Genomic DNA, 65,223 nt, shown 5'->3' with positions numbered 1-65,223 from the left:
GGCTCGAGAGACTTGAGAGGCAGAGCCGTGAAAGGCTCGGGAGGCTCTGGAAGTGGAGCCGTGAAAGGCTCGGGAGGCGGAGCCATAGGAGGCTCGGGAGGTGGAGCCATAGGAGGCTCGGAAGGGATGAGACTGGCGACGCTGGAACGCTGTGCGTGGTTGGCGTGGCGTCAGGCTCGCTGACCGTGGCTGACGTGGGCTCAGGCTCGCTGACCGGGGCTGACGAGGGCTCTGGCTCGCTGACCGGGGCTGACGAGGGCTCTGGCTCGCTGACCGGGGCAGGCGTGGGCTGGGAGGCGGAAGCCCTCCTTCTCTTCCTCCTCAGAGCGGATGAAGTTGGCCATGCTGGCTCGTTGACAGCGACAGGCGTGGGGGTTTGCTCACTGACCGGAGGGGCTGGCGTGACAGGGAGCGCTAGGGACGACTGGAGAGTCACTGCCGTGGGTGGAGAGGTAGGGTCCTCCTCAACGATGCCCACGGTGAACGGTGAGCCGCAGACCAGCAACGTCGCCTCCAGGAAGTCGCGGAGAGTCCAGCCGTGTGTCGCCTGCGGCAACCGCTCCTTCAGTGAAGCGTTTAAATTGCCCCTGAAGAAGACCACCAACGCTGAGTCCGGGAAGTCTGAGATACTCGCCAGGTTCAGGAAGTCGCGGATGTGGTCTTCTATAGGGCGGTCTTCTTGCCTTAAGCAGAGCAGTTGGTAGTTAGCTCGCTGAACCGCTGGATCCATTGTTTGGTCGTTCGTTCTGTTATGGATGTGGGAAGCAGGAGAAGGCAGACAGGTGGTTTGGATCCAAAAGCGGTTTATTTTATAAATAACAAATAGGTAAACACAAAGAAAAGTCCATGATGGGAAAAACTAACTTTAACACACAAAAAAAAACACACAGCTAGAAAAACAAACACGAAGGGCAGGAAACAAGGGCAAAGGCATGACAAGAAACCATACAATGAACGACAAGGGAAAAGGAAAACAACAGGGTTTAAATACACAGACACAATGAAGACTAAACGAGACACAGGTGAGAACAATGATGCAATGATGGCAGTGATGAGATCAGGGAATTGTGGGAAGTGTAGTTTTTAGACAGACAAGTGAAACACGGGGCAGACAACAAGGAAAACGTGACATGGAATGTGATCAGTGATGAGTGAAACAGAAAACACGGGGCAGACAACATGGGAACGTAACAATATGTAGGAAAACATGGCCACTCACATTAAAATGAAGACTCCAGTCATATCAGTTACATTATAAAAGCTGTTATATTCTACATGGAGAGGGTCCACACATAGGGGCTGCCATGTTAGAATAATACAAAGAAAGTAATGATGGCTGACTGTGAATACTACATTTCTACAAAGGCATCTTGATTTTAGATGAATTTGCACCTGTGAAAACTAGAACTGTTTCATTTGTGCATTCAGCTCCTTGGTTTACACCTGAACTGCGTGAAACTAAAGGCCGTAGGTTAGAGCGGTTGTACGCCAGGTCTGGCCTTACTGTTAATAAAGAAATGTGTGCTGAACATATTCAGATTTATAAAAATGCACTGTCCAAGGCTAAATCTGATTACTACTCAAACATAATTGGAGATAGCAATGGGAATTCCAGGTCCCTTTTCTTGGTGGTAAACAATATTCTGCAACCACCTGATTCTTTGCCATCTGATGTGTATTCCACTGACTTATGTGATCGTCTTTTGACTTTTTTTGCATCTAAGGTTGGAAATGTAAATCAGCAATTAGGCCTACTTACTGGTACTCTTACTGACTTTTGTCAGTCTATCACTCACACACCTCCACACTCTGTTTTCTCTAACTTTACACTACCAACTACTTCAGAGATAGTGGGTCTGATAGGTAAATCTAAATCTTCGACTTGTCAGTTAGACCCTCTACCTACTCCTTTAGTGAAAGCTTGTTTACCAGCCCTGTCGCCATTGCTTACTAAAATTGTTCATGCTTCACCTATTTCTGGTTCTGTATCTCCACATCTTAAATCTGCTATTATTACTCCCACACTTAAGAAACCTGGGGGTGATCCATTTAATTTTGATAATTTTCGTCCAATTTCAAATTTACCATTTATCTCTAAGGTAGTGGAAAAGTGTATTGCAATTCAAATTCATGAACATCTTTCTAATAACAACTTGTATGAACAATTTCAATCTGGATTTCGTCCCCACCATAGCACTGAGACTGCTCTTGTCAGAATAACCAGTGATCTATTGTTGGCAGCTGACTCTGGGCTTTTATCCATACTTGTCCTTCTAGACTTGAGCTGCCTTTGATACTGTCTCACATAAGATACTTCTTGACAGATTAACTTCTATTGGTATTACTGGCACTGCACTGTCTTGGTTTAGGTCATATCTATCTGGACGCAGTCAGCATATTCAATTAAAAGGTTTTCGATCAAGAACATCTACAGTCACCACTGGTGTTCCCCAGGGTTCTGTCTTGGGCCCGCTTCTTTTCATTATTTATATGCTCCCTCTTGGTTATATTTTGAGGAAATACGGGATTAATTTCCACTGTTATGCGGATGACACCCAACTTTACCTGTCTGCCAAACCCACTGGTTCATTTCCACCACCATTCTTGTCCAGCTGTTTAGCTGAAATTAAAGATTGGCTTTCAGCTAACTTCTTGAAGGTAAATGGCAACAAAACTGAGGCTTTGCTTGTTGGCACTAAATCTGTTTTGTCTAAATCGAACTGTCTTTCTTTGTACATTGACAATACTGCAATCTGTTCTTCTTCACAGGTTAAAAGTTTGGGTGTCATCATGGATAGCACACTATCCTTTGAAGCTCAAATTAATAATATCACGTGGATTGCATACTTCCACTTGCGTAATATTAACCGTCTCCGTCCCTTTCTTTCAAATAATAATACTGCTGTTCTTATTCACGCACTGGTCACTTCACTGTATAGACTACTGTAATGCTCTTTTCACAGGTGTTTCCTCTAAATTGCTACATAAGCTTCAGTTGGTTCAGAATTCTGCAGCTCGTGTTCTATCTAGAACACCTTCTACTAAGCACATTTCTCCAGTTCTTCAGCAATTACACTGGCTTCCAGTAAAGTATAGAATTGAATTCAAGATCCTGCTACTTACTTATAAGGCACTTCATAATCTTGCACCCCAATACCTTACACAACTTCTCCATGTTTACACTCCTTCACATGCTCTCAGATCTCCATCTTCAATTTCTCTTGTGTTACCAAGGATTCGACTAACTACCATGGGTGCCAGATCCTTTAGTTATGCTGCCCCCCGCCTATGGAACTCTCTTCCCCTTGATATTCGCAATAGCGACTGTTGTTGACTTTTAAAACGTGTCTTAAGACATATCTTTTTATACAAGCTTTCTTATAACATTTTGTATTGAGTTTTTAATGCACTTTATCTGTATGTGGCTTGTTTGTTGTCTGTATTGTCCTATGTAGTGACCTGTATATTGCTTGTGAGGTGACCTTGGGTGTTATGAAAGGCACCATTAAATAAAATGCATTATTATTATTATTATCTGAAACTGAAAACTATTGATTTGAAATGATGCTGCATCCGAGCCACTAGGTGTCACTGTAAGTCCAAGGTAACACAAAGACAAAAAATACTACTGCACCATAAAGAAATCTATAAAACTATGGCCCTTCACATTTAGACACACGTTATGTCGTCTTTGTATGAAATTCGTCTTTATTTATTATAAAGTGTACATGTTTAGATTAAAGAAAACACCGACAACCTGCCATTCTGAAACGTGTAAGTGAAAATGACAAACAGAGTTACAATTTAATCGTTCGATCAAAGGGGGGAAAAGTATCTTGAGACCTAACTAAATTCCCATATAAAGTAAGAGAAAGCTCTGTCTGTATTTTAATTGGACTAATACAGTTGATTGTCTCTGTATTTAAGCGTATTATTCTACTCAGTCGGACATAATATTTCAATTAAATTAGCTTTATTGGCATGACAAAAGTCTACAGTTTCATTCGGTAGTTCTCAGCGAGTTCATGACCATAGATTGTGATTCAGAAGTTTTCACGTTTCCTTCATCAACTACAAGTGGCTGACAAACACCTTCTGAAGTAGCCTGCCTGACAATGGCGATCTATGTAAAAATCTGGCAAAGGCTGCTCTTTCAGATACAAATACCACACAACAAAGGTAGAGAGTAGGGTCGCCACCCGTCCCATAAAATAAGGGATCGTTCCGTATTTAAAGATAAAATTATGCAGACGGGGTCACGGTGAAATCGTTCCAGATCGGCAATTTAACATTGATTTAAGTTGGAAAATTTGCCTATGGTGGGTAAGGGACTGGCTGTAAAATCCACACATTGTGCTATAATGTGCTAATAATGTGCAGGGTGTAGTAAGGGACCATCTGAAAAGTCCACAAATGGTGGTTAAAAAGTATTTTTCTATATAAATATAAATTCAATAAGATCAAACAATGTATGAATACAACCATAAAGACAAGTATAGGTGAAGAAGAAAAAATAAACAAATAAAATGAATTAAAATTAGAAAGAAAATACGTATATATACATAAATAAGATAAAGAAGACAAATAATTGAAAAGATTAAAATACATATATTTTTAACATATAAATTTTTTTCATAAGTCAGGAAAGTTCTCATTTAGCATAAAAGAAAGGATTTTTTTATTTTTATTATTAATAACACATATTAACTCAATGCATTTATTGCTAAAACTGTCCCTTACATTAAAACTTAAAAAGTGGCAACCCTAGTAGAGATATATATATATATCAAATGAACAGAACAACTACATTTTACCTAGACATTTTAGGAAATATATACATTTGAGAAACAAATAAAATTGTCCCTTCCAATCAGAGACGACTGCAATTTTAAAGCAACTTTTGTTCCAGATGGTAAATAAACAATGAACAAATAGAGAAAAATTAGGCCATTTATTTTTCAGTTTAGAGAATTTTTCATATAGACTTACAAGAAAACACTGTAGCATGTATAAACAAATAAAACAATTTGCCCTCATGCTCAGAGCAGAGAACAAGTTAACAGAGGCTCTACATCAGGAAAACTCATTCTGCTGTTAGATAAAAATATTAAGACATTATTCACAAAATTATCCTGCAAAGGGAAACTGCCAGGATCAGATCTCTTTATTTCCTCTCTCCCTTTCAGTTCTAAAATGGGCATAAAAAGGCATCTTAAAATCTTTACTTATTTATTAACCAAATCTTAGTTTAGATTCATGTGCATACTCAGATTTTGTGGTTTATTAAATCTTCAGTCAAAACCACAGGTCAAATACACTCAAAGGGAGCGTGTAAAAATGCCTACATAACTTTGCATTGTGGGGTTCATGAAAGAATAGATTAAACAAAGCAAATTAAAATGCATAACCATTCTAACTTCCATTAAGAACAGTTAATAGTTAACGTGTTACATATACTCTGTTTCCTTCTCATGTTCTAGTTTCTAGAACCACCAACACATTTCTATCATAAAACAAACAAACTTTTTTTGTCTTTGGTGCTCTGTACTGGGCACCATTGCACAAACTGCAGAATAACAATGTTTTAACATGGGCATCATGCTTAAAAGCGCCAGTGAAAAGAACTTCAGGCCTTATCAATAGCACAAAAAAATCCTAGCATATTTTATCTTAGTAAACTGATGAATCTTGCAGCTTTTGAAAGTCATGTACAGGTCATATTTTGCCCCAAAAATAAAATTTTTTGCTTGATTTAGCTAAAAAATAAAGCCCATCATTAGGACTTTTGTTTTCTGACATTATTTTTCTGACAATATAGCAAATTTCCTCCTTATAATTCTCATTACTGTAATGAGGGAAATAAAATCGTTACCATAATGCAGAAGAAAGATAGAAAATGTTAAGTATTCATACATAACAGTAGTTTTAGGAATGTCTTTAATTTATACTGCTTTAATAAAATATTAATTGAGAATATCTGTGGTGGAAATGTGCTTAACTGTCTTAAAAATAATGCCACACTGGAAAAAACAAAAGTGAAATGGACCACAAAAAAAAAAAAGCACCATTTTATTATACAAAATATAACTTAAAAATTGTCCATGTTTTCTGGAGAGAAATATGACCCACACATGTTTTAGTAAGAATTACCTAAACAGGCTGTTGCCCCTTATCAAGTCCAACTAAAAGCGGCACATAAAACAGAATTGTAAAAAGTGTGAATCTTTTTCTTAAGACACAGCAAACAAATAGAAACATGTTAATCGATACACAATCGAACACAATACAGTCATAGAGTTGGACCCGTTTCTGCTACAGTATATCATGAATACTCTCTCTCTCTCTCTCTCTCTCTCTCTCTCTCTCTCTCTCTCACACACACACACACACACACACACACACACACACACAAACAAAGTGTTTATTAAAGCCACTGTCCTGCGACAGTAACAATGTGAAGGGGGAAGTCTATGAAGGTGCACTTTATAGGATGAGAATGCCACTGACCCTCATCTGGGCAGCAGCATATGTTCTACGGCATACTGTAAATGCTCCCAGTTGCTCCAGCTATATGCCAGTAGACACACACATACAAAAGTCCCAAGCATGTGAAGACGACTCCGTAGTAGCGGCGCTGAGAACTTAGCAGCCGTAGAGACGCACACCAGTATCACTGTGACTATGGCCAGCATAATGTTGATACATTTTCCCAGCAGCACTTTGGCATCTGCACTTTCCAACTGCAAGACCTGCTGCTGCTGTTGCTGCAACTCTAACTTGCTCACTCGCGTCTGACAAACCTCCAATGCGTCCTGCAGAGAGAGAGACACAGTGAATGCAGAGTTAAGTTGTAGAATATGTGTGGATGCAGCATTATTCAGATATCGATGCCATTTTAGAAAGTCATAAATCACAGACAACCAGCATTAATTTAAACCATGAGTGTCTAATAACTGCGGTTACTGAGAATAAGCTTGAAGTATTCGGCTGGTCATCTGATTCTAACATGGCAGCCCCATGAAGGAACCCTCTACATGTAGAATAGGGCTGAAATGATTAGTTGACATCATTGAAAAGTTGACAATAAAAAATTTAGCTCGTCATTTGATCTCATTTAACGTAACATGGGATCATATGAAACGAATGATGGCGCGCAAGAGGAACAAAACGCAGCTCACAGTCCAGACACACTCAAAACTTTCCAAACAGCTTCAGGTGATGTACTGTAGATTGCAAAGTTAGAAGAATTATACAAAAAGAAGCACTCATTGTGAAATAAAGAGGAGCTGCCCTTCCGCTTGAGCAACACTAGCATGCACGCATCTTTTAAGGAAACACCCCAACGTTATATCTTTAATGCATCCTTTATTTAAGTTCAAATAATAAGGTAGCAGGTCATGTATATATGTACAAACTCCGAAACTGACATTTCTGTGTGCTGTCAGTGCCTCTTCTATAAGTTGCATGAAGTGTCCCAATCTAAGGGGGAGATGAGAGATTGAAACTGCATCCCCTGCATAACTCGTCCCTCGTGAGTGCTTGCGGCAGCTAGATTATTATGTGATAGTTCGCAACGTAGTGAATCATAATGCATACTGCAGCTCTGTTAAGAAGAGAGAGTTTGCAACTGTAATGTAGACTGCAACAAAATATGTTTTTGAATTTGTTTGGGCTTGTTTTCCAATGTAAATATCTAAAACTCCTTTAAAACAACGTACATTCACTTTAGCAGCTATACTGCAGAATAAAAATGTGCTATCTGAGAATGTTGAATATAATATAAAAAACAATTATATTTGAAAAAATATTTAACTGAGAAGAAGCATATAAGATATTTAGACTTGCTTTCAGAGATTTATTTATTTTAATGTAAGTATATTTTGTCTTCTGCACTGGTAAAAGTATAACCAAGTGAAAAATACACTTATATTCAATATACACTGGCGGCCAAAAGTTTGGAATAATGTACAGATTTTGCTCTTATGGAAAGAAATTGGTATATTTATTCACCAAAGTGGCATTCAACTGATCACATTAGTAACATAAAAAATTACTATTACAATTTGACAAAAAAAGGTCAGAACTTCTTAAACTAATTCTCATCGGGCACTTCTCACGCACCTTACAGTCTAGCGGATCCCACAAAATCTCAATGGGTTTAAGATCCATAACACTCTTTTCCAATTATCTGTTGTCCAATGACTGTTTTACGCCCACTCTAACCTTTTCGTTTTGTTTTTCTGTTTCAAAAGTGGCTTTTTCTTTGCAGTTCTTCCCACAAGGCTGCGCCCCTGAGTCTTCTCTTTACTGTTGTACATGAAACTGGTGTTGAGCGGGTAGAATTCAATGAAGCTGTCAGCTGAGGGCATGTGAGGTGTCTACTTCTCAAACTAGAGACTCTGATGTACTTATCCTCTTGTTTAGTTGTACATCTGGCCTTCCACATCTCATTCGGTCCTTGTTAAAGCCAGTTGTCCTTTGTCTTTGAAGACTGTAATGTACACCTTTGTATGAAATCTTAATTTTTTGTCAGTTTCAAGCATTGTATAGACTTCATTCCTCAAAATAATGATTGACTGATGAGTTTCTAGAGAAAGCTGTTTCTTTTTTTTTGCCATTTTTGACCTTATATTGACCTTAAGACATGCCAGTCTATTGCATACTGTGTCAACTCAAAAACAAACACAAATACAATGTAAAGCTTAATGTAATGAACCAAATAGCTTTCAGCTGTGTTTGATATAATGGCAAGTGATTTTCTAGTACCAAATGAGCAATTTAGCATGATTACTAAAGAATAAGGTGTTGGAGTGATGGCTGCTGGAAATGGGGCCTGTCTAGATTTTATCAAAAATAAAAAAATAAAAAATAGTGATGGTGCTGTTTTTCAGTAATGCCCTGGCTATACACTGTGATCAGTTGAATGCCACTTTGGTGAATTGAAATACCAATTTCCTTCCAAAACAGCAAAATCTGTACATTATTCCAAACTTTTGGCTATCAGTGTACATTCTCTGAAAGCAATTCTTAATTTCTTAAATATTGCTTCTCAAGTAAATGTATCTTGTTTTAAAGATTTTTAGACAATTTAAAATGGAAAACAAGACAAAAACACTTGATAACAATATAATTTTTTTGCAGTGAAATGTTTATTGAAAGTTTTTTTCCCCTTTAATTTAGTGAATATCATTTAGAAGTATTTTTAAAAGATGATTTTATACTCTTTATTGTTAGTAAGCATGCTTAATACAACATTTTAACTGAATAGTTGTTTAAGAGCTAATTATTAATCGTTACAATAATTGCCCAAATAGTCAAATAATAATTTTAATAATTGTTAGATTAGTTGATTTTCAAAATAATCAATAGTTAAAGCCCTAATGCAGAATAAAACAGCTTTTCTACATTTTCTGATATGACAATGAGCGATCATGATATGATACCTATGATAACTATATCAAAATGAGAATTAATTCCTTTATAAGTAAAACTTTTGAAATGAGGAAAAAAATACTGAGTGCACCTTCAATTTTTACAGATAATCAGTTTTAAATATTATTTTTTTCCCGATAATTGGTTTAACTAGTATATATTTTCCAATAATTGGTTTGACTAGTATTCATTTTCTGATAATTTACTTGACTAGTATTCATTTTCCGATAATTTACTTGACTAGTATTCATTTTCCGATAATTGGTTTGACTAGTATTCATTTTCCGATAATTGGTTTGTCTAGTATTTATTTTCTGATAATTTACTTGACTAGTATTCATTTTCCGATAATTGGTTTGACTAGTATTCATTTTCCGATAATTGGTTTGTCTAGTATTTATTTTCTGATAATTTACTTGACTAGTATTCATTTTCCGATAATTGGTTTGACTAGTATTCATTTTCCGATAATTGGTTTGTCTAGTATTTATTTTCTGATAATTTACTTGACTAGTATTCATTTTCCGATAATTGGTTTGACTAGTATTCATTTTCCAATAATTGGTTTGACTAGTATTTCTTTTCAGATAACTGGTTTGGCTAGTATTTCTTTTTTACAGATAATTGGTTTGACTAATATTCATTTTCTGATAATTTACTTGACTAGTATTCATTTTCCGATAATTGGTTTGACTAGTATTCATTTTCTGATAATTTACTTGACTAGTATTCATTTTCCGATAATTGGTTTGACTAGTATTTATTTTCAGATAACTGGTTTGACTACTATTTATTTTCCGATAATTGGTTTGACTAGTATTTATTTTCCGATAATTTATTTGACAAGTATTTATTTTCAGATTATTGGTTTGACTAGTATTTATTTTCCGATAATTTGTTTGACAAGTATTTATTTTCAGATAATTGATTTGACAAGTATTTATTTTCAGATAATCGGTTTGCCCAGTATTTGTTTTAGTGATAATCGGTTTGACCAGTATTTCCATCTTCTTTTTGTTTTACTGACTATCAATTTGACCACTATTCTTTAACTGCTAATCAGTTTTAAAGTATTTGTTTTTTCTTTACATATAATAGGTTTGGCGGGTATTTTTTAAGACTGACAATCGATTTTACCAGTATTTATTTTCCCAATACTCGGTTTGACTACGTTTTCTTTTTTTTTTTACTGATAAGCAGTTTCACCGGTATTTTTTCTTTTTTTTTTTACTGATATTCATTTTTCTACTTAAATAGTTATAGGGTCTACCAATAAATGATCGAAGAATAGAACCCAACCAGTGGTGGGTAGAGTACCCAAAATCTTTACTCAAGTAAAAGTACAATTACATAAAAAAATTATTACTCAAGTAGAAGTAAAATTAGTAATGTAAAAAACTACTTGAATAAGAGTAAGAAAGTATCCATTTAAATAATACTCATGTAGCGAGTAATAGGGCTGTGTGACAGGGCGGATGGAGGGCCGGGTCTTGATGCTGCACACCCAGTACTTTATCCCTCTCTGAGGCTTAATTAGCCTGATAAGGGACCGGGTGTGCAGCATCACGACCAGGCCCCATCCTCCACCCTGTCACAGGCTGAAAGGATTATTCGACAATAAAAAATTGTAGACAAACATGTTCATTTTCGAATAGTTGTCTGATTTCATTTAACACAACATCTGATCTTTTGACATGCTAATGATGACACGAGAGAGCAGCACTTCAGCTCACACTTGACTGAGGAGAGGAAGAAAGAACAGCTCACAGTCCAGACGCACTCAAAACTTTCCAAACAGATTAAGGTGATGTATATCGCAGAGTATTATAATACAAAAATGCTAAATAAGTAAATACAGAAGCAGTGTCGTCGTGAAATAAAACTTTCAGAGCATCTAAAAAGGAAACACTTTGCCGTTATATCCTGTATTTAATGCATCCTTTTTTAAAGTTGAAATAATAAGGAAGCGATCTGTATAAATAAGCAGAAACTCCTGTGTCTTTGTCTGAGCGGTCAGAGCCACTTATATGTGTCTTGTGAAAAACAGTTTGAGTTTCAAACTTCTCCCGGCTGTCTCTCGCAGAGACGCTCATCACTGGCGCACACTTAATGCAGCTAGATTTTGTTTATAGTGATTGCTCGCGACATAGTGAATTATAAGATGAGTGACGTGGTGTGTATCTTATGGTGAAGAAAATTGCAGACACGCAGCTCTATAAAGAAGAAAGAGTTAGTTATAAGATTTAAAGATGGATCGAAATCAAGTGAACAAAAACGTGCGAGGGTGTAGTCTTAGCCCATTATACAATGCAAAAAAGATTTTTTTTTTATTTATCTTTTTTGGTTTGTTTTCCAATATAAATATCTAAAACTCTTTCCTATAAACTCTCTCTTATGTATATTTATTTTAGCAGTAAATATAAAAATATAATATAAATATACATATACGTATAGAGAATAGAGATCAGGTGACATTGTTTTATTTTTACTACCGATACAGATTATTTATATGTTAAGTGTACAAAGTGTATGATAGCCGAACTGCAACTGATTTTTCTTTATTATTTATTCATATTACTTTTATTTTTGCTTTTTAACACAATAAATTATCATTACATACATTTGTAATTATTATTAAAGTTTATTTTTTTATTTATACAAACAAAACATTTAAATTAATAAGTTGATTACAACTGAGGGCACAATATATATTTGTAGACTCGATATTAAAGACCCAATTAATTACAAAAGTGTGAATGTTGGTAAAAATATCAGTCAAACCGATTACTTGCCTATTGCTGAAAGTTAAATGCAGCACAAAGTGACAAAATCATAGCCAATCAGAACATATTTATGTTTAAAATACAGTTATATGGAGTGAGCATTTGGACCAGTGAGTTTTCATTGTATGCAGGGGAACCCAGTATAATGCAACAGAAATGTAGCACATAGACTGGCATTTTTTTTTTTTTTTTGTTTTTTGTGCTTCAATTAGTTTTACAATAAAAATTTGAATAGTGAATAGAAAAGTGTACTGCTCTTATTTATGCAAAACGATGAGTCCTCTCATGTATGTAGTGTTCTTTTAATTCTCTTTAGCTCAAATATTACAAAGTAAATATGTGCAAAATGTGTCTCAAATTCAAGCTGAATGAAACAGCATTGAATGGGCCAGTGCATCTGAGTGTGTTTTGGTGTGTATACAGTCCTGCAACTGTATTTTTACCTGGATATCTCTGGCTCGTTCATAGGCCTGATAGGCCATCTTCTCCTCAATGCTAGCTAGCTCTTGTTTGAGGTTTGCGGTCTCGTTCTGATGGAGCTCTGTGAGGTCGTTTAACTGGTCTTCCAATCGCTCACATCTGAAACAACATTCTGTGTGTTAGTGTGTATGTGTAAAAGAGAGAGCCTATAATAAATGCTAAATCTGGAGAGTAAACAATACAATCTGCCCTGCTGAAAGTACTATCACGACTGGTCATGAGTCATTGAAAATCCTATGACATCTGACGCCACTGACATCATGAATATTGCAAGCGCGAATGAGAATTGAGAGCTGCATTGGAAATTAAGGGTTTCAGTGAATAACAGCTTATCTTTTGGTCCTTTTCTCTCACAAAATTATAGTATGGATTCAGAAGACTTAAAATATATAGCACATGATTTTTATGGACCACTTTCATGGTGCATTTGTGGACAATAGGAATGCACTGGTACAAAATGTGTGTGCTAATACCGATATCCAGTTATTTAGACCAACATCTGCCAATACCGATATTTTAGTGGTTTCACTTTTTATGCAACTTTGTTTTTTTTAATAATTTTTTTTATGCAGTCTCCAATTTAAGCCCAAAGTTTGCTTCGCTCAGTACAGGACATATGATGCAAAATCTCATCATCAGCAGAACACGTGAGCACTGAACGCGCGTAGCCCGATTTTTCTAACCGTGCACCTATGAACACACAATGCGCATGTGCCTGAATTTATTTGCACTAATTAGTGAGTTCCAAGGTGGAAAAACATTTTGAGCCATTGCTGTTACAAAGAAGCACTAGAAGACCTAAGCGCCGCTAAACATCAGGAGATGAAGGTAAAAACAACAACAGTGGATGTGCAAGTTAAGAGAGACTGTGAGTAGGTCTGGAGGTCCCTGCATTTGTATAACTCGAGTCTGAAGCACTATAAAAGACATTTTTATGGGTCTAAACCCCTGAAGAGAAAGTCCAGTGTTTCATCGCACGCATGCACCAAACGCCTGTGTATGCATGCACAGTTATATGGAGTATACTTTAACAGGCTCGCATTTGACTGTACTCACATCAAATTTGAACTATACTAGGGCTTTAGCTTGAACAAACTCATCATTTTACTTTAAGCTTTAAGGTGAATAATCAATTTAATTGTGCTAAAAGCTTTAATGGTAGTTCCACCTAATGAAATTCTAGCATTGCAATTCTACTGTCATTGTCACCCAATTCAAAGTAATTCCACACAAGAGACATTATCTTTCAGACCCATCATAAGTTGTAGGCTTATTGTCCAATGCGTTTTTCCACCCCCATTTTATTGACAGGAAATTATCATCCCTGATCATCGGCTGTTTTTAAACAATCAGCCAATATTCTACAACTATTATAATTGCTTTTATCGGCCGATATTGTTATTTAATTAGCTAAAAGAGACAATATTCAACAATGTTGTTAATAAATAACATTAAACTCGTAATTTGGTTACAATTAACAGTTATCAAGGTCCTAATGTTTAGTGAAAAATGCCCTTTCTTGTGCCCAAATTCATGTTCACAATATAGTCATAAGGATCTAGGGAGTGAAATGAGACAAGGTATCCGTAAACAATTGCTAAAAACAAGAACATTCGTATGAAAATGTGATTATGAAACCATATATTAACCTGTAGCGCTCCTCCTGTAGTGTTTGCGTAACATGCTCAAATTCACATTTAAACTGGGTCTTTAGGCTCTCGATGTCTTCAGCCACTAGATTCTGAGCATCCCTCAATTCCCTGATCTCCTCCCAGACCTCCACCATCCGGCTGCTGCTGTCGCAATGTCCAACTTCCTTCCCAGATCCACTGTGCTGCCCTGTCGCACCTGATCCACTCACATGACCATTGCTCTCCACGGATACGGACGTCTCCGAGGAGCACTCGTCATCGCTGGGGTATTTGAGTTTAGAGGTTAGCGTAGCACTACCACTCAAAGCTCGACTTCCTGCTTCCACCTGTAGCCCGCTTCCTGTCTCCATAGAGCTCTTCAGGTGTGCAATATTGTCTGCACTGCCGAACTTGTTGCGAATGAGGTTTGCAATCTCTCTGGACTTGCTGAAGAAGAAAGGCGGTGACAGCGAGACTCCCGGGCCAACCGTTTTGACCTTATCCAAATGTGGGTGCCGTCCACTACCTGTGACCATGCTCTCCTTGAAGTTGTCTTTTGGAAACCCGTTGTTGTCTTTGGAGTGTGGTGGCGTATGTTTGGTCCCATTCGAGATGTCATACTCCTTCATCTTGCGCTGATACTGCTCCAGCTTCTTTTGTAGTTGAGCAATATTGTGCACCGTTTTCTGGTTCTTTTTCTCAAACACTTGTTTAATGCGGCTGCTTTGCTGCTTGTCGGCGCTGTTAATGAGTTTGAGATACTCAGCCACGTTCTCATCCTGCGAATTTTGCTCTATTCGCAACTGCTCTTTCACCTTGAGAACTTTCTGCTGCAGGCTGTTCTGGCCAAAACGTGATCGCGGGGTGTCTCGTCCAACTAGTTCTGTCACTGCCAGGTCTAAACATGTCTCCGAGCCACCTCTACGCATGACCATTGGCACGCTGAGTGTGTTCAAATCGCTGCTTCGATCCACCTGAAAAGAAACAGAAAATGAAATAACAACAGAAGACAATATATGAGACACTTTTTTCAATACATTGGGTACACTTTTGAGTCCCTTTTTTAAAAAGCATTAGAGACACAAATGAAATGCTTTTTGTAGTGCAAACTATTAGACATATAAGATAAACTATTATGTAGAATTTTTTTTTAAGACAAGTAGGACTGCCATAAATGATTGATATATCGATTATTGATCGGCACATTAATTTATCGATATATTTTTTAGGCATTGATATATGAAAATTAGCCAATATTTTAATTAAAGGCCTAATTTTCATGCTTTCCATTTCACTTAGTTGGCATTCTGTTTAACAGTAGGCATTAATAATAGCGTTGGGAGACCACAAAATTAAACATAACATTTACTAAAGCTGGTCGTGGGTAGGATAGGCACAGGTATAACAACACAGGATGATCTGATGCAGCACAGCAAATGACAGTCCAAAGTTATGAAGGTTTTTGTACTTCTTAAAGAATGAACAAAGTGACTGATGAGTTTGCAGGTTAGTGTTTGAAACTGGTGTTACTGCAAACTGAACGATTAGAAATGGTTCTGTTTATTCTGCAAATTCTCTGTATGTAGCCCGATATATATTGAAAATCCTCTGGAAAATCTTCCGTGAAAAAGGCATCAATCCCAAGCCTAGAGACAAGACAACACTATCTAGAAACATCATATTTTCATTTGAAAATTCAAATCATTGTAATAATAAAAAAGAAAAAAACTTTAATTTTAATTTCCAATTACCATCAAGCTCAACACTTCTGCAATGATGTACTGTATAAATACATTCACATTTCACATAATGTGCATAACTATCATGAAAATAATGTCACAGTTTAATAAGTCTTTCTTCTCTACATGCACATCTTTTTAATTCTTAATTGTTCTTTTTGATATCAGTGTAAAATAGGACCAGGACATTTTCTTGACAGGGTTCTTAAGAATTACCCAAACCTACTTTGTACCCTATTTGTAGAAAGTGACATAAATGATAAGTGAATGTACACCTTGTATTTGGCTTTAAATGTGTATGTGCAACAGAAGAATCATTAATTAAACATTAAAAAGGGCTACATAATTGATTTTCAGTTGAAGACATCATGTTTCTGAAGGGCATCTAAACAATTAGAAGGAGAAGCAATAATAAATATTGTGGTCAGCCAATGGATATAAAAGATGGACAAAATCCAAAAACACAGCCACAATATTGCCTCCATGCCATAAATAAAATAAGGCATAATTTATTGGAACCACAGTCACATGAAAACACTGCACATAACTGAAAACTGGGAAAGAACATCATAAGCAACAAAGAATCGGCAGTTTTTCAAATGTAAAAACCATAGATGATAGGCCAAGAAAATAGATTTACTTTTGTTGCTTAAAGGTACAAAAAATAGCTTGGACTGCTATAACAAACTGTAGATGTGAGAAACAAATTAGGCCAGTAAACAAACCCACAGCATGAGGTTTTGTATGAGCTCTTGGTAAGGACAATTTATGAGCTTGTGCAATGGGGTGACAATAACAAACATCTCCAGAGATAGAAAACTCATTCAAGCAAATGTGAAAGGTAAAATACAAGTTAATCCCTATAGACAGCATTTTTGGCATGCCGTTGATGATCACAAGCACATACAATTTTTGTAACGAGCCAAAAATATCTCTTAAGATTTACCCAATACATAAAAACTTGCAGTCACACTAACAGGAGAGATGGAACTGCAATTTCATTATAATTTATGAGCCATCTCTATGGCTTTAGAAAAGTGCTTTTCAGTGCACAATAGATATTCTGATCAGCTTTTGGGGTTGTATTATCTTTACAGGCTTATATAAAACTTTATTCATCTGTCCAAATGTTGAATATTTGCAATGAAATCAAATTTGTCTGTTTCCATGGCAGCCGACCATCAAGTAGTAACAGGCCGTCATAGATCAGGGACACAGCCTAGGCTTTTATGACTCCACTGCAGTGGAAGTGAAAGCAAATAAGACAGTCTGGAAACAAGCAAAGATGGACCACAGGAGAATATACAGTCAACTCAAGAATTACTGCCACTCTATGAATCTGGAAAAAAATAATAATAATTATATAAAAATACATACAAATAATATTTTGGCCTTGAACAGGTGGAGAATATCCTATTAAAAATATTGTGTTTACAGCAGTTTTCTCACACAAAATTCTCTCTTTTAACTGAAAGCTCTAATAACAAATGGTGATGATGACAAAGGGACGTGTGCAAAGTCAATTTCAGAACAGACATTACTTAGTCTAGTTTCATTTCAATTTTCCTTTATCCTTCATTGCATCCTACTCATTTTTTGGACTTTTTTGGACTCAAGATGGCGGCGAGTATGGCTGCTGCGTTGCGAGCTCCGACACAACACTGCAGTTTATTGTTTGTTTTGTTTACAGTTTTTTGTCTTGGATGTTCTCTGCCTTATTGTATATGACAGACAAACACTTTTGGACATTGGTTCTGCAATTACACACTGAAAACCGGACTTCAAATTCCTCAATGCCGACCTGCTGTTTACAAACACGCCAGCGGAGCCCTTTGTCTGGGCTGCCCGGCTGCGGAAACGCAGAAGGAAAATGGGAAAAAGAGCCGGCGTACTCATCAGAGTAAGACGTTGCACAAATCAACCCCCGCTACCCAGTATACTACTGGCAAATGTTCAGTCTCTGGACAACAAGCTCTGCGAGCTGAGAGCACTGATCCGTTTCCAACGAGAGACGAGGGACTGCTGAGTTATTTGCCTTACAGAAACCTAGTTGTCTGCTGAGATTCCAGACTCGGCCATCGAACCCATGGGGTTCTCAGTGCACTGAGCGGACAGAGCGAAAGACCTCTCAGGTAAAAGCAGAGGTGGTGGTGTATGTTTTATCATCAACCAATCATGGTGTGATCAGAGGAACGTACATTTTATCAAGTCTTTCTGCTCTCCTGATCTGGAATATCTCATGCTTCTGTGTCGACCATTCTGGCTACTGAGGGAATTCATAGCGGTCATTATCACAGCTGTGTACATCCCCCCACAAGCCGACACAGACCGGGCACTCAAGGAACTGAATGGGAGCATAAGTGAGCAGGAAACCGTGCACCCTGAGGCCACGTTCATTGTTACCGGTGACTTTAACAAAGCCGATTTTAATTTCGCCCTCATGGAGAGAGCTCTCGCGAGGTTGGTTCACTCTCCGTCTCTGTTGCGTATGTAACCCGATCCTTCCGACGGGTGAACATCCGTAAAGCCGCGGGTCCAGACGTCATTCCAGGCTGCGTCATCAGAGCGTGCGCGAACCGACTGGCTGGTGTTTTTACGGACATTTTCAACCAGTCCTTCTCCCTGTCTGTAGTCCCCACATGCTTCAAAACGTCCACCATTGTGCCTGTACAAAAGCAATCAAAAATCACTTGTTTATATGACTGCCGTCCTGTTGCTCTGACCCCCATCATCAGCAAATGCTTTGAAAGGCTTATCAGAGATTACATCTGCTCTGTGCTGCCCACCTCTTTGGACCAATTGCAGTTTGCCTACCGCAATAACCGCTCCACTGATGATGCCATTGCATCTACACTACACACTGCTCTCTCCCACCTGGAAAAAAGGAACACATATGTGAGAATGCTGTTTGTAGACTACAGCTCAGTATTCAACACCATAGTGCCCTCCAAGCTTGATGTGAAACTCCGGACTTCCTCTTGGACTTCCTGTCAGGCAGACATCAGGTGGTTAGAATGGGCAGCAACATCTCACCACTGACCCTCAACACTGGAGCCCCGCAGGGCTGTGTTCTCAGCCCACTCCTGTATTCCCTGTACACACATGACTGTGTGGCAACACATAGCACCAATGCCATCATTAAGTTTGCTGACGATACAACGGTGGTAGGTCTGATCACTGACAATGATGAAACAGCCTACAGAGAGGAGGTGCACACTCTGACACGCTGGTGTCAGGAGCACAACCTCTCTCTCAACGTCAGTAAAACCAAGGAGCTTGTAGTGGACTTCAGGAAGAAAGACAGAGAACACAGCCCCATCACCATTAATGGAGCACTGGTGGAGAGAGTCAGCAGCTTCAAGTTCCTCTGTGTCCATATTACTGAGGAATTCACATGGCCTGTCCACATTGAGGCCATTGTGAAGAAGGGTCACCAGCGCCTCTTCTTCCTGAGACGGCTGAGTAAGTTTGGAATGAACCACCACATCCTCACACGGTTCAACACCAGTACTGTAGAGAGCATCCTGACTGGCTGCATCACCACCTGGTACGGCAATATCATGGCCCACAACCGTAAAGCCCTGCAAAGGGTGGTGCGAAATGCCAGAAACATCATCGGAGGTGAGCTTCCCTCCCTCCAGGACATATATAACCAGCAGTGTGTGAAAAAAGCTTGGAGGATCATCAGAGACTCCAGCCACCAGAGTCATGGGCTGCTCTCACTGCCACCATCAGGTAGGCGGTATCGCAGCATCAGCACCCACACCAGCCGACTACATGACAGCTTCTTCCCCCAAGCAATCAGACTTCTGAACACTTGATCTCTCACGATCAATAATCAGCATGGCACTTTATTAATCTTATATCTCACACTGGACTGTCATAATTATATTCTCCACAATACAACTACTGTATATATATTTTTTATATACTTGTAAGTTTTATTTTTATTGTATGGGTATTCTATATTGTGTGTATTGTTTACTGTACATTGTATATTATTATTGTGTTGTATAAGTATGTGTACATTTGATATGTCAATTGTGTTGTGTAAATATGTTGTAAAGTCATCAAAACAATGGAACAAAGGGAATTATGTTGTGACTAAACAAAATCCAAAATAAAGCTAAACTGTGTTACATTTCAACATCTTCACCGTCACCCTTTGCCTAGAATTTGCAGACATTTACTCAACCAACTTCTTTAGGTATCACCCTGGGATGCTTTTTAAACAGTATAGAAGGAGTTCCCATCTATGTTGGGCACTTATTGGCTGCTTTCCTTTATTATTTGATCCAAGTCATCAATTTCAAAAACTTTTTATTACACACAATTATATTTTTGTCCACCTTCAGATCAAAACATTTTTAAGCTCATGAGAAATATTTATGTCAAGTGTTTCAAATCTTTCGATCAGTTGTGTGTGTGTGTGTGTGTGTGTGTGTGTGTGTGTGTGTATATACAAATTATAGTCAGGACATTATTGATGTAAAAAAAACAGCACCGTCACTATTTGAAAAAAGTACATTTTGATCAAATCTAGACAGGCCCCATTTCCAGCAGCCTCCAACACCTTATCCTTGTGTAATCATGTTAAATTGTTAATTTGGTATTAGTAAATCACTTGCATTATATCAAACACAGTTGAAAAATATTTGGTTAATTAAATTAATCGTAACATTGTGTTTGTTTTTGAGTTGCTACAGTATGCAATAGACTGGCATGTCTTCAGGTCAATATTAGGTAAAAAATGGCAAAAAAGAAACTGGTTTCACTAGAAACACGTCACTCAGTCAATGTTTTGAGGAATGAAGGCTATGCAATGCTTGAAATTGCCAAAGAACTGAAGATTTCATACAAAGGTGTACATTACAGTCTTCAAAGACAATGGACAACTGGCTCTAACAAGGACAGAAAGAGATGTGGAGGGCCAGATGTACAACTAAACAAGAGGATAAATACATCAGAGTCTCTAGTTTGAGATAATAGACACCTCACATGTCCTCAGCTGACAGCTTCATTGAATTCTACCCGCTCAACACCAGTTTCATGTACAACAGTACAGAAAAGACTCATGGGTGAAGGCATTATGGGAAGAACTGCAAAGAAAAAGCCACTTTTAAAACGGAAAACAAAAAGAAAATGTTAGAATGGGCAAAGAAACAGACATTGGAAAACAGATGATTGTAAAAGAGTGTTATGGATCTAAACCCCTTTGTGCTTTTATAGGATCAGCTAGACTGTAAGGTGCGTGAGAAGTGCCCGAAAAGACAGCCACGTCTATGACAAGTGCTACAGGAAGTGTGGGGTGAAATGTCACCTGAGTATCTGGACAAACTGACAGCTAGAATGTCAAGGATCTGCAAAGCTGTCATTGCTGCACGTGAAGGATTTTTTCTCTCTTTGAAGTATTTTAAGAAGTTCTGAACATTTGTTTTCAAATTGTATTAGTAATTTTTCACTGTCACGTTTATGTGTTTTGTTAATGTTTTTTCATGGCTTTTATTTTCTAGTTTAGTTCCTGTTCCCTCATGTGATCTTGTCATGTGTTTCCCCTGTTCACGTGTCTTGTTTTCATTGGTTCATTGTTTGATTACTTTGTTATTATTCTTGTCTTTCCATTGGTTACATTTAATTTAGTCTTGTTATCTTGTATATAGTTTAGTCTTGTCATGTGTTCCACCATGTCCTTGTATTTAAGCCCTCATGTTTGCCATTGTCTGGTGTCAGGTATTGTGAATGTAACTTTGTTGTTTTGCTTAAGTCTATACCAGCCAAGTCAAGTTTAGGTCAAGTCATGTCATGTCTAGTCAAGTCAAGTCGTTCATGTTTATTTTTTGTTTTGTTCACGTTTGTAGGCAGGGTTTTTTGGATAACATGTTTGGAAATAATCTGCACTTGGGTTCATCTTCACACCATCGTCTCTTTGTCTTGCCTGTTTCCATCATCGTTACATTCACGTTATTAATGTCCTGACTATACATTGTTATCAGTTGAATGTCACTTTGGTGAATAAAAGTACCAATTTCTTTCCATAAGAGCAAAATCTGCACATTATTCCATATATATATATATATATATTAAAATAAACCAGAGCATTGTTTGATCCCACATTTTGATCTTTAGGATATTTGGTGTAAATTTAGGGGGCATTTCTGCCCTGCATTACTGTTCTATTACAAACGATCTTGGTGAGAGAAATATCCTTTATTACCACAAAATGCAGTTCAAACTTGCATACTATTAAGCATACCATATAAAGATGATGCAATAGTGGCATCTAGCCTTTTTATGAATTAATATTACAATAGTGCAGCCCACGACACAGAATTTGTTTTGCATCTGGCCCCCAGTAGAAAACGTTTGGACAGCCTTGGTTTAGATGCTCAAAATTTTGATATTATAGTGTAAAGTAAATAAAACTATTGCAACTACATTTACCTGTTTGTTACATGTTTTATATTGTTGGTAAGTGGCTAAGTTTTGGAATGAGTTTGATTAGGGGATATAAAATATCTAAATTATAATGTATAATGTAACTAAAATAATGTATTTCTAAGTATAATAAAACATTGTATTTTGTTGCATATTTAATCGCAAAGACTGCCAAGCCTGTGATGAAATCGTCTGAACTGATAAGAGACTGTTCTGTCGGTGATATTTTCAATGTGCAGGAAAATCTTTGCTCCGTTGATGCTCCATGACATTTGATACCCACATTACAGAGAGAAAAAATTGTCACTTGTAGGGATGTTTGATTCCAGAATTTTTGGGATTCAACTCTAGGTTTTTATGTTTGCTTTTGTGTCTTTTGGGTTTCTGGAGTGATAGCTTATAATAAACCATGCAATATTAAGTATAATTTTAAATATTATTATTAATACAATGAATGACAAATGATTTGACATTTTCTATAAAAAATTTTTTTTATATATATATATATATATATATATATGGCCTGTCGATTTAACATGTTAATTCAGTGCGATTCATTTTATTAAAAATAACCACGTTAAAAAATGTAAGCATTAAATCGCAATGCCCCCGGACCGTAATAAGGAACATTCCTGAGAAATGCAAGCTTGTAGTACCACCTGTTTACTCCAGAGGGCAGTAATTGAAATTTCAGCTGTGTGGCAACGTGCAGTTTATACAGTGAAGAAAAACACCCTTCAGCAGCAGCACAACACAAACATGCGTTACGTTCTTGCGTTCAAAACACTTGACAGAGAGCAAATTTGAACTAAGGGATCTCAAGATGTGTTCTAAGTATTAAACTATATTTAACGACACCGTGACCTAAAATGTTTATGTTTATGATGCAACGCACCCTAGATGCTACACAAGCATGTCTGATGCAGGTGCACATTGACAGGTCCTTAAACAAGCCCTCATAATAAATCTCGAACTGATTGACAAATTCACTTGTGAAATGGATTGCTGTGAATTGTATGCCAATGATTGACTTAGGATCAATAATATGGTAGTAAACAATACATTGTATTCTAAAGCCACTTTTTGTATTGTCTTATCAATGATTAACTCTTCTGCTACAGGAATGTAATGCATTTTAATTACCTGAATATTTTTTATTATATATATTTATATATATATAATATTTTTTAATATTTAAAGATTATTTAAATATTGAATTATTTCATCATTATATATATATAATTATTGTTATATGAGGGCTTTCAAAGCAAATATTTGTATATGCGATTAATTTATCGGGACACCATGTAATTAATTCGATTAAAAATTGTAGTCGATTGACAGCCCTAATATATATATATATATATATATATATATATATATATACACACACACACACACACCACAGTTAGTTCCGGTCCTTGAATATGATTGGACGAGAGACCTTCCATGAGCACTGATGGTGACACCATAAGCACTCTGACGCTTCACTGTGTGTGTGTGTATCACGCCGCGTTCATGCTGTTCTAAACTAAAGTGTATCTGTTTGGAGTTACTTGCTTTATTTGTGAAATTATATATGTTAGCCAGCAGGTGGTGGCAAAAGAACATTTTTGTGTGTAATATGAGCCAGTTGGTGACGTAAAATGAATCCGTTAGTCATTGTTTACATAGAACTGAGCTCCGTGATCACTCGTATTACTAATACATTACCAAAACTAGGAAATAGCTTTAAACGGCTTTAAACGGACAACTTCAGGATTAAGGCTCATGCTGATAGACACAACAGACTGATTTATTACAGAACAAGTGCTTTCCATTTATCAAATTCTGATCGGTTGCGTAAGAAAGTAGTCCCATGCACAAATGCATTTTTATGACCATACTCGGTTTTTCCTATTTTTTTTTTTCAAATTTACTTGTTCATTGAACTGTTGTATGTAAGCAATATCACACTCCCAATCGTGCTATATGGCCCTACATCAGCACTGCTGTGATTACCTATGGCACTTGTGCCTGCGGCCGAATAACAGCAGTGCTGATGTAGGGCCATATCACACTCCTGCTCTTGTGATATTGCTTAAATATATATATTTAATTAATGTATATATTAAATATATATATGTAGTTAATGTAGTGGCTTATCAATGTTTTTTTTGTTTTTCTTTATATACACAATACAATTTAATAAAAGCATGTAAGATACATTTACTCAATATTTTCTCAAAATTCACTATGTGCATCCTTAAGTTTAGTGTTCTATTAAACGGCCATGCAGGCATTATTATTGGCTGATGTGATATCAAATGGCCAAATATCAAATAACAAATCAGCCTGGCTGATCTAACTGTCATCCACTTGTTACAAGTATGGCTTTCCCATCTGTTTGAGCCCATGATTACCAGTTGTATGAATAATTTTATACAATCACTTCAGTACCAGTATATGTAGCATTAATTCTCAGATACAAACTGTCTCTGTGTGTTTTGTGAATAGAGATTAATGATTAATGCTTGTAAAAGAGCTCTTATGATGTTTGCATAAGTGTCATTGAGTATGTGTGACACCGCTGTTAGACTCTGACCAGACTGTATTCATGTCTTCAGGGCAGAAACAGTCCTCTGAAGAACTAGGTCAGTCAGATCTAACATATAAGAGTCAGTCTTGCTCATCTAACATTCCTTACTTTCTCCTTCCTTTGACATTAACACACACACGCACACACACACACGCATGCGCACACACCCTTGCATCTGAATCATATGATCAGTGCTCAACCATATGGTTCTCATCTGAACTTAATCTATTTTGTGGGGTCATGATGCATAGTAAAACACACAAAATGATTTCAAACTTGTTCTTGTTTCACATCTGTTTAAAGCAAAGCAGAAAGTATCGAAAATCACCCTTAGACATGAATTTCCATAACTACAGTTAAATCCAGAAGTTTACATACACTTAGATTGAAGTCATTAAAACACATTTTTTAACCACTCCACAGATTTAATATTAGCAAACTGTAGTTTTTGCAAGTCGTTTATTACATCTACTTTGTATGTGACACAAGAAATTCTTCAAACAATTGTTTACACACAGATTGTTTCACATTTAAATGACTAAATCACAATTCCAGTAGGTCAGAATTTACATACACTAAATTAACTGTGCCATTAAGCAGCTTGGAAAATTCCAGAAATTTATGTCAAGCCTTTAGACAATTAGCTTCTGAATGAAGGTGTACTGAATTGAAGGTGTACCTGTGGATGTATTTTAAGGCCTACCTTCAAACTCAGTGCCTCTTTGCTTGACATCTGGGCAAATCTAAAGAAATCAGCAAAGACCTCGGAAAACTATTGTGTACCTTCACAATCTGGTTCATACTTGAGAGCAATTTTCAAATACCTGAATGTACCACGTTCATCTGTACAAACAATAGTATGCAAGTATAAACACCATGGGGCCACGCAACCATCGTACCACTCAGGAAGGAGAAGTATTCAGTCTCGTAGAGATGAACGTAGTTTGGTTCTAAAAGTTTAACTTAATCCCAGAACAACAGCAAATGACCTTGTGAAGATGCTGGAAGAAACAGGTAGAAATGTACCTATATCCACAGTAAAACGAGTCCTATAGCAACATCACCTGAAAGGCTGCTCAGCATGCCCACGTGCCCCTCTGGGTGATATATAGGCTAGGCTACAGGTCGACATTTAATAAATTATGAAATGCTTAGTACCATACAAATCTAAAATTATGAGACTATATGTGTTGTAGTATTATACATGCAGAAGAATTGAAATTATATGACTTTAATCTAGAGTTATCAACCTTTGCAATCCTGGAATTCTTCACCGCCATAAATCAAACGGCCCAGGCATCCTCATTGGTCAAAAAGGCCCCTCTGCAACCTGACCTCCTGATCTTCCACAGAGTTAAAGCAGACTTCTCTTCTCTTCTCCTTCTCTTATGAAGAGAAAGCTGATGACAACGAATATCATGCCTCTTGTACCATTCTCAAGATATAAAAGTTCATGATTAAATATGCACTGGTTTTGAGCGGGAGATTTTTTTCGAGTCTGAAACAAAGGACCATAACTCAACTGTCGGAAAAGACAGCCCAGTTGACCATGTGACTCAGAAATGTCACTTCTGATTGGCGCAGGACACCTTTGGGGATGCGGCCAATTTCAGTTCAAGTATTTCCAAACAGGAAGAACACGTGCTATTCTTCTCTTGACACTTCTCTCTTCATCCTCTCTTCTCGTGACTCGACGTCCTGAGAAAGCTAGTCACTCTCTACGGTCCACAAACCCATGAGAAGGCCTGCTTCAAAGCTAACCCAATAATTCATACAGACAATAACTTAGATCATACATAGATTAAAATATCGATGGAACAAACTTTCGACCAAGAACCAAGCAACACAAAGAACGCAAGGAAACACCAAAGACACGCAAGTACATCTCCAATATTGTGCTCAAAGTGCTGGTGGATTCATTAAATAATTTGGGTAATCCAAAAGCAATTCGATGTAGACTCAAAGAAGTATAAATGGTTCTTCAGGTATTATCAACAGACTCCATAAAGTTCATTTTCTCTGTATTGATCATTTTATTTTACATTCTGTCATTCATTTTCATGTTCAAAGACGATGTGGCTGTGGTATATTTTGATAAATAATCTCATCCCTGTTTCTAAAAGATTTCGCTTCAAAGCTGTACCTAAATAAGTGTAATATTATTTTCAATAAGCCATGAGAATAATATTACTCCAATAAGTGAATTAATCATAATTCACTTATTAAAGCTAATTCCTTACAGTAGAAATTGTGGGCTGATACAACTAGACGTTGTATTACGATTTCAATGGTAGAGTATCTATTAAGACAAATAATCTAGTTATTTGTCATTTATCTAATTTATAATGGTTGTTGAACACGACTAATTCCGTTATACATTTCATTACCTAATAAGGTACAAAAGGGACAGTTTAATTTAGTCCATAGCTCACATACTTCAAGACCCTAAATTCCCTTCTAAATTTAGCATACCAAATATCCTTACATATAATGGTATGAGAATGAGGGCAATTTAAAGCTCACTTCCAAGTGTCTCATTTCTTTTATTCCCTACAGTGTTTTACTATATAACATCTAGCTGTTTATTTTGTAATGGTTTACAATGGCTGTAAGATAGTCGGGTCTACCAGACCTTCATTATCATTTGTAATCAGTCAAATATTTCTCTGTTAGCACATATGTCATTGAACATCATCAAATAATGCCTTAAAAATTCAGTTCTAAAAGACCTTTGTTTACTTTAAACAAGTCATCAAACATGCCTCTACATGTGATAAAACATGTGCATTGGCGCAGAAACTGGCACACTCGTAAATTTGCCCTTTTCAGATTTAACTGGATCTGAGTGACACAACCGACTCAGAAAACAATCTTTTCAACTTTAAAGTTTGTTTGAGACATTTATGGCAATAATGAAATCATGGATTGGTACCAGGAAATACAGGTACAAGTGAAATTCATAATTGTTCTTCAGTTGTCTCCAAAGAATGCTATCAGACTTTAGGTCATTAAAGTATAATGAGCAATTTCTCATCTTAATTTTGTGTTCAGATGTAAAGAGTGTATTATTTTATCAAGAAATGAGCAGTGAATATTTTTTTCTCTTTTTAAGTTCCCCATCTGTCGCTCTCTCCACGTTGTGTCGGAGAAGCGAAACTAGGGGTCTCTCTTGAGCCGATATTCACCTCTGACCTATTGAAAAGGGCCAATGAGAGTTGGCAGTCAGTATTTGCATACCCTGCCCCCGCATACGGGTATTTAAGTGGGGCAAATACGGAAGTTTAGTCAGAAAATTTCTTCGGAGCCGATGGTCTGTTTGCAGTCTGCTGCAAGAATACACACCCTGAACGTTCCTGTATCTCTGACGATCTGCTTGCTGTTGGATTTGATGGCGCACAACAGTGGCTTTCTCTGTACTTTGCACGGCGTGCATTGTTGCCCCTGAGCGCTTCGACAGCGCAGACACACACACACACTCTGTGTATTAAAAGAGTGATTTCCTTTAAAAGAGCAAATTTCTCTAAAAGAGCAAACACAGCGGTGTTGAACGACCTTTTAAGGACGCGTTTTTTTCAAGATGCCTTTCCGCCCCTGTGTCTTTCCTGGATGTGGTAGAAGTCTCTCCGCTTCAGATGGCCAAAGGCGCTGTCTCGTGTGTTTGGGCCGCGATCACACCGAGGCGGCGTTTGTGGATGGTTCATGTTCTCACTGCGAGAACATGACCATGACCACGTTGCGGTCGCGGCTTGCTTTCAATAGAAAGCAAGCCACCCCAGCCGCACCCCGCATTGCTCCTTCTTCCCACGGGATTGAGGACGATGCGGTTGGCGCTGGGGGCGATTTGGGGGCGGCAGCGGATGCGGTTTTGCCGGGTAGCCCCCCGCGAACCTCCCGTTCCCCGACACGCTCGCTGGTCCCCTTCCAAGCTTGCGGCGATAGCGGCTCGCCTCACGGCCTGGCCGTCTATCCTCCCGAGTCCGAAGCAGATGAGCTCGACGCTGCATCGGAGAGTGCGGTGTCTGATGCCGAGGCCTCCCCTGGACTGCCGCCTTCGGGCCAGCAGGCCCAGGCTGAGGCAGACGCTCAGATGTCCGACATGCTTTCCCGGGCCGCTGTGAGCGTGGGGTTGGATTGGAACCCTCCGTCCTCCCCACAGCCTTCACGGTTGGATGATTGGTTCCTGGGGGCAGCGCGCCATTCGCGGCCTCGCATCCACCCGGTCCCATTTTTCCCGGAGGTGCATGATGAGCTGACGTCTACGTGGAGAGCCCCGCTCTCCGCTCGTCTAGGTGCCACCCGCTCCACTCTCTCCACCCTCGACGGCGGAGAGCGCCACGGATACGAGGCGATTCCCCAGGTCGATAGGGCAGTTGCGCACCATCTATGCCCCGGTAGCCCTACCTCCTGGCGCGGTCGCCCCGTACTCCCATCCAAGCCCTGTAGGACAACATCCTCGCTCAACGCGAGAGCCTACAGTGCGGCTGGACGCGCTGCCTCCGCCCTGCATGCGATGGCCCTCCTGCAAGTCCACCAGGCCAAAGCTCTCAGAAGCATGCATGGGGGTGGACCTGATCCTGATGTGCTGCAGGAACTGCGCTCAGAGACCGACCTCGCCCTGAGAGCGATGAAGGCCACAGCGCAGGCACTCGGACAGACGATGGCCACCCTAGTGGTCCAGGAACGCCATCTGTGGCTCAATCTGGTCGAGATGCGTGAGGCCGACAAGAACCGCTTCCTGGACGCACCTGTCTCCCAGATTGGCCTTTTCGGCGACACCGTCGAGGACTTCGCCCAACAGTTCTCCGCGGTGAAGAAGCAGACGGAGGCCATCTCCCATATCATGCCCCGCCGCAGACCTGCCGCTACATATAGCGATATATACATTTTTGCAAATGTTTTTATATGTGTCTATAAGTACAATTCCCTGCAGTTTCCAGGCACTACAACAACTGTGTGTTTTATAGAGCTGTTAAGCAGTGACGTCAATTTTGCTCAAAACATGACTTCAATGGCTGATTATGACTTTATAAACACTTATTTTTATCTATTACTCAGACCCTGCTAAGTTATCAAGAAAAAATTATACATTTCATCGCTTGTATTACAGACCCACCTACATATATACACTTATTCCAATTTGGTTAGCGAATGTTGAACTTTGGACTCTGAGGACCGTGGCTCAAAACCAGAAAAGAACTCAAGCTGACACATGGCACGACAGAGACATCAACATGAATTGACATGGTTTCTTCAGAAAATGTGCTTTTCATTTTGCTTCTTCATTTTAAATCACTATCGTTTAAGGTTAGGTTTTGGTTAAGCGTAAGGATGTCTGTTTTGTTAAAGTCTAATTTCTCTTTTCAGACACTATTAGTTAAGTTTAGAGTAAAGTTTTAGGTTAAGGAGGTATGTTTTATTAAAACCTCTGTAAGGCTGACATCAAGAGGTCGTAAAAGTAAAAGAACTCTGCGAGAACCAAGTCATAAAAACTCTCACACAGAAGAACATCTTCACCTGAGTCAACACATCCTACTGTGCAAGGACAATAAAACACAAATCTCACATCTGACCTCTACCTAACCTTAGGCCAATTTAGGCACAAACATCTGCCCCCCTCCTCATCTACATGCAACAAAATATAATATGTGATGTATACAAATAATGTAACTAGTGTAACATGTTTGGAATCATTTAAAATGTCTCAGTGCGTCTGGTATTGTGCTCTTATTCCCAGGTTTGTAAACTTAATGACAGCAAAGTTATATGGTCTTTGCCAAATGCTTTATAATTCTGGAGGTCTGTCTCCATCCCTGCTTGTATGTTAATGAAGTATGTCCCCAGGACTTCCAAACCTAACCACTCCCAAAATCCCCTTTGTCCATGGTTTGGGTATTTAAGGAAAGGCGACACATTGCTCAGGGCTCTCTGTAATCAGACGATCCCAAACAGTTTACTGTTTGTAGTTTATTTCAGGTGATTGCAATTCAAATTTCTTATGTTTTGATAAAATGTCTAACTTTGACTTATCACTGTCTAATTGGAATTGGAATTGATTATGTTACCTGGTCAATAAATTGTCAACATTTGATTTTATTCTGACTTACTCAGTATGTTTCGTATGTTACCGCAAGTCTGCGTCAGATTAGTGACGACTAATATTTGGCATCGATTCAAGTGCACTTGGTTTGCAAAGACAAAAAGGGAATTTCCGTTTAGAACAGCAAATGCTGCGTGACCAATCTAAATTCGGGTGTCTTACCTCTGTTTTAATTTGATGTTTCTCCAGATAAGTGTACGTGGGAAACCACGCATGGCCAATCCAAAGCTATTATAAGAGAAGTTATGTTGGTCAACTTACATCTTTAATAGTGGCCGTGACCTCTACTGAAGAAAACGTTAAGTTACATTCAAGTGTATGCAATGCCATGGGGCTATACTGAAGTATCTTTGATTGTGTATACGTGAACGTAACCGATCTCAGGTATATAGCAATTACCTCTGTTTGATGATCCAATACTGGCCGCTTGTGATCGTGAGACCCGTGGTGTAGAGAAAACACGCGAGGACCTCAAAGCGACATAGTTTCTTAATCTAAATGTGTAAAGTATAATTAAAGGAGTTAAAGGAATAATCAAACATTTGCTCACTTTTAATGATACTCAGATTTCATTAAAAACCTTTTTCATTTATGGAGTCAGATGAATAAACGAGGTAATACATAAGAGAAAATGTATTTCATTTAATATTGTTGTGTTGCGTAACAAGAAAGACAGTAACGCGCAGAGACCTTCACCTGTATTATTGGAGACCGCCATTGGACCGATAAACGGGCTTACACCTCCATCAAAAACTCACATTAAAAACCTTGTCTGATTAACCTCATTCAGTTTTGATGCCCCCCTTCTGAACATTTCACTTGAAAAGTGCAGTCAAACATATTAAGAAGCACATAATTTCAGTTTTGCAAAAACGTTGCAATGCTCACGTCATGAGACCAGGCTGAAAAAAATTGTTTCATCGAGTCGTTCACCAACGAAACAATGGAAGTGAACAAGAATGATTTCTTTACTTAAAATACAAATTTACGAACGAAACACTACTAGTTTTGGGTGGAGAACAAAATGGGCAATTTTTGTCTGATTAGGCAAGGCAATGCAAGGCAAGGCAAGTTTATTTATATAGCACATTTCATACACAATGGTAATTCAAAGTGCTTTACATAGAAGAGATTAAAATAAGAATAAAAAATAAGAATAATTGAAACAGTTTAGAATAAAATAAAATACAGTACAAACAGTCGGACACACAGTGGCACAGTGCTCATTCAGTAAATGCACAGCTAAACAGATGTGTTTTGAGTCTGGATTTGAATGTGACTACTGTAGGAGCACATCTGATCTCTTCTGGAAGCTGGTTCCAGCTGCGGCTGGCATAAAAGCTAAAAGCAGACTCTCCTTGCTTAGAGTGAACCCTTGGTATTTCTAGCTGATGTGATCCTAATGATCTGAGTGATCTGTTGGGTTTATATTCAGTGAGCATATCTGCAATATATTGAGGTCCTAGCCCATTGAGTGATTTATATACCAGTAATAATACTTTAAAATCAATCCTAAATGTAACTGGGAGCCAGTGTAAAGACCTGAGGACTGGTGTGATATGTTCATATTTTCTGGTTCTGCTCAGAATCCTGGCAGCAGCGTTCTGTATGAGCTGCAACTGTCTTATGGTCTTTTTGGGAAGGCCAGTGAGGAGTCCATTACAATAATCCACCATGCTGGTGATGAAAGCATGCTCAAGTTTCTCTAGGTCTTGACTGGAAACAAAGCATCTAATTCTTGCAATATTTTTCAGATGATAGTATGCTGATTTAGTTATTGCTTTGACATGACTACTGAAACTAAGGTCTGACTGTAGAGACACACCAAGATTTCTGACTTGATTTTTAGTTGTTTGACCCCTAGCGTCAAGGTATGCATTCACCTTGAGAACGTCATCTTTGTTTCCAAACACAATGACTTCAGTTTTGTCTTTGTTTAACTGAAGAAAGTTTTGGCACATCCAACTGTTAACTTCATCAATGCATTGGCACAGGGAGTCAATGGGGCTGTAATCGTTAGGTGATAGGGCTAAGTAGATCTGTGTGTCGTCTGCATAGCTTTGGTAAGCAATTTGGTTCTTTCTCATTATTTGGCTCATTGGGAGCATATACAGGTTGAACAGGAGTGGCGCAAGAATTGAGCCTTGAGGGACTCCGCATGTCATGGACGTCCACTCAGACTTATGGTCTCCTATACTCACATAATAACCTCTCCCTTCTAAGTATGACCTGAACCATTTTAGGACCATCCCAGAAAGCCCCACCCAGTTTTCCAGCCTGTCAAGAAGTATGTTGTGATCAACAGTGTCAAATGCAGCACTGAGGTCGAGTAGTACCAGTACTGATAATTTGCCTGTATCAGTATTTAAGCGAATATCGTTTATTATCTTTATGAGCTGTCTCTGTGCTGTGATGCGATCGGAAACCAGATTGAAAATTGTCAAAGTATCCATTTGAGTTCAAGAATTTGTTCAGCTGATTGAAGACAACTTTTTCAATGATCTTGCCTATGAAAGTAAGATTTGAGATCAGTCTATAGTTGCTTAATATGGTCTTATCCAGATTGCTCTTTTTCAAGAGGGGCTTGACAACTGCAGTTTTCAGGGAGTTTGGAAAACTCCCAGAGAGAAGTGAAGAGTTTATCACTTCTAGGAGATCTGCTTCTAAACAGTTGAACACACTTTTGAAAAAAGATGTGGGAAGTGCATCAAGGGCGCAGGTTGATGTTTTACGGTTTCTTCCAAAATTTTGCCATCAATTTCTTTGAGATCAGACATAGTAACTAATTTCTCAGGTTGTGGTTTGATTTGTCTGACCCCAGCACAACTCAAGGATGTGCTGATCACCTTTCTGATATTATTGATTTTTTTCAGAGAAGAAAGAAGCAAACTCATTGCACTTGCTGTCTGAGAGCAATTCACTGGGAATCTGGCTTGGGGGGTTTGTCAGCCTCTCTACAGTCGCAAAAAGAGTGCGTGTGTTGTTTAAGTTGCTGTTTATAATATTCGAGAAGAAAGTCTGTCTGGCTTTGCCTAGTTCCATATTAAAAGCATGGATGCTGTCTTTGTAGATGTTATAATGGACTATAAGTTTTGTCTTCCGCCACATGCGCTCTGCTTTTCCACATTGTCTTTTCATATTTTGCACTGCTGTTGAGTTTCTCCAAGGTGCTTTTTGTCTGCCACTCTTCTTCCTGACTTTCACAGGAGCAATATCATCAATTACATTTTTAACTTTTGAGTTAAACAGAATCAAGGAGAAAATCAACAGAGTCAGCAGATATACTTGGTGTTAAAGATATAGCCTTCATAAATAGTACACTAGTGTTCTCATTTAAGCATCTCTTCTTGACAGACACAGATCTAGCTTCAATGGCAGGAGAGATCAATATATCAAAGAAAACACAGAAATGATCAGACAGTGCTACATCCTTAATAACAATCGATGAAATGTTTAGACCCTTACTGATAAGTAAATCTAGAGTGTGTCCATGATTGTGATTAGCACCAGGATAAACGTTAAAATACAATTACAAAAGTATAGACACAAACTTTACACACAAGACTGTGTACAAATACACAGTGAGATCAGATTGTAGAGAATCGAATAATTGAAGGTGAAAACCTGGCCAGCAGGAGCCATCTCTGCTCTTCAGGACTGTTTTGAGTGTACTGACTGGCACATGTTCAGGGAGGCTGCAACATATGGCGATTCTACCAACTTGGAAGAATACACAGCATCAGTGACCAGCTACATCAGCAAGTGCATTGATGGTGTCAATTTCTCCAAGTCCATCACCACTCGCTCCAACCAGAAGCCGTGGATGACTGCGGAGGTGTGCACGCTGCTGAGAAGCCAAGACTCTCAAGACTTAGGCAGCCCTAAGAACAGCTAGGGCCAAACTGTCCCGGGCAATCAGAGATGCAAAGCGCGCACACGCCCAGAGAATCCACGGTCACTTCCAGGACAGCGATGACACGCGGCGCATGTGGCAGGGCATCCAGGCCATCAACAACTACAGGACAACATCAATTGCCTGTGACAAAGATGCCTCCCTTCCAGATGCGCTGAACAACTTCTACGCTTAGTTTGAAGTGCAGAACGACGTGGTGGCGAGGAAGACCACCCCTCCTCCCAATGACCAGGTGCTCTGTCTTACCACGGCGGATGTGAGGAAAACTCTACGTACAGTCAACCCACGGAAGGCTGCTGGACCAGACAACATTCCTGGCAGAGTGCTCAGAGGATGTGCAGACCAGCTAGCAGATGTTCTTACTGACATCTTCAACATCTCTCTGAGCAGCGCCATCGTTCCAACGTGCTTCAAGGCCACCACCATCATCCCCATGCCAAAGAAGTCTTCAGTGTCGTGCCTCAACGACTACCGTCCCGTCGCACTCACACCAATCATCATGAAGTGCTTCGAGAGGCTCATCATGAGGCACATTAAGACCCAGCTGCGCCTCTCACTAGACCCACTGCAGTTTGCGTATCATCCAAAACGTTCAACGTTGGACTCTTACGTTCGAATGCTGTTCATAGATTTCAGCTCAGCATTCAACACGATAATTCCTCAGCACCTGATTGGAAAGCTGAATCTGCTGGGCCTGGACACCTCCCTCTGCAACTGGATCCTGGACTTCCTGACTGGGAGACCTCAGTCAGTCCGGATCGGGAACAGCATCTGCAGCACCACCACACTGAGCACTGGGGCCCCCAGGGCTGTGTGCTCAGTCCACTGCTGTTCACTCTGCTGACTCACGACTGTGCAGCAATGCACAGCTCGAACCACATCATCAAGTTCGCAGATGACACAACCGTGGTGGGTCTCATCAGCAAGAATGACGAGTCAGCATACAGAGAGAAGGTGTAGCGGCTAACAGACTGGTGTAGAGCCAACAACCTGTCCCTGAATGTCGACAAAACAAAAGAGATGTTTGTTAACTTTAGGAGAGCACAGGGTGAACACTCTCCGCTGAACATTGACGGCTCCTCTGTGGAGATCACCAAGAGCACCAAATTCCTTGGTGTTCACCTGGCAGAGAACCTCACCTGGTCCCTCAACACCAGCTCTATCACCAAGAAAGCCCAGCAGCGTCTCTACTTTCTTCGAAGGCTGAGGAAAGCACATCTCCCACACCCCATCCTCACTACATTCTATAGAGGGACTATTGAGAGCACACACACATGTTGGTCTACCTATCATTATGAGGACTTTCCATAGACATAATGACTTTTATACTGTACAAACTTTATATTCTATCCCCTAAACCTAACCCTACCCCTAAACCTAACCCTCACAGAAAACCTTCTGCATTTTTACATTTTCAATAAAACATTGTTTAGTATGATTTTTAAGCGATCTGAATTATGGGGACACTAGAAATGTCCTCATAAATCACATTTATAGCATAATAACCTTGTAATTACCAGTTTGTAACTTAGGGTAAACGTACCTAATATGCACACTGCCATCTTTGAGCTCAGATTATAAAAAGAAAAAGCAATGTATTTTCTTATTTGATGTTTTAACCAATTGATGTGTTTGTTACTACATACCTCCTGTAATTTTAAACCAATCAGACCATTGCACACTGAGATATGTGTATCTATGTGTTCACACTGTCTGGCGGCCATTTTGAAAGCTGTCTGAAAACTTTCACCAGAAGAGGAGCCCCTCAAATGTGCATTTTTTATATGTTTAAGCCTTTATTTTGGGTAAGTACATCTACTTATTGCAAAATTTAGAGATTAATGTTTAGACTTTTACATATTTTAACCTGGAACCTGGATGTGGAAAATAATTACAGTTAGATCTAAAAGATAGTTTTAGCAACATAGCACAGATGCTACAGAACATAGCCAGCTTACTAGCTGTATAAGATTGTGTGCTACACTAATATATTTCTTTACAGGCATTAATGGCTTGTACTTTTATATCCATAATATTATAATTGTACATTTTATTGATAGTCTGTGGTTTTAAACTGCTGTAATTTGTAAAGAATTAATATTATTGTTAGGTGAGCGTAAAGGGTGCACTACTATGAAATCACACAACTTCAGTGTGACATCAATTAGAAAAAGCATAATTTCATAGATATTGTCAATAATAGTTGTTCATATTCAAATTGGTATAAACTTAATACATGACCTAGATTATTTATTTAGCTAAATATTTTCTTTTAAATTTCATGTAATATTTATTAATTAACAAATAGTTTTTGCTCCAATTAAGCACAGTGTGCTCCCTTTAAGCTCATCCACATTGAATGTCTATGTAAATACTTCATAATCAGACTTATAATAACTAATATTATACTAGACTAATATTAACTGATGGTTGTCACCAAGTTAATCTTCATAAAAAGATTAATAAACTTATTTTCACAGTCTTGTGTCTACGTGACGAAATTTCTGAGCAGAGGTCCTGCTAACACGTATGCCCTGCCAGTGCTAGACAAAATTGAGGATGTTGAGAAAAAATTCATTCTGTGTAAGGCACAACTAGAGGGTGCAGGACCCTTCTACTTGAAGAACCACCAAGAGATAGACGATCTCTACAAAAAGAAGAGAATATGAATAAGTTGACATTATGAAGAGGCTTCATAATGTGGCTAGTTTCTGTGTTCATCTCCATGAATTAAATGTTTTATTGGTTTGTTTTGTTATTTAATTGTTCAATATGTGTTACTTTGCTGAACGTGGACTAGTCTAGATGTTGCAATTAGTTTGAATGACACGTCACTATGAATAGGATAAGCTACCTGATCAAATTGAATGCCTTGTTGCTTGATTTTAGTGTTCTGTTTTTTTGTGATTGACTCTGTACCTTCAAAAAAACCTTTTTTCAATCATTCCTTAAAAAGGTTGTTTAAAATAAACAAGATTTTATAATAAAACTTGTTGTGAGCTTATTGGGAATAGGAGTGTGCTTAAAGGGTACACAAAAGTACCCATTAAGCCCAGTCAGACTTTTTGCATTTAATGATGTACATTTTAATTTTATTGCTTTTGTCATTTAAAATAAATAAAATATTGTTGTTTAAGACATTTTATTTTAACATAACTTTTTTTACTAAAACCAATATCCTGTGCCCTAAAAATGTCTCAATGTAGATTTTGGTGAGCTTAATATTTACGTTTACCCTACAAAATTGTCCTCGTAAATCACAAAAACACGCACACACGCACACACACGTCCTGAGTTGCACTTTAATTACTGTCACTTTATAACTGTCTGCTACCTCAATAACTGCTATGTGCATAGAACACTATCTCAAAGTATGTTATGTTTACGTTTTTAGAAACTGTCATCTTTTTGCACTACTGTGTACTGGTCTCTGACTGTGCCTATTGTCCTGTTCATTGTCAGAAATTTCTTGTGCTGTCCCATACTTTTTGCATGTTTGCACGTGCACTTTATATAGGTATATATATATATATATATATATATATATATATATATATATATATATATATATATATATATATATAGGTATTTTATATAGGTATTTCATTTAGTTGTGTAATCTCATATGGTTCTGTGTTTGTCCTATGTTGTTTTTATGTAGCACCATGGTCCTGGAGGAATGTTGTCTCATTTCGCTGTGTAAAGTACTAACTGTATATGGTTGAAACGACAATAAAAACCACTTTACTTGACTTGAAATATAATTATTATTCTCTATGGTAATTGACAGCATGTGACAGATGTTGTCCGTACATCTTAACTTGTATTGAACCCACAATATTTCTTTAATTTTATTTGTTTCGTTGAACGATATAAACTAACATTGTCTATCTGTCTTAAACGCTTAAGAACGGTAGGTATTTGTATTCTCATAAACAGTACAGCACAGTACAATAAAGGCCTGACTTGGGTAAGAAGTTAAACAAGGAATGTGTGAACAAAGATTTAAATCCAGATCAGGATTATTATTCAAAAGGGAGAGAGAGAGAGAGAGAGAGAGAGAGAGAGAGAGAGAGAGAGAGAGAGAAAAAAGATTAGAGTTAGCATGTGGCCAGTGGAAGTGGCCTCATTGCAGGCTTGTCATGTGAAGAGCTCTCAGTACAGAACATACCCCTGTTCACATGCTCTACATAATGCTGAGGGCTGCAAAATACAAAAAAAGTGAAATTCTCTGCATAAAACTGAAATAAAAACTTTTCTAATTGAAATTTTGCACATCACAAATAAACAAGCAAAACATGAAAACAGTGCAAGTACAGTCTGCATTCAAATGAGGAGTGTGCGTGTGTGTGTCAGATGGAGAGTGAAATGAAAGAGGAAATGAAAGAAGACAAGCAGAATAAAAAAAGAGGGTGAAGCACAAAGAGCTGAGATGGCAGTTTAACAAGATGTCAATGCATAAGTATTAGGGCTTGGTATTGATATACATTTCCCTATTTGATTCCAATTCACAAGCTCTCAATTCGATTTGATTACAATTTCGATTCAATATCGATTCATATGGGTATATTTGGTTACAATGTCCATTTTGCTTACATATGAAATAAATGCTGTTAATTATAAAGGGACAATTCTAAAATATTAAGTCAACAAAGTATATTTTAATTAGTTTTTCCATCAAATTGGTCAGATTTTAGCTTTTGAAAAATGCTTAAATTCAGTATATTCCATCAATAAATGTCTTGAAATTGCATATATATATTTTTTTATCATCATCTTTTGACACATTACACCGAACGAGTCAAACCAAACTTTTACCCTTAACATGCAGTGAAAGGATCTCGGTACTGAACTTCTTTACCACTATACTAAAACATTTGTGAACGAAATGTGAAAGTTTACCAGCCAGTGGCTAACCACATTTTTACTTGCATAGAAATTTGGTTGCATATGCAAGTGATTTATTTTTTGAGGGTTGCCGCTAGAGTTATAGCGGTTCCCTGTAAAAAAAACTAACTGTTCGGTTCGCCATCCACGGTTCAGTGAGAATTGGCACCATGGTTCACCTCAAGTTTAATGACGCATCTGGAGCACAAGGTTTGGCGAACTAAACAAAGCATCAAATAGACACACACAGTTAAAAAAACTGCTAATGCACCTGAATGGATCTGTTAATGGGTACGTGCCACCTGTGTTTCACATGGGTCAAATTGATGACACCAATGTTCTGCACACGTTGTGTGTACTTGAAAATGGCAAGCGCCAAGCAGAGAAAACATGCCACTGATAGAAAAGCCCTCTGCGCTATTCAAGTGTCCTGTCTGGGAAAATTTTCTTTTTGCAGTCAATTAAACAGCGATGATCAAGAAAAGTTTAGAAAACAGGCACTGTTTGCAGACATTGTTCGATGCGAGTGCCGTATACTGGTAATACACCGATATATGATTAATCATGTCTGCCGATAACACCCAGAGAAATATAGCACGTGGTCCACACAGCCACAGATGAGCCAAAACTGCACAAACTCCCTTCCATTTGTAAGCAAGCACTCAGTGTTAAGACTGTTAAGATTAAAACACTCGAGCTGCGACATCCTGGACCCTTCTCATATCCATATTAATAGCAAGGTTCCTTCTATAGTGATGTACAGCTTCTGACTGTTGAACATATGTTGAGTTGAGTTTGAAATGCACTTTATGTTGATGCATGTAGCGTAATAGTGCAGATATTAAGTAAAAAATGCTGAGTGAAGCCATTCCGGACAGCGCGTTACATCTGCCAGGTTTCCAGCTGTTCAGAGTGGATCACATTGTGGAGTTGGCCCCAAGAAAGACCAGAGGCGGCACGATGAACCCATGGGAGTGAAAGTGGGAATGCAACTGACTTCCGAAACATTGGTATGGTTTCCTTTAAGGCTGCAAGATTGATTGAATTAAGACTAAAATAGCAATATGGCCTTGCGTGACTACTAAACCACTTAAGAATGTGTATACATGCTAGGCGAAGTTGAGCCACGAAGTTGAATTATCCAGGTCTGTTAAAGCATTTACATGACAAAGGTGAATTATTGTTTTAGTCTAAACATACTTACTGGTCTAGAAAATTTAATCTCAAGACCCATACAGTACATTCTGTTGGGTATGGCTTCATTAAGACATTTTTGACCGCTATGTTATGAAAAAATGACAAGGAATACTACTCACTTTTTAACTCTGTAGTGCAAAAACCGTTGGGTCCAGACATAGTCTACAGCAAGAAATGCACGCCGAAGCTTGCAGTGAAGTGTTCCAAAATTTGTCAGATGCAATTCATAACATAACAAAACACAAGCAAGCACTGCATTCTCAACTTTGTCTCAAGGGGCATTATACCAAACATGAACATAAACAGTATGCTTCCATGGCGAGCTTCTCTTTCAAGTCAACTACTGTCATGACGGAGCAACTGTTTTGAGAAAATATTGCTAAGAATGTACATTAAAGTAAATTTGTATGCAAATTTTAGAATATAGCATAAAAAACATGCTAGATGGAAACGCCAAAAGGCAAAAAAAGTTTATTTATAATAATTTTACCGCAAGTAATATATTACATGTATTAAAAGATTCAAAGTAACTTCAACTTCTATTAGCATTTCTAATTTGCAGCAATTTCCCCAGAAGTGACACTTTTGTTGGGATGGAAACGCTGCTTTATTCGCAAATTGTTTTAGCAATAATCAGATTTTTGGCATAATTTAAATTCACAACTTGGATGGAAACAGGACAATAATCCTGTTTGTTCTTAAACACACACACTATATCTATATCAGGCCAGATTCATGTAAGATAGTGTAAAACAGTTAAAGGATGGGCAAGGAGGAGGTGAGAACCGGCTTGTCAACATAAATAATAATTTAATAAGAAACTTAAAACACAACAAAAACAAACACACATGCCCGTAATTCTCTCTCTCTCGAACAATCGTCACCGGCCGCCTTTATCCCTCGCGCGCCTCATCAGGCCTATTGGGGACCGGGCGCGCAATATTCCGACCCGGCCCCGCCCCCTCCACTCCACAGATAGCAAACATTGATCTAAGATCAGCTTTCAACCCTCATAGAAGAGCTAATCTTTTTTTAACAAATCTAATCCTGAAATCAAAACTTTTAAAGGGTTTACTTTCTTGTGTGGTGAAACAGGTTTTTCTATTGGCAATCTTCCAGGCTTAACTGGCTTAACCACTCACACGGGCCATAACTATACATACTTTAAAAAGTTCATTGTGACGTAGCAGGATACCTGGGATTGCATTCATATAGTAGCTAGAAGCAAACTCTACAACATAATTATTACATTTTTTTAATATGTTAAATTGGAGATCGATTCCCTCAATAAGGTCACTGGCAACACATTACACAGCAGTTAGACTGACAGGAGTTGTTCGGCTAAACTCTAATCCAGTAAAAAGCCTCCAGCTTTAGAGGTTATGTGATAAAACCAACATCAAACCCACAAACAGCTCAAATACCTTTTCAAGCAAAGGGCAAACCCTCTTTTATATCAACTTGCATTAATTTACTACAAAATATCAAATCAAAATAATACCCAGTTAAAATGTAATTCTGTGTGGCTGACTGCATATCTTGGCTTCTCCTTGTCTTTCTTCTGCACCTCTGGAATGTGTCGTAGGAAACAGTTAATGCAGCAATGAGGAAGTCATAAAAAGAAGATGAACAAAACACTGCTTTCTAGAAGTTTACTCTAGTGTTTTATGCGTTCTCTTTCCCCCTTCAGGTCCACTTATAATGTTAAAGCTGATGTATGAAACTTTTTCAATGTTGAAATAGTCTACTTTCTCATATCCCAGCTTAATATGCAGAGACAACTATAATTAAGATATTTAAAGGTTTATTTTCTCTAAACTGTGACAGACTGATCTCACTGTGAATTCGATGACAGTAGGTTGAAAATTCTGCTTCTGAAATTGGTCTGTGCTTATTGAAATTCAAACGACTGCCCCCAGTAGCCAAAGCTGTCTTGTTGAACGTACGGGCACGTGTGAGCTCCAGTTTCTGGGTGAAATGTTCACCGAGTGGTGACCAAAAGAGAGTTGTATTTTAGTTGTAAATTATGTTATACAGTCTACCGTAATAGATATTTTAAAATAGAAAATGTCATTGTAAAGCGAAAATGCCACCTCCGAATTGCACTCACCAATGTTAATGTGAATTCGATTATTTCCTGGTTCCTATGGGACCACAACCTGTCTTGGAGGCTGCTCGCACAACATGTTGTTATTAGAAACGCTAAACCAGGGCTCGGCATTAACTCTTGTCCGCTTGTCTGGAACAATTGAATTTTTGAAGGGGCAAGTGAAAGAGAATTTTACTTAACCGGACAAGCAGACTGATTAAAACATCAATAACAAAAAAATAACCAGCTATATTTGTGATTGCCTGGGCTTGTGTCACTTATTAGAAAGTTATTATTCATATTCTGCTGTTGAATCAAGAGCACATCATTTTATAATTTGCAAGAGATCTAGTAACAGCTGCGCCGTTTGATTGAAAAACACTGAATTTTCTTGATTTGTATTTTTTATTCTATTATTTTTAATCTATTTCTAGTTATTGCTGTTTTTTTTTATTTTTATTTTATTACTGACTGTTTACTTAAGAACTTGGAACATCGTTCTTCCATAATTAACATATTAATTAGTGTTATTATTTGTTGTGGTTTTGAAGCTGGTATTGAGAACCGTCAAATTTCATTACAGACTACTGAAATTTTACCAATACTTTTAGAAAAATATACAACATAAACTTTGACATTATGAAATGTCCTTTTTTCCTTTTGTCCAAGTGAATGACCAATTTACTTGTCCGGAGGACAAGCACATGACAATGCTTAATGTCGAGCCCTGGCTAAAGGAAAATGTGTTTATGCTCGACTTGATAGCAAAATGTGGATTTCTGGTGTTGATTTTTTCTTCTTTAGGTCCACTTATATGTTAAAACTAACATTTACAAAGAGATATCACATCCGTAATACCAGTTTTCCCCATATGTTCTTAGGAGTGCCAACCCTTCTACATTCTGTGGTTATTATTATTTCTGGATTGTGCATTTCAATTAAGTGTGTTGTCACCCAAAAAACAAATTGTCCACATTTGTCACGTCCGTCACGCAAGCTCAATTCCAAATCTACATCCAAATCTTGTATAGACTGAAACTTTTCTGTTGTCTGAACTGTATCTGTAGGGGTCTATGATTATACATAAAATAGTTTGATATAAATGGCAAGAAGTACTTTATATAGGAAGTTAATTTTCACATTTTCACAAATGTCACATCCATAACGCTGGTCTGGAACAGCCCGAAAGCTGTTTGAAAGCAATTGTACTTGATCAAGCTAGTGGCGCAGAAAATGCACACTTCAGCACACTTTTTCCCACAAAAACCACATTTGGTTTTGCAAGAACATTTTCCACCCTCACACTGAATGCAATGCAGTAAGATTCCAGCAACATGCAATCTGTCCACACTGAACACGAAATTCAGACCCAATCATAATCAAATCATATCTGACGTGTACTGTACTGTTATGTTTTTGTTCAGATCTATTCAATTATTTAAAAATACATACAAAAGCAATTCACAAAAGACCACCACTGAATACACCTCTTCTATGATGAGCATGAGTTCAAAGTCATTTTAATATTTTATTCTGTGGATTAAATTAAAAATGTCATGTGGTGTAACCATCTAAAAGACGGTTTAAAAAAAAATCCAGGTCTCACTTAAAGCAAAAATTCTTGAAAAAAATTTTGGGCATGAGTATTGGGAAGTAATCTTTTATTATTATTTCTTAAAAAAAAAAAGCACAGAAACAATCTTATTTTAAGATATGATTAAATAATATTTGAAACACTTTTGTCCACCAGACCAAAGTCAAGTGGTGTAACCAACATGTAGGCAGCACTTTTGTTGTCATGTGACAAAACAATAAAACAGAGAAGACCCCCTTTAGAACCTCTTAGTGGCTTAAGTTAAAAAAAACATTATTTTGTGTTTAAAATGTTATAAAAAGGCATATTTTGTTCAGATAATTTGGTGTAACAATGAATTATATATATATATTTGTTAATTGTAAAAAAAATAATAATAATAATCTTTTACATTCACGTGTATTAAAGTAAACTTTTTTAATACCTTTTGATTGTTACACTATGAAAGCCGAAAAGTGGCAATTAAAAAAAATGTCATTTAAATTATTGATCTATTAATTGGAAAATAAAAATGTGAACAAATAAAGCGATTTATAAATGGACAAATTAATAGACATATTTAAATGTGTTTAATTTATTTTTTAAAATAGAATTATATTGAGCAATAAAACAGCACATTATCAAGTAATTTTTAATGCATCTTTGTGCACGTTCGGGGAGGGCCGCACTCTGCATTTAACTTCAGTAGGGACAAGTTTGCCATTAACTTCTGATGCCTTGTGTCCATTTCTTTTGCATGGGCTTCATAGACCATGTAAACCTCTATCAATAGCTGTGCAATGACAGACCGTCTTAGATCTCCTTCGAGTGGAAAATGTGAGTGGTTAAGGCATTTTTAAACTAAATTGTCAAAAGGATAAAGAAAAGCCAAAGTAAAATGAAAAAGAAAAGCCATTGGTAAATAGATGAAGAAAAGCAATTGCAAAATGCTTCTTTAAAATGCAAAATAAAAGGTGCATTTAAAAATTACTTATTATTGTGCTATTTTATTGTTAAATTGAATTGAATTTTAAACATGAATTAAGTACTCCATTTAATAATGCACAATTTAATTCTTAAATATAATAACATCTTTAATTGTCCATTTATAAAAAGTTTTTTCACATTATTTTCAAATTATTCGATTGATTCATTATTTTTATTGGCACACCTCGGCTTCAGCAGATATGGAATGGCAAATGGAAAAATAATAGTCAAATAATCATGAAAAGCAATTGCCAAATGCTTTTTAAAATGCACTTTAAAATGTGCTTAATGTGCTGTTTTATTGCAAAATATAATAAATTTTATTTTTTTTAAATAAATTAAATAAACATTAAAATGTGTCTATTTATTTGTCCATTTATAAATTGGTTTATTATTCACCTTTTTATTTTCAAATTAATAGACTGATAATTTATTCATTTATTCTTTTTTAATTGGCACTCCTCAGCTTCCATATTACACCACATGACATTCTTAAAGTCATTAAATCAATTTGCTTGTAGAAAAGGCTATAAAAAAAAAAATGTCCCCAAAATTTTGTGAAACCAACATGGACTCAATGATTACATTTCCACAAACTTGACCCATGTGTTTTAAACTAGATATTTAAAAATTCTAATTTATCACTTCAGACAACCTTATTTGTCAATGACCCAAGAATTAAAACTCTGACTAACAGAAGAAATACCTTTCATGCATCACATATGTTTGGACACACAATTTTTGCCACTGTGCCTTTAAGATGTCTTTCTTTTCACTGCTGGAAGCCAAAAATAGCACAACGTTTGGTAAACTTTCCCTGTATCTTTCTCTTACTTCTTAGTTGCTTATTTTTTATAATAAGTTATTTAGAAATATTAGGATCTATCCTAGTTCTGTAATGGACTGGACACTTGTCCAGGGTGTTTTCCTGCTTTCAGCCTGAGATGGCTGGTATAGGCTCCAGAACTACCCGTGACCCTACATAGGACAAGCGGCTATAGAGAGTCTCTATCCTACTTCCTCATTACCTCACAATGACTGGGTGAACCAAGTTTCTGAATTCCTTATAGGCATAGTTGACATGTAAATCTGGCCTTTTAACTGTTAATGTATTAAAACATTTTAATGTTAGAAAACAAACAATTTGCATCTTTTTGCAAAAGCATCTTAGTTTTAATAGTCTTTTGGAATGGGAAGCAAGTTTTTGGTTCTAATCTAAATTACGGTATGTTTTTACAGTGCAATGAACTCTTTTTAAATCAAAATGTTGAGGAAATGTATTTTGTCATGACAAGACCACATTATAACATGACTCAAACAATTATCAAAGAGGTACATTAGATGGACGCAGTTCTTCCATTTATAGAAACAAATTAATTTAATTTAAATTAGGCCTAAATTGAATAAAAACACACTTATACTATACAAAGAAAGTTTTAAACTGCATTTAATTGTCACAGTTAATGTGGTCAGTTAATCTTATTTCTAGATCAGGTACTGAAACCCACAACAGACTTCTCAGACATACAGCAACACATCCTTATACCTGCTTTAAACTGTAAAAGAGCCACGTGGTTCTTGGATTATTTCTTAAAACAAAAAACTAAAGAGTTCTGGGACACGGGACATAACCATACCTTAAACACAGAGTAATACGTTATCAAACTGTTGTTACTTCAAACACGCATATCTGCATGAAGACACTCGCATAAAGACTTGGGTGTATCCAGCACATGGGTCATGCAGGAATTTGCTAAGTCTTGCTTGTCACGTGACTAAGTTCATAGAAAATCAAGGGCTGCAGGGCAAAGACATGTAGGTGTTTGTATTTTGAACTACGGAACCCGTAGATTGTACTGTAGATATGTTTGATGATGCTCAAGTTTCCCTGCAACAAACATGCAAATGAATTATACAAACACACATGCTGGAAACAAAGATGTGATGACAACAGATCAACTTCCTGTCTCTTATCTGTACCTGCTCAAGAACTGAAACTCTTCAATAAATACACTTTGTTTTAGTAAGCAGTAATAAACTTGTTGCAACACCACAATTAAATCATCTGATTGCAACTAGCATGTGATTTTAGAGGAATGTTGATTACACAGAAAATAACTTGGACTTGTTCCTCAGTTTGTGAAAACTAACAAAAATGCAGCCTAGTCTCACAGAATGAACATTACTTAAAGTACATTTTTGCTAACTGAGCTTTACGTGCAGCATTCTGCGTTTCTTGTGAAATGAACACTAGAGGCGCTACAACAAATTTGTGTTTTATTTACCTTCAACGGCTTTCAATGAGTACAAGGCTTATTATGATTTTATAAACACTTTTTTTCCCCTTTTTCACCCAATTTGGAATACCCAATTCCCAATGCGCTTTTAAGTTCTTGTGGTTGCGTAGTGACTCGCCACAATTTGGGTGGCGGTGGATGGATCCCAGCTGCCTCCACGTCTGAGACCATTAACCCGAGAGCATATTATCACATGGCTTGTTGAGCGCATTGCCTTCACGGCATCCACCGCATAATAAATGTTCAACTCACCACGTGCCCCCATCGAGAGTGAACCATATGTGAGCAACCACGAGGAGGTTACCCCATGTGACTCTACCCTCCCTAGCAATGGGATAATTTGATTGCTTAGGAGACCTGGCTGGAGTCACTCAGCACGCCCTGGGATTCAAACTAGCGAACCCCAACTGAGCCACTGAGCTACCCAGCAAATGACTTCCTGTTTTTGGTCCATTTAGACATCTTTGGTCCATGTTGCGTTCATATATCAATCAAACCTCACAAGAGCTTGTTTGGTGTGTACCAAGGTTCGGATAGCAGCGTTCACACTTGTTCAAATAAACCACACTAACAGAGCAATCGCACCAGAGTTAGTTTTAATCGAACCAAACCTGCCAATTGTGAACACACCTTTAAAAACTTATTCCAACGTGACAAAGCTTGCAGTAGCTCACCTGATAGTTTTGGATTTTGGACTCGGAAGACACGCAAGCTGACACGTTAAATTAAAGTGTCATTGAAGCAACACATAATGAGAAAATTTTCTTTTCATTTTGCATTTGCTTTTAGGACACGATTGGTTAGGTTTAGGTTAAAGGTTATTGAGGTTCATTTTAATCATAAAAACCTCCATCTAACATTCACATTTAAAACCCCTTCTGATTACGACACCATTTCACTTTCTTTTGGCACCCCTCTCTGGACAATTTACTAGGAAACAGCAGCTAAATGAGTATTGATGCACAAAATTTAGTTCTGGTCACATTATTTTCAAGCGATCAGGCTGCAAAAATTAGGTCTACAGTGGAAGTCTATGGGGCAAATGTTTCAGAGGGTTTAAATCTTCAGGGTTTAATACAAGTTAAGCTCGACAGCATTTCTGGCATAATGTTGATTACTACAAAATAATGATTTTGATTCATCTCTCCTTTTCTTAAAAACAAAGCAAAAATTGAGGTTAGAGTAAGACACCTACAATGGAAGTGAATGGGGCCAATTTTTGGAGGATTTAAAGACAGAAATGTGCAGCTTTTAATTTTATAAAAGCACTTTAATTCTTCTGTTAAAACGTAATAATATTTACGGTTGTTTTAGGGTTTGCGGCATTACTTCAATCAAATTTTCCATTTAAACTGCTCAATGAGGACTTAAAGACATAACAGCATAATTTTATGTAACAACATAATTTTATGCAAAGCTGCTATAAAACTATGCATTGTGAAATGTGCTATAAACAAAATTACGGCTTTGTCATATCAACAAAATTGTAAAATTGTATAGAACTACACAGAAAAGGTAAGCAAGCGATTTTACCACACTAAAATTGTGTTAAAACACATATTGTTTATTTCTTGTGGCCTATACTTTTAAAACAGTGAGTATTTAACGTTTACAGCTTGGCCCCATTCACTTCCATCGTAAGGGCTTCACTGACAGAATTTATTAAACTATGGTCCCATAATGTGCCTGATGTGGTCTTCTGCTGTTGTAGCCCATCCGCCTAAAGGTTTGGTGTGTTGTGTATTCTGAGATTATATTTATCTCACTACATTGTTCAGAGTGGTTATCTGAGATACTGTAGCCTTTCTGTCAGCTCGAACAAGTCTGACCATTCTCCATTGTCCTCTCTCATCAACCAGGCGATTCCATCTGCAGAATTGCAGCTCACTGGATGTTTTTCTTTTCTTTTCTTTTTGGCAACATTCGGAGTAAATTCTAGAGACGGTTGAGTGTGAAAATCCCAGAAGATCAGCAATTACAGAAATATTCAAACCACCCCGTCTGGCACCAACAATCATTCCATGTTCAAATAACTGAGATCCCATTTTTCCCCATTATGATGGTTGATGTGAACAACTGAAGCTCCTGACCCATTTCTGCATGATACTTTATAACATTGCACTGCTGCCACATGATTGGCTAATTAGAAAATCAAATGAAGTAGGTGTACAGGTGTTCCTAATATTTTTTACTGACTGAATGGTATCTGTGGTATGTTTATGTGGAGGAAAATAAACACATCAATTTGTTAATATTGTCTAAATCATCCTTGTAATGTGACTGCTTTTTGTTTTTGTTTGTTTTTACAAACTGAGGGATGCATTGCAATGAATTAATGTAGTAATGAACAACATGTAACATATTTGGTCAATTAAACTTGTACCGAACACAGAACATCCTGTAAATTCATTTTCCATGAGTAAACACACAGAGTCTCTCTTATGTTATAGTAGGAAGATCTAAAATACCAGATCCACCCTCATCCACAAATCAAGTCTTCTTATAGAGGACTCTGGGGCACAGCCAGTTCTACAATCATATTTACCCACACACACACACACACACACACACACACACACACACACACACACACACACACACACACACACACACACACACACACACACAAGTATGGCTGTAATTTATGGCAACGAGAGGACACAGTGTCACTACAGGGACAGAAACTAATAACTCAGATACGGAGAGATTGCAAGCCACCATGTAGACAGCTACATCAATTATAACGGGAACGTGGTTCAATCTGCCGATCTTCAGACATGCTACGCATGCTGGCTTGGGGGATTCCTTGTGTTAACCTGGAAACAACAGGAATGCAGCACAATTATGTCCATCACAATGTCCTCAGAAGAACACTTATGTTCCTAAGTGTGTTTTTATGTTTGTGTTCTATGCTTTGGGGACAGTGTTGTTCCCAGAAGCAAGCTAAATCTGACAAAACCTCCCTTCTTTGTGGATATCCCCAGAAGTAAAAAATTATTAAACAAAAATTGTATTTTGAAAATGCAACAAGCTTCCTTGTAAGGGGAAACTGACATAAGCTTTAAGTGAATAACTTTATTTGAAGTCTATGATATATACATTTAGCTATGTAAACTTTCTATTAGGCATCATAAATTGGAAAAACACGGATGTTTAACAACAGTTGACCATCATACAATCTCAATGTATGCTTTAGCTTGAACTGTCATTTAATCAGTCTTGATCAATACAAACCGACAGCTTCACTAACGCAATGCCTTTATGAAACATCAGACTGCGCACAAAGCAATTCTATTACGAAAGGATAATCGAATGAGTTTTGTCTTCTCCATCCATTAACGACAAGCTTAATAATACATGAACAGCCAGATACTTTCAAGACAATCAATTAGGCCTATCAGCACCCCCTCCATTCACTCAACACTCACATCTGTGCTAACGGCATATAAGTGTGTTTTCACTGAAAGCCACATTAAAACAAATATACTGAGAGAGCTCTTAATGCAATTGGTTTCTTCGTTTAAAGGGGTAGTTCACCCATAAATGAAAATTCTGTCATCATTTATTAACCCCAATGTCGTTTAAAACCACTATGACTTTATTTCCCCACAGATTTGAACACAGATTTGGGCAGAATGTAATGAAAGTGAATGGGGACTGTGGCTTTCAAGCCCCCAAAAGCACCATAAAAGTATGCTATATGAATCATACACTATATTCTAAGTAGAGATGGGCTTATTTGTTGAGCAAATGCTGTGCCAACTATAGCATAGATACTAAACTAAACTATGTACTGCTTCCAACCAGCATTTATTTAGCATGAGAAAATTAACTTTCACTAGTTGAAAGAGATTTATTTGAGCTACAATGACAAGTCAAAAAAATTTTGGTTTACCCAATTCAACTAGGTTCTCTCTACACAAAGTGTTTGTGTTGAAATTGCATAGTAATTTTAAGTTAAGAAAACTAATTCCAAACACATGAAACTATGGTCCAAAATTAAATAAATTTCAGCCATATAGCTATTTTATTTTAATTTTTTTGTGTACTTCCGATGCTGATGTTGTATCAGGATGATTGATACTCATATCAAAAATTATACTAAAGATTTTACTTAAGTGATTTTATTATTTATTTATTTTACCCCATTTTTCTCCCTAATTTGGCATGCCCAATTCCCAAAACCCTCTTCTTCCTCTTGGTGGCGCAGTTACTCGGCTCAATCCGCTTCAGAGATAGTTAGCCATGCAGCTTATCACGTGGCTAGCTGAGAGTGATACCAGAGATTTAGTGCATGTGGAGCCTCACGCTATTCACCAACTCACCATGCACCCCACCGAAAGCGAGAACCACCATAGAGCAACCATGAGGAAGGTAACCCATATGACTCAATCCTCCCTAGCAACCAGGACAATTAGTGGCCAATTCCAGGGGTGGCCATCCGCATCTTTGCTCGCTAATACCCAAGCCCCTCAATTATTTATTTACCATTAAAACTATTGCGTTTCATAAGATGTAATGTCTCAAAAAAGTATCTACAGTGCTGTTAAAAAGTATTTGCCACCATCCTGATATCTTCTGTTTTTGTAAGGCAATCTGAGTAAAGGTGAGGTCTTACCATCCACCGCATCGTGGTGTGCCGCTATAGTGGCCACATACACCTTCAAGGTGTACAACTACCTCGAAGAGGGAGCCCTGGCCCGAGTGATCGTGTCTACCATCGCCGGTGGTTCGCTACTTAGATCTTCCACGTCCCGTCCAGGGGCCAGACGTGGAGATTCCAGAGGTCTGGTGCGCGGGTGCCAGAAGGTGCCCCGTCCCTGAGAGAGGGCTGTCACGAGGAGCACGAGTTCCGGGCCAGTACGGCACCACCAGGATGACCTGTTCCTCATTCTCCCTGACCACGCACAAGAGCTGTGCTAGCAGCCTAATTGGGGGAATACATACTTGCGCAGCCCCTGGAGCAGGCATGTGCCAGCACATCTGTGCCAAAGGGAGCCTCGGCCAGGGAGTACCAGAGCGGGCAGTGGGAGGATTCCCAGGAAGCAAACACGTCGACCTGTGCTTAGCGAATTGACTCCAGTTCAGCTGGACCACCTGGGGTGGAGTCTCTGCTCTACCCTGAGCATCACATGCCGTGACAGCAGGTCCGCTGTACAGTTAAGGTCGCCTGGGATGTGAGTGGCCCGCAACGACTTCAGTCACTGTTGACACCAGAGGAGGAGTCAGCGGGCGAGTTGTGACATGCGACGTGAGCGTATGCCCATTGCGCACAGCGCCCCTGCCTAACTTGGAGGCGTCTCCAGTAACAACGACATGCCTGGAGACTTGCTCTAAGTGGACAATTCCCGCAAAAATGCAAGGTCTGCCCAAGGGCTGAACATGTGGCAAAAGGGAACAAAGGATTCTCTTCCCGGCCTTCACCGGGGGACGGAGTGGTCTGTGTACAGCTCTGGGGTTCCAGTGGGCCTCTTTGTCCCTGCATCACTCCTGGGTCAGGACCAACCATGTGAAGCTCTTTCAATGCCTTAGCCTGGTGTACTTGCAGGAGGGCCATAGGCAGGGCAGAGCTGGCCTGTCTAGCGGTACTGTAAGCCTTGGCCACCAGAGACGACGTAGACTTACAGGCCCTGGATGGGAGTCTCGGGCGATACAGCCAGGTGGCAGCATTTTTTTTGCTGGCACAAGTGTGGAACCAACTTATACACCTGAGGAATCTCCGTATACACCCTGGCCACCCCACCATCGAGGGTAGTGAGAGCGGAGGAACCCAGTAGTCAGGTACAGGCAGTAAAAGGTGCCCGCCATGACTTTGTGAATTCCTCGTGCACCTCCGGGAAGAATGGAACCGAAAAAATATTAAAGTTATGGAGTGGCCTAGTCAAAGTCTTGACCTGATTGAGATGCTATGGCAGAACCTTAAACGGTCAGTTAATGCTCGAAAACCCTTCAATGTGGCTGAACTAAAGCAGTGCTGCACAGAAGAGTGGGCCAAAATTGCTCCACACCATTGTGAAAGACTGATCTCCAGTTATCGGAAGTGTTTGGTTGTTATTGTTGATGCTAAAGGTGGCACAACCAACTATTAAGTTTAAGGGGGCAGTTAGTTTTTCACATGGGTGATATAGGTGATGGATAACTTTTTTCTTTAACAAATATCATTATCATTTAAAAACTGTATTTTGTGTTTACTCAGATTGCCTTTAATTTATGTTAGATTTAGTTATTTTTGAAACAATTTAGTATGAGATGAACACAAGAATTAAGACCTATTAAAAGACTGAAAGTGTTCTGTTGTTGTTTATAAATGATAAACAAAATTAGATGTTTGATAATTAGCCGTTTAGGCCTATAAAATAAAGGCTTTATGTATATGTAAAATAGCTAAAATTACATTTTGTCCTCAGAAATCGCAAAATAAAAATCTATTTAATTGAGGAATTGGGATCGATATCAGCAATGCTGACCTTGAAAGTTTTACGTGGTATCGGATAAAATAAGTTGTATTGCCAGTCCCTGCTTCATTGTGGTAAATTATGACAGAATTGTAATTCTTGGGCAAACTATTCTTTTAAAAAAAATTCTTTCAAACTATTCTTGGTTTCTTTCCCAAACCAAGAGCTGGCCTCGTGTCCAAGACTTTGAAACCAAGCCACACTGTGGGTGCAGCATCACTATGGCACACACACTGTTTTAGTGCCAGAGGTCAGGGGCACTCTGGGACACTGAAGCACTTGTTCTGCATACAACAGCCCATCTCAGGTCCCGAGCACATGCCCCAGCACGCCACCATCACCCTAGCAATTCAAATGCATTTCAAAGAGGTTTAGGTGTGCGTGTGTTTAACATATACTTGGAATTTTTACTTCCATGAATTTAAATATCAAAATAAACTCCCTCATTTATGGGTAAACACCAGTATAACTCGGTTTAAGTATCCCTATTGTCTGATTTAATAACTTTGAACACACTGTTGAAGGCGACACAATTTGTAGGCGATAGTTGTTAGTAGTAGTATACAAGTATATTATATCTCATGTTGTTTTTCATGTTATACCATTACAAGACAATAATTCCTAAAGGAATTCCATAATAATTTGGAATCTAATCCTAAATAGATCAAATACGAATCTACTGGACACAGACTGTTAAAGGATTTTTTATTTGATCCTTTAAGGTTCGGTTTCAAATTATGATAGAAATTCCATTAGCATTTCTTTACCATTTTTGATGAGACTTGTATAAACATGAAGACATTTTTGCCTGGGAATGTCATAAATATGAAGAACATGGGAAGTTTTTTGAGTAAGGATACTCAAGCACAGATAATGCTGATGAAATGTAGGGTAATATACAGTAGAGATTAAAACCGAGACATTCGAACTTTAAATCTAGCCTATATTCCTATTTTGTAATACTATACACATTCTCAAAGCGTAAATGCAGTTTTAACAAAGAACCCTTACGAAAATGAACCATGCTTTTAATATACCATAACTATGGTATTTGCAGTAAAAACAATAGTAATAATTCAAGCAGGAAAACATGGTTAAACCGAAACATAGTAACAATAACATGGCAAACAATGGTTAATTTGTGGCATCAAAAGCATTATTTCAATCATTTAAAAAAAAGTTACTGCTGCATTACTATAGTAAAACCATGGTTATGTGTTAAATACCATGGTAAGCATGAGAGTGAAGGCTCGTAAACAATAAAATTACAAATATAAAAAGCAATAAGAGATACAACAACTGAGATGATACTAAATAATTAATCATACATTTGATCATAAGGTATCTCGAGCACAGTGGATCAGATAACATGCTGCATAGATTAAAAGAAGACTCGTGTATAACTACCATTTCGCAGTGTAAAAATAGTGTTCCTCTCGAGTGCATGTAAAGTTCTGTCGGCGATGAACATAGTTCAGTCTGCTCGGTCCTGAGAAACTGGACTCTCGCCCGCCTGTTTACGGTGGTTCGGTCGCGGGCGCCGCGCGCGCTCTCTCCGTAGAGATTCCTCTCTTTGTAATCTGCGCGAGACACACACACATACACATTCACTCACTAGCTCAACCATTGTGCACATTTATCGAGATCGAGATCGAGAGAGAGAGAGAGAGAGAGAGAGAGAGAGAGAGAGAGAGAGAGAAGGGGGCTGGAGCCGATACTGTCATGAAGCAACCGCCATTTAAGGGGCGGTCCCACAGGTGGTAATTTGTTTTCTTTTCCATTAATAAAAATTAAACTGATATAACTACACATACAAACAATACTTCCATGCATTTAAAATGTTAAATATACAAAATGCTAATGTTATAGATGAACATGATACGAAATCATAACATTTAAATGTTTGTATATTAATTTGGCTATTTTTTATGTTTTGTACACTCAAAAAATATATATATTTTCAAGATTTACTCATTTCAATCACATAACACATTTTTATCAAATTGAGTTTCGTAAACTAACCAAATTAAATTAATAAAACTTAAAATATCTAAGTTTGTTTTTACTCAATTCCATTTGGTGAAATTTTGTGATGAAAATTAAGAAAATCCTTAAAAACATTTTCTGTAGCTTTATGAAGCAAATCATACTGATGAATTTAGCTGCCTTCGCATGCTAACGGTATTATCTTATATGCGAGTTTCCCACTTGGAAGTTGCACATGAATGACACCTCAAGACGTAATTACGACTGGGAAACTCGAAGATAATTTTGATACCGAAGTTTCCGAGATGGGAGGAGTTCTAAACTTTCAACATGGCGGAGGGGAGTACAATTTATGTAGTGAATGACAGGTTTTGTTAATTTTTCTAACTACAGCTAATTGTTAGAGCTTGCCGTTTTGGTCAAATTAATTTATGTATATCAGAAACTTCAGAAGGGAGGTTGAACAGCCCTTCAAGAAGCCCTTCAAGAACTGTCCACCAGCAGAGTGAGGAAAAAGGCTGGAAAAATCACTCTGGACCCCACTCACCATGCCTACTACCTTTTTGTACTGTTACCATCTGGCCAACGCTACAGAGCTCTGAGCACCAGAACCGTCAGGCACAGGAACAGTTTTTTCCCTCATATCCATCTCATGTTAAACCAAACGACTGACAAAAATTCCTTGCATGTCTTGCTCAAATAATTATTTATCTGACCTGGACAATAGCTGTAATTCAAAAAACATACTGTATCACCCAATAGTCCCTAATCATAAATAACCATCATAAAGTATCTAACAGCATTAATCTTTCAGAGGAGAAACCTTTTCAAATGAAAAGTACTGAATATTTAAACATCTGCTGCTTTGAAAGAGTTACATGTGCAGGTCAAAATCATTCAGGGTGTCAAGCTTTATAAACCAATGTCACTTTCTCTCTCTCTCTCGCTCTCTCTCTCTCACCCACACACACACACACACACACATCATAAAATATATATTGTAGAGGTTAAGGCTAAGTATGACACAAGGCCAAAGGTCTACTCACTGCTATGGCATCCTGAATATGTGAATATGTTTCACATTCAGCAGTTGACCTAGACTTGTTTACTACCTTGGTTAACAAACCCATACTATAAGGAGCTATTAAAAAAATCAGTTATCTTCTAATACACAGGATATTTTATGTCCATTCATTCCCCCATTCATACTTCTAATATTTGACTAGAATTTTACTTCTGAAGAAAATGTGAGTGGTGAATGCCAGTGCAAAACTCAGAATTGCCAGAATACTAAAGTGTTGCCAAGGCTTTGCTATTTCTTTGCTAAGGTGTTCTGAGCTGTTTTTATTGTGCAGCTATGCAGTTGCTAGGGTGTTCTGGGTGGTTCCTTACTGGCCCAAGTCTCTGATATTCTGGTCCCAAGATATGGCCCAGACCAAAACTTCAATGGGATTCTTCACCCGTTTTATGGTCTGCCAAGCACATTTTTCATTTCCATTGTCTTATTAAAGGTGAGGTGTCACTCATGTGAATCAAAATGGTTTATCCATCCATCCATCCATCTTCAACCACTTATCCGAAGTCGGGTCGCGGGGGCAGCTGCTCCAGCAGGGGGCCCCAAACTTCCCTATCCCGAGCCACATTAACCAGCTCTGACTGGGGGACCCCGAGGCATTCCCAGGCCAGTTTGGAGATGTAATCTGTCCACCTAATCCTGGGTCTTCCCCGAGGCCTCCTCCCAGCTGGACGTGCCTGAAACACCTCCCTAGGGATGCGGCCAGGGGGCATCCTTACCATCCTTACTATCTCTAAGGAAGAAGCCCGCCACCCTTCTGAGGAAGCCCATTTCGGCTGCTTGTACTCGTGACCTAGTTCTTTCGGTCATGACCCAGCCTTCATGACCATAGGTGAGGGTAGACCGGTAGATCGAGAGCTTTGCCTTTCGGCTCAGCTCTCTTTTCGTGACAACGGTGCGATAGAGCGAGTGCAATACCGCCCCCGCTGCCCCGATTCTCCGGCCAACCTCCCGCTCCATTGTCCCCTCACTCGTGAACAAGACCCTGAGGTACTTGAACTCCTTCACTTGGGGCAATACCTCCTTCCCTACCTGGAGTACGCACTCCATCGGTTTCCTGCTGAGTTGGAACACAACTAAAACACAAAATGGTTTAAGTATCATTGTGAACTTATAATTCCTTACAAAAATCAAGAGTTCATGGCAAGTTTGCTGCAAATTCACCACTATTTATTTTCACATTCAGAAGAGCTTTGTGCCAAACTTGCGGCAAATTGTCAATTGTCTGCAGGTTCATCAATACCGGTCAATAGCTGCAAACTACTGGCAATCATTTACACTAAATAACAAGCTCAGGGCTGCCGATAAGGGTCTACAACTGGATCTTTTGTCCCAGGCCTGGGTTTGAGGGGGTCCCGGAGTAGAGGGGGGATCTACAGAAAGCCTATTCCATATTCCCTTGCACATAAAAAAAAGTTCAGAGGGAGATGCGGATTTAAACACGGTGATAGTGCGCAACTGCGTAATCAGTCTGGGTAGCGCACGTTGATGTGATAACTGTCCCACAACCCACATTTCCCCCTTGAGTCATCTTCAAAGCATTTATCAGCATAGGTGCTGAGCTATATGTAAGTCTGGCCCCTGAGGCAAAACATAGAAGTCTCCATAGTCAAGGGGGTGATAGAGTTACTTTCAAATGTTAGTGCTATTAACTCTTTCATACTACTTCACATGCAACTTCTAGGCCATAGACCTAGACCACTTATTTTATTTTCTACAATATATCTTGTGGAAAGACTTTATACAAAAACATTTATACATTTTGTTTGAGTATGACCTGTTCTAGAACATCTAATCTACTTTTTTCAAAACAAATGGAGAACATAAAATATTCACCAGCAGAAAATATATTTCTGTCAAGGGCATACTTTATTTAAAGTGTGTGAAATAGCCCTGTCAGTAACACAAAACACACACACACTCAGGCGTATACACTATTAAACCTGATGTGCACTGAACTGAAAAGACAATGTAATGAGATCTCGCACATAAAGAGTCAAGACCCTCACACACACACCTGCTTACTCTCCATGCACAAGCAACTTGCACAATTATTCTGGCACTTATCTTACCTGTGAGAGCTTGCACACACATTCATTCCAGAGCTGATCATGTGTCTGGAGATGTGTTCTTGTCTAAAATGAGATATTGCATGTGTGCACAAATATGTGGATAGATTATTTAGAAATCTGGCAGCAGTGGCTTTGGAAGGAAGGCTTTTAACTTGGGCCAGTAAGAAAACACCCAAAACAACAGAACACTCTAACAGAACAATGGCCAAGCAACCTCCCAGAACACACAAGCAACTGCATAGTAACACCCATGCAACCACACAGACCACCCAAGGTACCATTTTGAAACTCCTGGCCAACCATCCAAAACACCCTCGCAATCGCATAGCAACACACTAGCAACTAGGGCTGGGTATTGCCAGCCAACTCACGATACGATATATGCACGTCACAATTCTGTATATCGCTATACATCACAATACTTTTGTCAATATATCACGATACATTGCGATATCCTGATTTAATTCCGATTCATGCTGACATACATTATCAAAGACATTCTCTTTCAGCTAATGCAGTTATTAATTATACATCGAACCTTCTAACTTATATATATATATGGTGTATTCATGTATTGTTGTGGGTAAGATTTGGACCTTGAGTCTGTAATAAAGTTTTTGATTATATATATATATATATATATATATATATATATATATATATATATATATATATATATATATATATATATATTCTTTTTATTTATTTAACAACTTGTATTTTATCGTTAGTTTTTCATAATTTTGGTCACATTGTAGCTTTTAAAAAATAACGTGCATATAAATTATTATGTTTTGAAATTGCATATATAATATTATACATCTGTGATATGTGTGGTCATAATTAAATGTTTCTTTTGTTGTTTTTGATCAATAACTGACTGCAGAGAACAGAAAGGTTATTAAAAGAGACATTATTAAATGACAAATTGATTGCTTGGGTCAAGTTTTTGGACTCAAATTACGTGGAATGAGTCAAAACTTGTTGTAAATTCGCCATTGATTATTTTCAGAGAAGTGTTTGCCCATAGCAAATTGTACATTGTTGCCAACAGTTTGCTGCAGGTTCACCACTACCGGTGAAGAGCTGCAAACGTCTGGCAAACAATTGCGTCAAATCACAAGCTCATGTGCATGACAAAATAATAAGTGGCACATTTGCAGCAAGTTTGCCAGAACTCTAGATTTTTTGTAAGCAGCAGTGAAAACATCTTGGAGCTGAACTTCTTCAGCACCACACTGCTCAATCACTGGTGAGTGAAATCTGAAAACAATTACCAGCCAGTGGCTAATCACACAAATTTTTAGACGACCTGCTTCTTCTTTATTGAAATGCTGGATATGATATGAATACCGAAATGGTTGAATAGAAATATCAATACATGGATCTAAATTATCGATACAATATTGTGAGAAAAAGTATTGCAATATATCAATATTTGATTATATTCATGGTGATATAGCCCTGCTAACAACCACCCAGAACACCCCTATCAACAACATAGCAACCACCTAGTATACTCTAGCAATCACATAACAATACACTAGCAACCACTCAAAACACACAAGCAACCTCACTGATCGCCCTAGCAACATGATAAAAACCTCTCAGAACACCTTAGCATCCACATAGCAATGTCCTAGCAACCAGCCAGAAAACACTATCAACCACACAACAATGTCAAGGCAAACATTCACAACAATTTAGAAGAGTTCCAGTAACATTTGTATAGGCAAACACTGCTTTAAGATTGGAAGATTCTTTGCTCATTTCTAAATGATGCAGAGCAGTTGTGTCCCTCTCCCACATCTGCTAGAGCTGAGCAACATTTTCATAGCATCTCTTAAATCTCACATAAAGACAGATGGATTTGAATCGGTTTCAGTGACCTACAGACTGTCTTTCTGCCTAGCATAATTAAATGAATGAATCTGCCTATGAATGAGTCTCCTTTTCTATAAATTGTAGATTGACTAGGAGTTTGTGGATGTTTCAGAAATTGATTCAATTCACAATATCCTCAGAATTCATTTGACCATATTAAGCAACTGTACACACAAAGATCAGTAACCAAAAGAGAAGATACAACATTTTTACAACACATTATATTTTTAACGTTGCTGGCAACAGGCAGATGAAAAGACGATGATGAAGTGCGAACCCAAGTGCGGTTTATTTTTCGTGGAATCCCAAAACACTCTGACTGCTTGGATGTATCCTTGGTGTTATTGTCTTGCTGGAAATTCCAGTGACAGAGCTTCAATTTACACACTGAAGACATCACATTTTTCATGCCAAAATGGCCTGATACCTGAAAAAATCCATGGTGTCAGTCACATAGTCAGGATAGCAGTTTCCTGCAGCTGCAAAACACCCCCATAATGGACTGACACACCTCCATGCTTGACTGTGGGTATGGTGTCGTTCTTGTCATCAGCTTGTCATCTTACTCCAGACGTACTGCTGACCCATGGGTCTAAAACGTCTCGATTACTGTTGTAACTCAGGGAACGAGACGTTGTGTCGATGTAGTGACACTAGAGGTCGCTCTTGGGAGCCCCAAACACCTCAGATCTTTGAGAAAAGGCCAATGAGAATTGGCGAGTGGAATTTGCATGCCACTTCCTGGACATACGTGTATAAAAAGGAGCTGGCTCACAACCACTCTTTCAGGTATTGTGCTGAGGAGCCGAGACAGGGTCTCGGACATTTCAGTGGGTAGTACAGCTTTGTGGCAAGAGGGACACAACGTCTCGATCCCTCCATCAGGGAATAGAGGTTACGACAGTTAACAAGACATTCCCTATCTGTCACTCACTCGAAGTTGTATCGATATAGTGACACTAGGGTTCCCTATACAAAACGCCACAAATAGTTGAACTGTGTTACGTGAACTGTGATTCAGGTGCAAGCAAGCTGCTTCGTGTGTAATAGCAGGCGCACCAGTCTGCACATACAGCAGACTGATAGCATTTTATAAAATGCTATCAATAGTGCACATTTCTGTTTTTCCTCCCATAAATGCTAAAAAGTACCATAGTACTAGTGTTTTGATATGGAACCATGGCAATTCCCTGTTCCCCATCTGTCGCTCACTTCGACATTGTGTCGAGTGAAGCAACATTAGGGGACTTTCTTGAAGGCCTCGGTTACCTCTGAACTTGAGAAAAGGCCAATGAGAATTTGGCAGACAGAATTTGCATGTCCCTCCCCCCGGGCATATGGGTATAAAGGGAGAGAATCATGCCTCTGTTCAATCAGATTTCTTCTTCGGAGACGAGCGGTTGTGCGATCAGTGAGCTGAGATCACAAATGTTCCTTCTCTGCATGGCAGTGCAGCTTTGCCCATGGGTGCTTCGACAGCATTTCCTTAATATATTTTAAGGAGTATATTTTCTCTAAAAGAGTATACACATTGGCGTTGAACGTCTTTTTAAAGATGTCTTTCCGCCTTTGTGTATTTTCTGGATGCGGCAGATATCTCTCTGCTTCTGATGGTCATAAGAGCTGCCTCGCGTTCCTAGGCTGCGATCGCACTCAGGCAGCGTTTTATGAATGGTTCATGTTCTCAGTGCGAGAACATAACCATGGCAACATTGCGGTTGTGGCTTTCTTTCATCCGAAAGAAAGCCACTTCAGCCGCCACCCGCACCGTGACTCCTTCCTACGGGATCCGGATCTGAGCCTGACATGCAGATGTCCACTATGCTTGCCTAGGCCACCGTGAGCAAGGGGCTGGACTGGAAACCTCCCCCCCCCAAGCATGACGATTGGTTCCACGGGTCAGGGCCACAGTCAATTCTCAGCCCCAGCATAGAGCTACCCGCAGGAGGCTGATGCCCACGTCTCACGAACCACTACTGGGACCCAGAAGGCTCCCAAACTTTCCTGAGATGAAAAAACCAAGGAGCGAGATGGCCACTACGGAGTTGGTATCTGGAACACTCCATCCCCAGGTGGAGGGCCAGTAGGGAAACCTCTTGCCGCACCCCACCCGGGCCGCGGTACCCACATTGCCAGGAAAAAGAGAGCAGTTCTCTCACTCCTTTGCTCACCTAACACGGTGGTCTGACGCCAAGCACCTACAGTCAAGGCACCATGGACGCGGCCCCCTCACCTCCACACCCTTGACTGTAGACTCCCGGTGGGCCGGTTCTGACGAGTCTAGAGGATGCCTCTATAGGACCTCCTCCTCAGTCACTTTCCCACCCCCAGCTGGGTACGCAGAGCAAGGTAAGTGCTTTGAGTTTTTTTTTCTCAGCACAATTGTTTTGGGACAAAACTTTGCTCCCCAACATATTACCTGCTCCCCCCGCTGCAAAGCCCCACCAGGTACTTCATACATGATCGTCCCCTTGGTGCCCCCCGCTCGGAGCTTGGACATGTTGCTTACATTTCCAACCTGTTGTGCTGGCGGGCCGGGACCATCCGACTCGGCGATGCAATTTAGTTCGCCAGGCACTCGCCCCACAGGGGTCCGATAGAGCCGGGCATCGCACAGACTGCCATTCAAAGGTACTCATGCGGAAACTTATTCTAACGTGTGTCCACCATCTAGATTGGTTCGCAGTGGTAATTTACATAATTTAACATCTCACTTTGCCTCGGCACAAACCCTTCTTATGGCTCACGTCCGACGGCCCGACGTACTATTAACAGGTCCTTCCTTTTCGGCTCATCCATGTACCCTTGCATCTTCACGAAGGTCGCAGAGGCCGCCCTTGCCCTGCTAAGGGAAGTGGGCATCAGAGTACTCGACGACTGGCTGATTCTAGCTCACTCTCAAGAGTCTCTGCGGCCACAGGGACCAGGTGCTCAGGCACCTTAGCCATCTAGGGCTTCAGGTTGATGAGGAAAAGAGCAAGCTCTCCCCAGTTCAGAGCATCTCTTTTCTCAGCATGGAGTTAGACTCAGTCTCAATGACAGCATGCCTCACAAACGATTGCACGCAGCCGGTGCTGAAATGCCTAAGTTTGCTCAGACAAGGCACAGCGGTTCCATTGCGGTGGTTCCGGATACTCCTGGGGCATATGACATCCTCAGCATTTGAGACCGCTTCAGCACTGGCTTCAGACTCGAGACCCGCACATACCATGCGTTCATCACCTCTTTCTGCTGCCAGAAATCCAACCCTTAGACAGACCTCTGTTTTCTGTGGACAGGGGTCCCCTACAGCATATGTCCCAGCGTGTTCTGATCACCTCAGATGCCTCCATACAGGGTTGGTGCACCATGTGCAATGGGCATGCAGCCACCGGCTCCTGGACGGGGCTCCTGGATGGACCTCCCACTGCCTAGAGTTGCTGTAAATTCTTGCCCTGCAGAGGTTTCTCCCACTATTTCGAGGCAAGCACATCTTGATTCGCTCAGACAGCATTACCACGATAGGGTACATAAATCGACAAGGCGGCGTGCACTCTCATCACATGTCGCGACTCACCCACCATCTCCTCCTTTGGAGCCAGCAGCAACTCAGGTTGGGGACCTGCAAGCGTTCTCTGTCAGCGACATTTGCCT

The 65,223-nt window shown here is 38.8% G+C and overlaps 1 protein-coding gene across 1 annotated transcript; it reads right to left on the bottom strand.

The window, feature by feature from the left end:
* Positions 1-4,892: 4,892 nt before the first annotated feature.
* LOC127637804 (transmembrane and coiled-coil domain protein 3-like) lies at positions 4,893-56,228 on the bottom strand. The gene is made up of 4 exons (XM_052119081.1): positions 55,981-56,228; positions 14,345-15,300; positions 12,659-12,794; positions 4,893-6,812 (listed from the first exon to the last, which is right to left on the bottom strand). The coding sequence occupies exons 1-4, from the start codon at positions 56,017-56,019 to the stop codon at positions 6,510-6,512; spliced, it is 1,434 nt and encodes a 477-aa protein (XP_051975041.1). The 5' UTR covers positions 56,020-56,228; the 3' UTR covers positions 4,893-6,509.
* Between the last annotated feature and the right edge of the window lie 8,995 nt (positions 56,229-65,223).

Source organism: Xyrauchen texanus, chromosome 45, assembly GCF_025860055.1.
Source record: "Xyrauchen texanus isolate HMW12.3.18 chromosome 45, RBS_HiC_50CHRs, whole genome shotgun sequence".
Lineage (NCBI taxonomy): Eukaryota > Metazoa > Chordata > Actinopteri > Cypriniformes > Catostomidae > Xyrauchen > Xyrauchen texanus.
Note: the sequence above shows the minus strand (reverse complement) of the source record. Positions and strands in the feature narration are given on the sequence as shown.

Excerpts from the sequence above, each read along its gene's own strand:
- LOC127637804 (XM_052119081.1), bottom strand. The coding sequence starts at position 56,019 with ATGCACTCGAGAGGAACACTATTTTTACACTGCGAAATG. Across the intron at positions 12,795-14,344 it reads CTACAGGAGGAGCGCTACAG|ATGTGAGCGATTGGAAGACC; the intron begins GTTAATATATGG and ends ATGTTGTTTCAG. Across the intron at positions 6,813-12,658 it reads AACGAGCCAGAGATATCCAG|GACGCATTGGAGGTTTGTCA; the intron begins GTAAAAATACAG and ends CTCTCTCTGCAG.